Source organism: Scyliorhinus canicula, chromosome 4 (genome assembly GCF_902713615.1).
Source record: "Scyliorhinus canicula chromosome 4, sScyCan1.1, whole genome shotgun sequence".
NCBI lineage: Eukaryota > Metazoa > Chordata > Chondrichthyes > Carcharhiniformes > Scyliorhinidae > Scyliorhinus > Scyliorhinus canicula.
In genome coordinates, this window is record NC_052149.1 from 197957744 (window position 1) to 198024478 (window position 66735).

General features: G+C 44.6%; 1 protein-coding gene across 2 annotated transcripts; it reads right to left on the reverse strand.

Moving 5' to 3' along the window:
• Positions 1 to 31624: 31624 nt before the first annotated feature.
• slc25a48 (solute carrier family 25 member 48) lies at positions 31625 to 60351 on the reverse strand. Of its 2 annotated transcripts, XM_038795834.1 has the most exons (4): positions 58643 to 60347; positions 39055 to 39188; positions 36714 to 36810; positions 31625 to 33132 (listed from the first exon to the last, which is right to left on the reverse strand). In XM_038795834.1, the coding sequence occupies exons 1-4, from the start codon at positions 58770 to 58772 to the stop codon at positions 33122 to 33124; spliced, it is 372 nt and encodes a 123-aa protein (XP_038651762.1). In that variant the 5' UTR covers positions 58773 to 60347; the 3' UTR covers positions 31625 to 33121. The 2 variants fall into 2 exon arrangements, with proteins under 2 accessions (XP_038651762.1, XP_038651763.1); XM_038795835.1 differs by lacking the exon at positions 36714 to 36810 and having other exon boundaries at positions 58643 to 60351.
• Between the last annotated feature and the right edge of the window lie 6384 nt (positions 60352 to 66735).

Below are 66735 nucleotides of genomic sequence, written 5' to 3' on the forward strand. Positions count from 1 at the left end.
GCAATGTTTCTTCATTTTAAATATCCACAAACTGTTGGAATTTGTCTTTTGCCCTTTTCGTCCTGAGGAATCATATAACCTTACCTCAAGATCTACTATTTCTAATTAACTCTGATTCCAGCTCTTTATTTTATAAATTAATATTTTTAGGGACATGTTGCCTTTTGCCTTTCAAGGATTTAGCCCTTCTGCTGCAATGGTTTTATGATTTTCCACTCCCCACTAGAAAAAGAAAACAGCTTCAATCCCCTGTGGTTTTGCATTTTAGGACAACTGGTGACAGCATTTTTGTTATATCAATGCCTTCAACTTCCAGTCTCCCTCCATAGCTTCCCCAGTGGCCGACCACGTCATATGTCGTTAAACATTATTTGGTCTTCATCAGGCATTCCTGGATGTGTTCCTGTACTTTCTCATTACTCTCCCATATTTATGCTTACTGTTGTCTTCATGGTAGGCTGGAGAATCCATCTCCATCACATTTGGGGTTAGGGTGAATGGTTAATATGGCGTATCAGTTGCATCTCAGTTAAAGCAATTTAACTAGCCTCCATCCATTTTCAGTCTCTGATCTTGAGGCAACAAACATGTATTTAGTCAGGCAACAAAACAATAGATCTGGGCAGCATGGTGGCGCAGTGGTTAGCACTGCTGCCTCACGGCGCGAGGACCCGGGTTTGATCCCGGCCCCGGGTCACTGTCCATGTGCAGTTTGCATATTCATAAGAACATAAGAACTAGGAGCAGGAGTAGGCCATCTGGCCCCTCGAGCCTGCTCCACCATTCAATGAGATCATGGCTGATCTTTTGTGGACTCAGCTCCACTTTCCGGCCCGAACACCATAACCTTTAATCCCTTTATTCTTCAAAAAACTATCTATCTTTACCTTAAAAACATTTAAGGAAGGAGCCTCAACTGCAAGGAATTCCATAGATTCACACCCCTTTGGGTGAAGAAATTCCTCCCAAACTCAGTCCTAAATCTACTTCCCCTTATTTTGAGGCTATGCCCCCTAGTTCTGCTTTCACCTGCCAGTGGAAACAACCTGCCCGCATCTATCATATCTATTCCCTTCATAATTTTATATGTTTCTATAAGATCCCCCCTCATCCTTCAAAATTCCAACGAGTATAGTCCCAGTCTACTCAGCCTCTGCTCGTAATCCAACCCCTTCAGCTCTGGGGTTAACCTAGTGAATCTCCTCTGCACACCCTCCAGTGCCAGTACGTCCTTTCTCAAGTAAGGAGACCAAAACTGAACACAATACTCTAGGTGTGGCCTCACTAACACCTTATACAATTGCAGCATAATCTCCCTAGTCTTAAACTCCATCCCTCTAGCAATGAAGGACAAATTCCATTTGCCTTCTTAATCACCTGTTGCACCTGTAAACCAACTTTCTGTGACTCATGCACTAGCACAGCCAGGTCTCTCTGCACAGCAGCATGCTTTAATATTTTATCATTTAAATAATAATCCCTTTTGCTGTTATTCCAACCAAAATAGATAACCTCACATTTGTCAACATTGTATTCCATCTGCCAGATGCTAGCGCATTCACTTAACCTATCCAAATCCCTCTGCAGACCTCCAGTATCCTTTGCACTTTTCGCTTTACCACTCATCTTCGTGTCATCTGCAAATTTGGACACATTGCCCTTGGTCCCCAACTCCAAATCATCTATATAAATTGTGAACAATTGTGGGCCCAACACTGATCCCTGAGGGACACCAGTAGCTACTGATTGCCAACCAGAGAAACACCCATTAATCCCCACTCTTTGCTTTCTATTAATTAACCAATCCTCTATCCATGCTACTACTTTACCCTTAATGCCATGCATCTTTATCTTATGCAGCAACCTTTTGTGTGGCACCTTGTCAAAGGCTTTCTGGAAATCCAGATATACCACGTCCATTGGCTCCCCATTATCTATTGCACTGGTAATGTCCTCAAAAAATTCCACTAAATTACTTAGGCACGACATGCCCTTTATGAACCCATGCTGCATCTGCCCAATGGGACAATTTCTATCCAGATGCCTCGCTATTTGTTCCTTGATGATAGATTCCAGCATCTTCCCTACTACCGAAGTTAAGCTCACTGACCTATAATTACCCGCTCTCTGCCTACCTCCTTTTTTAAACAGTGGTGTCACGTTTGCTAATTTCCAATCCACCGGGACCACCCCAGAGTCTAGTGAATTTTGGTAAATTATCACTAGTGCATTTGCAATTTCCCTAGCCATCTCTTTCAGCCCTCTGGGATGCATTCCATCAAGGCCAGGAGACTTGTCTACCTTTAGCCCCATTAGCTTGCCCATCACTACCTCCTTAGTGATAACAATCCTCTCAAGGTCCTCACCTGTCATAGCCTCATTTCTATCAGTCACTAGCATGTTATTCTCCCCGTGTCTGCATGGGTCTCACTCCCACAACCCTAAAGATGTACAGGGTAGGTGGATTGGCCACGTTAAATTGCCCCATAGTTGGGGAAAAAAATAATTGGGTCCTCTAAATTTATATTAGAAAAATAGATCCTGACCAAGTAACTAAATGAGAATCAGACTTTACAATTTGATACTTTCCACTTGTGCCAATGCCAAAACAATACTCTTTCTGTCCAAAGTAGAATGAGAATTCACTACTGCACAGTAAATACCGGTTATCCTCATGAATGGAAAGTTTATTCCAAAGTAGCTCCAAAACTTTTTCAATGTAGACCTCTTTGCCTCTCTGGGAATCAACTGCTCCACATACTTTTATTTCAGAGCACTAATAGTTATAGCTTGGAAGTTGGCGGAATTTTAATTTTCATGGATTAATACATTTCTCATACTTTTTTGTTTATTCCCTTTACTCCATTGCATGGTTCAAATATGACGTTGATCTGCTTACAGGCATGATTTTTGACAATATGGGCTAAATGAGCTTTCCGAAAGAGTGATTAAAATCTTGATAAAATCATACAGAGATTCCACCGTGATAAAAAAACCTTATTCCACCTTATTAAAAAAAGGAAAATCTCACTGCTTACCATAATAAGCAAAGACTCAACCCCAAAGACATAAAGGAAGAAATATTTGAATGGATAAAGTGCTTTCCATGACCACTGAGCACCTCACTGTGCTTTAAGGCCAATTAAGTATTTTTGACGTATGGGATGTCAAAGATGTGTTAGCTATTCATTCACTGATAATGACCAGATAATCTGCTTTTGCAATATCACTGTCATTCTCAGTGACATCATTTTCTCGTGATCTTGACTTAACGCGTTCTGTTATCTACCAGGTTTTGATTAATTTGCTTTTGAAAACATGTTTCCACTTGCATGGTTGGGAGCGAACCAGTTAGGTGAAGAATATCTGGAAAATGTGCACATTTGTACATTCTGTAACTTCCAAATTATAACCTTAGTTTTCTGCTCCTAAAATAAATGAATCTACCTTTTAAAACCTTGAGATTGTTGTTATCTTAAGTAACAATGTGATTGACGTTATGTGAAGTTTTGATATGCAGTCATCAAGCACACTGAACGTTCCGGATTCTTAATGTTTCCCGCATTCCTCTACTCGTTATCGTTAAATAATCCTTATTTTTAGAAATATTATTGAAATGTACTTTGGGTACCTCAGCCTTTCACTACAGCCTTAAAGCCTCTTCACAATGAATTTAATTTATTTTGTATTTCAATATTTATCTAAATTAAATACATGATGATTTTATTAGTCTATTGAATAATGTCAAACAAATATAAATTAATACTTCAGTCAGTGAAAGTAGGAAATTAAGATTTCAATATTTAACTTAATTTTGAATGTATTTATAACATTATATGAATGATTTTTCATATTTTATGATTTTTAATATATTACGTAACTTCTAATACTTCATTTGAATATAGTTCTACCAAGGAACTTATCTCATCTTTAAAGTCTCCTTGATTAAGATGACAGAATTTCAACCAGTAATATTGGGTATGTCTTTGTTGGCCATGCACACCCGGTAGAAACCTTGGGCTGGATTCTCCGTTTCTGAGACTATGTGCCCACGCCGGCGTGAGAACCGTGGCATTTTACGACACAGAAAACGGCGCAACAGCTGCACCGATTCAGCAACTTTACATGGGCTAGCACCATCGTCGAACGCAATCAATTCCATGGAAAATGGTGCCGGATTCACCGGGTCTGTGATTGGCACACATGAGGCTCACACGTCGCAGCTGCACTTAAACGATCCATCCCCCCACACACACGGTCCCAACCAACAAGATGGCTGGAAGGAGAGCAGTGCCATGGTTCAGCGACGCTGAGCTAGGCATCCTCTTGGACGCCATGGAGGAGAGAAGGACGACCCTGTACCCCGGCTCGGGAGGTAGGCCGCCAGGCGCCGCCGTTCGACATGCCTGGGTGCAGGTGGCAGAGGCGGTCAGCGCCGTGGGCAATGTCGTCCGGACTGGCATGCAGTGCCAGAAGAAACTTCACACCCTCCTCAGGGTGGCCAGGGTAAGTTGCCCGCTCTGTGCCCCTGGCACTAACGCCGCCCCCCCCCCCCCCCCGCCCCCCCACAGACCTGTAACACGGCCCCCTCCCCCTGGGGGGCGGCTGAACCGCCACCCTGCCCCACATACCAGCACCCATGCCAGCTGCCCTGGCCGGGTGCCCTGGCCACTGAGGCCACCACCTACCCAACCCCTGGGCCGCATGTGTCGGAATGTCTAACAGGTTTGCTGTGTGTGTTTGCACTCCCCCCCCCCAGGAGAAGGCCGTGCACAACCACCGGAGCGGGAGAAGGCCGGAGGGGGACCACCAGAACTGTGGCCCCTCACCCCAACAGAGTGCACTGGATGTGGTCCGTGGCCTGGAGGAAAGTGAGGTCACCAAGGTGGAGGTTGGGGGTGGGCGAGGAAGTGAGACCCTGCTTAGTTGCGGATCCCCATGACACATGTGTGGACCCCCCCCCCACCCTTACCACCACCCCCACCCCCGTCAACCCACAACCCACACCCCTCATCCCCCGATCAGTCCCTGCACCCACCTCACCCCCTTCACCCCTCAGCCCCCTCAACACAGCCCCCCTATGAAATGAAAATGAAAATCGCTTTATTGTCACGAGTAGGCTTCAATGAAGTTACTGTGAAAAGCCCCTAGTCGCCACATTCCGGCGCCTGTCCGGGGAGGCTGGTACGGGAATCGAACCATGCTGCTGGCCTGCTTGGTCTGCTTTAAAAGCCAGTGATTTAGCTGAGTGAGCTAAACCAGCCCCTGGCCCGCTGTCTAATCTATGTCGCCTTATGTCTTACAGGAATTGCTGGAGATGGGGTTGGTCCATCCGAAGCCCCCCACCCCCAGCCAGTGCCAGAACCGTGCTCCCCAGATGGCCGAGCCCGAACACCACCCATCCGCCTGTGATTCAGGACACCCCAGAGCTCGGCCTGTTGGAGGATGACACTGACTGTCCATCACAGCTGTTTCCTACACCCTCCACCTTCGCAGAGACTATCAGCTCAGTTGGGCACATTAGTGAAGAGGCTCCTGGGACACTATCTGGTGCGCACCACATATCGCATCCAGTACAACAGGTGGAAGTAGGAGGAACCAAGGGGCCGAATGGTCGGAGGGCAGGCCGGCCCCAGTAACCAGCTGCCATCCAGATGGTCCCGGGCTACAGGAACATCCTTTCCCAGCCACAGTGGAGATGCAGTCAGCCAAGGACTACAGGAGGGGATGACGATGGGCATCCAGCACCTACGGGTGCAAGTGGAGGAGTCCATCCACGGCAGGGATAGTCATCGTGGATTTGCCAGAGGGAGGTCATGCCGAACAAATTTGATTACATTTTTTTGAGCATGTGACTAAGTGTGTAGATGAGGGTAGTGCCGTTGGTGTAGTTTACATGGACTTCAGCAAAACCCAGAGAACAAAGACAAGGGCCCACATGGGAGAGTTCTAAAGAAGGCAAATGCAGATGGGATTCAGGGGAACTTGATAAGGTGATTCAAATCTGGCTGAGCTGTAGGAAACAAAGGGTGATGACAGACAGCTGCTTCAGTGACTGGAAGCCAGTGTCCAGTGTGTACCACAGGGATCTGTGCTGGGAACCCTAGTTTTGTGTCATTTATGTAAACAACACAAATGACTATGTGGGGTAGGATCAGTAATCTTGTGGTTAACAGTGAGGTTAAGTGTCTTGGGTTACAGGGAGATATCGATGGGATGGTCAAATGGCAGAAAGGTTGCAGATGGAATTTATCCCTGAAAAGTGAGAGATGATACACTCCGGAAGGAGTAATTTGACAAGGAAGTATTCAATGACACTGGGAAGTTCCGAGGAACAAAGAAACCTTGGCTTTATTGTCCATAGACCTCTGAAGGCGGGATGGCAGGTTAGGGTGGTGAAAAAGGCATATGGGACACTTGTCTTTATCAATCATGGCAGAGATTACAAAATCAAGGAAGTCATGTTGGAGTTATTTCGAACATTGATGAGGCCACAGCTGGAGTAATGTGTGCAGTTTTGGTCACCACCTTATAGGAAGGATGTATTGCACTGGAGCGAGTGCAGAGGCGTTTCACCAGGATGTTGCCTGGGATGGAACATTTAAGTTTTGAAGAGAGGTTGGATAGGCTTGGGTTCTTTTCACTGGAGCAGAGAAGACTGGGGGATGACCTGACTGATGTAGTGCAGTTGATGTAGTTTACATCATTCTGTGGGACATGGACGGGGTGAATAGGGAACAGCTGTTCCTCTTCGTTGAAGGGTCAGTTACGAGGAGACACAAGGTCAAGGTGAGGGGATGGAGGTTTAGGGGGGATTTGATGAAAAGCCTTTTTACCCAGAGGGTAATGATGGTCTGGACGGCACTGCCTGGGAGTGGGGTAGAGACGGGTTGTCACACATCCTTTAAAAAATACCTGGATGAGCACTTGGCACGTCTTAACATTCGAGGCTATGGGTCAAGTGCTGGCAAATGGGATTAGATAAGTAGGTCAGGTGCCCTTCATGAAGTGGTGCAGACTCGATGGACCGAAGGGCCTTTTCTGTACTGTATTTTTTTGTGATTCTGAGTCGCGTAGATCCCGGAAGAGGGGTATCCTGGCATCTACCGGCCACGCGCCCTTTTGGGCATCACGTGGCCGGTCGATCACGTCCGATCCATTTGGTGTTGGCATCATGCTGGAGCTGGCAGAAATGGCAGAGGATGTGAATGTGGAGGCTGGTGGGGGTGAAAATAGAGGATGTGAGGAACCCGATCTTTGGTTCTGGGAGGGAGGGGAAAGGTTGGAGCAGAAGTGTGATAAACAGAGAGGATATATTGGTGGGATTCTCCGCTTGCTGACTGCAAAATTGCGAAACATGAATGGGCGGAGAATAGCTTCTGACAGCAAAATTGGGGGAGGCGCCAGTTTGACGCCAAATCAGAGTACTCCGGCACATCAAAAATGGCGTAATTGCGTCGCTCGTCATGCGGAATAAAAGTACTGAAGGCATATCATTCGCGGGGCTGACACCCTATCCTCCGGGACCTCCAAGATTCACCGCCTCCGATGGGCTTAATTCCTGACGGCATGGTTCACTTGTAGTCTCCTGTGAGAGAGCAGCCCTGTCCTGGGCCTCGACCACAGCCACCACCTGCACAGAATGTCCCAGGCCTTGGACATGCTGGTCCATAGCCAAAACCGTCACCCCCCAATACCTCCGCTGCGGGTGCCACCCGTGCGGTGTCGGCCTGGGTGGCACGTATGACCGGAACCACCCCCTGCTCCTGCATGTAGATGGACTCTTCCACCTGCGCCTGCAGGTGTTGGATGCCCACCGTCATCCCCTCTTGTGGTCCCTGGCTCTCTGACTGCATCTCCACTGTGGCTGGGACTGGATGTTCCTGTAGCCCGGGAATTGTCTGTACAGCAGCTGGTTCCTGGGGCCAGCCTGCCCTCTGACTGTCCGGCGCCTTGACTGCTCCTACCTCCACCTACTGTACCGGATGGGATGTGTGGTGCGCACCAGATAGTGTCCCAGGAGCCTCTTCACTAACGTGCCAACGGAGGTGATAGTCTCTGAGGTGGTGGAGGGTGTTGGAGATAGCTGTGATGAAAGTCGGTGTCCTCCTCGAAGCCGAGCTCCCGGGTGTCCAGAGTCTCGGGCAGAGGGCTGGAGTTCAGGCTGCTCTCCCCGTCAGTGCCCGGCCGTCTGGGGAGCACCGGCTCTGGCACTGGCTGGGGGCGCGGGGCTCCAGATGGACCGGCCCCAACTCTGGCAGGTCCTGTAAGACACAAGGCGACATGTATGATTAGACAGCGGGCCGGGTGGGCGTGGGGTGGGGAAAGGGGGGCTTGAGGGGGATGAGCAGGGTGAGGGATGTAGCCTGAGGGGGGTGAGGGGTGTGCGGATTGAGGGATGAGGGGGGTGTGGGTTGAGGAGGGTGTGGGTTGAGAGGGGTGAGGGGGTTGTGAGAGGGGAGGTGGTGACCACACATGTATCATGGGGATCCGCAACTAAGCAGGGTTTCACTTCCTCGCCCACCACTGAACTCCACCTCGGTGACCGCCCTTTCCTCCGGGCTGCCGAACACATCCAGTGCCCTCTGCTTGGGCATGGTGAAGGGCCGCATGTCTGGTAGTCCTCCTCCGATCTTCGCCCGTTCTCGGTGGTTGTGCCCGGCTTTCTCCTGGCGGGGTAGGGGAGTGTGGGGGGGGGGAAACACAAACAACGATGGTCCGATGCATGCAGCCCAGGCGTTGGCGGCCTCAGTGGCCAGGGCACTGGCCATGGCGGCTGTCATGGGTGCTGGCATGTGGGGTAGGGTGGGGGTTTGGCTGTCCCCCTAGGGGAAGGGGCCGGGTTATGGATGTGTAGGGGGAGGCGGAGTTAGTGCCAGGTGCTAGGGGCAGCTGACTCACCCTGGCCGCTCTGAGGAGGTTGTGAAGTTTCCTCCAGCACTGACCGCCTCTGCCACCTGCGTCCAGGCACAACGAACGGTGGCACCTGCCGGCCTTCCTCCCAGGCTGGGGTACAGGGTCGTCCTTCTCTCCTGCACGGTGCCTATGGGAGTGTCCAGCTCAGCGTCCTTGAACTGTGGCACTGCTCTCCTTGCAGTCATCTTGTTGACTGGGACGATGTGTGTGGGGGTCGGATCGTTTAAGTGTGGCTGCAGCGAGTGAGCCTCATGTGCACCAATCACAGACCTGGTGAATCCGGCACCGCTTTCCATGGGATTGATTGCATCCCACGTGGCAGAGGTGTTAGCCCATTTAAAATTGCTGAATCAGTGCAGCTGTTGCGCCATTTATTCTGTTGTAAAACGCCATGGTTCCCATGCCAGCGTGGGCACTTAGCCTCAAACTTGGAGAATCCAGCCCATTGTGTGTGGAATTGAAGAAGTAATAGTTCAGAATAAGAACAAGCTGAGCTAGGCAGAAGAGGCTGCTTGTGGATGTGGACTAGTTGGGTCCAGGTTTGAGGATGAAGCAGAGAGCCCGGAGACAATCCTGGTGGAAATGAAGGTGCAGAGAGATTGGACATCCATAGAGAAGCAGCAGGGGTTAGGGCAAGAAAGCTGAACTACGTAGCAGGTTTCTAGCACTCACCCACTTCTCTTTTATCTCTCCGATTTTCACAAGATTAATGTGGAACTGAGTACAGTCTTGCCCACATAATGACCTGGACCTAAGGTCAATGTGGGATTAGTCAGAGATGTCTTCAAGATCCAGAGACAGCTCCTTGCCTCTATCCATCACTCTATATATGCATATAGTTACAAATAAGTATTCACAGACTTGCTGTTAACATACAGGAGACTACAAGGACTTCTTTAACAGACATGTTCAGTAACCAACATCACTACATGACCTAATGTCTTCCCCAGAAATGCTTGAACTTCCTTGTGAAATGACCCATGAATAACTTGGATGGTTCGCCTTTTTAATCTTGGGCTTTGACTCAGTGGTGTTATAAAAACCGGCGGCTGGGCAGCACGGTGGCGCAGTGGTTAGTATTGCTGCCTCACGGCGCCGAGGTCCCTTAATTGCCCCTTAATTGGAAACAAATGAATTTTAAAAATAAATAAATACCCCGGGCTGGAAATTAATTTCCCTCAGGTTTTGGATACAGTTGCCACAATTAACACTAATTCTGATGGAGCCGGGAGCACGCACTTTTGGTGCTCCCACTTCATTTCCATAGTAATAGGCTGCTCCCAAGCATATATCTGTAGCAAAGCCAGTGACCTGTGCTCACCACAGGAACCTGATGAGACTTGTCAGACAAGCATATGCTCCAGACTGCCTTCCTTTTTTAAAGGAGTTGCCTCTGTAAAAGGGAAGCTGCACAAATAACGTGAAGGCTGTTCATTAACAACTGTGAAAGACTCAGGTGAAGAGGGAATGGTAGGGGAAAGGTACCCTGATTCAGAGACACTACCCGAGAGGCACTGGTGACATAAGTCACCAGGGACAAGAACCCTTTGAGAACACCTTCAGCAGAAACTAGGAGCATTCGGCAAGGGCAGTTACAGGATAGAATTTCAGCTTGAAGATATGGCAGCAGTTCAGGTTTTAAGTTAGTTAGAAAGTTTAATTATCTAACCCAGTTGTCAGGATGAATAAATGCATCTGCCCACCAAATCTCAGACCCATCACACCCATCTCTTACAGTGCTCAATGCTCCATATTCCCATCATTCACCCATCAGCACACCGTGATACTCAGAATTCACCTCTAACCTCCATATACAACACCTCAACCACATGGCAGGGTTTTACAGTGGGGAGGCCCACTAATTCTATTCCAATGTATTATAATGGAATTCCCATCATTGCACAGCGGGAAACCCGTTACGTCACTGGCGCAGGGTAGGGATTACCGAGCTCAGAAAGTCCCACCAGCGTAAAGGCTGTTTTGGGCTGCTGCCCAATTCTCCGTCCCCTCCTCTATTTCCACCCGCCAAAATGGTGGCAGAAAATCCTGCACCCCCGCCCGAAGGAGGTAAAATAAAGTTGACTGTCCAATCTATAATTGTACTCTATATTGTTGAATATATAACTGTGATATGTGACCCGATCAAAGCTAATGAATATTTCCAATATTTGTTCAAATTACATATTCTAGCAATTTCAATTGTTCTTTCTCCTCTGTTCTTACCATGTTAGATTTGCTGAGGCATGTGTCTGCTTTAGGTGCAGCTGGAAAATCAGCTATCCATTAATACAATCTGTCTTTTTAATCTCTTCCATTGCCTTCAATGCAGAGGGAAATTGGATGATGCCTGTAACAGGTCACCACCCCTGCATTATGTGCTCACACACAACTGGAAGAGCCCTGGTGTTCGCGCCCAGAAGTGTGGCGTTGATGCCTTGGGACTACATTCTCATAGGATGCCGGCAAGCCTGCTTGCCCGTCACTTACTCTGCCAATGCCAATGTTTATGCCACAGTGGGCAAGATTGAGATTGTGCCACACAGCTAGTGGGCACGACTGAGATGCTGCAGTCTGTTGCTGAGCCATCAAGGCACACAGGTGCCTGGTGTCACCCACCAAGACAATCTAAAATGTCCTCATTGGAATCACAGCAGCTTTTCGCCTCTGAAGCTGCAGTTACTTGTAAAATACGTTTTTCCAAGATAATAATTGGATAATTTCCATTTTCCAATGGAATCAATAGCATAAGAAATCAACTGGGATAGGAGCAAAGACATTGGTTAAGGAATAGGTTGGGCCTGGGGGTAATGGACACCTTGCTAGCGCTTGGAAGTAGGCTCATTAATGTAAGTCAAGTGGGGGGGCGGATCTGCGACTTGTTGGGCTTTGGCTCAGTGGGTCCAGAAGGTTGGGGGGAGGTGCATGGGAGGGAGTTAGTGGAGGCGGCAGGCTGACTGCTGACTGGGCGGGGGGGGGGGCAGGAAACAGTGGCTAGGGATTTTTCTTTGTTTCATCAGTTGGGAGGGGCAGGTCGCCATCTTAGATGGGCGGAAGGCTTGGTTGAGCCAAGTTTTTCAATCAAGGTTCGACAGCAGGGCTTGAGGGGTGGCAATTCTCATTGATAAACGGTTCCGGTAATAGCAGACATGGGCAGGTGGTATGTTATAGTAACGGGGGTATTAGAAGGGAAGCAGGTTCTGTTGGTGAATATATGCACCCTAAATTGGGACGATAAAATGTTCATGAAGCAGTTGACAGTGATACCAGATGAAGACACCCACAAACTTATGGGTGGGGATATTAACTGTGTGCTGGACCCGAGGGTGGGCTGCTCTGAGCCACATGTGAGTGATTGAAGGGGGAGATTGTAAGGTGGGGGGGATCATGGGGTATCAGTCAGAAGCCATCAAGCAACCCTGACATGGTTTGCCTTTCAGGCCTCCCACATGGCGGGTTCCCTGCCTGCTGCTGGATTTCCATTGGTAGTAAGGTAAGGCCCTGAAGTGGCCATCAATTGACAGAGCAGGAGAGTGTCCACCAGCCTTCCTGCCATAGACTTAATCGGGGAAGAGACTGAAAGACAGCAGAGTTCCCACCAGCCACCCTCCCGCCCTTTAAACACACTTCCATCACCAAACTTGCCACAGGGGAGGGCATTACATTCCAGCCAAAGTGTGTCAACAGTGATGCTGAAAGCAAAATACAATTTCTACAAGGCTAACAGTGGAACAGTGCAACTTCAACAATATACTTTAGACATTGGTATTTAAGGACAATTATAAGCTCTATCATTTATGCATAAATAATGACTAACGTAGCTTTACCAAATAAATAAAAGCTAACAATAATCAAAATAGGCAAAACAGACAAACTGAGGAATAAAATTAGCAAAAGGAATTCAACCTAAATCCAACTGATACTCAGAATTTAGTATTAAAGGGAAATCAGTTAACAGTGAAAATTATAAATAAAGACTGCATGCTAAAAATAAAATATTGAACAGATAAAAACAATGTGTTGAGACTGCACAATGTGGGAAATGATGGATGCTGACTCTGTTCCGGATGACTATACTTGAGACAGATATCCATATCAGGAGTTACTTCAGCTCAGATTTCTTGAGCTGGAGTGTGACTCTCCCATGCATACAGAGGGGGAAGAGTATATTTGGACAATTTACTTCCGGACACAGTCACACCACATAGTGACACACAAGTATAGAAAGAAGGAGCGTGCAAGTTGCAGGGTAGGAGCATTCTAGTTGAAGGAGGAACAACAGCAACTGATCCTGTCAAATAGGTGTGATGTAGCTATCTATGTGAATAAGGCACCAGCAAGGATGGCCAGAATGCTACTTTGGCACTACCCAAAAATGACTCACCCTGGACTGGTGCTAGATTCAAATGTAATTCTTCATCAGAATGAATTGTTTTATTTCATTGTGGATGTTATTCACATTGTCATTATAGAAGTATCATTGGATCCCACAGTACAAAAGGAGGCCACTCGGCCCATCAAGTCTGCACTGACTCTCCAAACGAGCACGCTACCTAGGCGTTAAATGAATTCTGTGTTTTCTTTGAATTGTTCTCTTCTGGAGAAGTTATTTTACTCTAGCAAGTTCTTGCTGTGTGGTCAGATCTGCCACAATTTTTTATATTGCCTCTATTGGTCCAGCCTGTGAATGATTCATTTTTGCACAGTGATGACATGCCTGTTGCTGCGTAGACTTCTTCTGGCCAGCAGCCAGTTTATGGATTCTTGTGCTTCCTCTGAGCTGAGAAGCCTCCTTAGCTGTGAACTCCATTGAAGCTGCAATATCTAATGCAGCTTTCACATTTAAATTTTGTTCCATTAGTAACCTCTTTGAATGGCCTATTTTTTCGAACCACACATTAAACGATCTCTAATTGTGTCATCAAACTAATTGCAAAATTTACAAACCTCTGCCAGTTGTTTGAGGGTTGCAACAAACTGCGCAATATTTTCATCTTCTAACTGATTCCTTAACCTCGCCCCAATAATCAAGGGCTTTCATGAATAATGATCTTCTAATATTTTGAAACAACAATATCAAGTGGAGTCTTCAGGCTAAGATTACATTCCATTGATAACCTCATTGACTGGCCTTATTTTGCAAACCATACACTAAATGATCTCTAATTGTGTCATCAAACAAATTGCCAAATACACAAATCTCTGCCAGTCACTTGAGGGTTACAACGAACTGCGCAATATTTTCACCTTCTAACTGATTTATCTTCCCAATAATCAAGGGCTTTGGCTGAACTAAGCATCTTAGCAAATTAAATATTTTCCTTCCAATTGTACTCAACAAAAACAGGGACCTTAATCTCTTCCAAAATTTGTTGGCTTGAACATAACAATAGAATCTCTCTGCATATTACTTCCAGTTCTCTTGAGTGCTCATCAAAAGAGCCCATCGTGCCAAGGTTTCATGCCATTTTTCACGGTATTGGGATGCTCTTCCACTTCACTGAATTCAGTGGTAAATGGTATAGTAAGTTCATGCAGGATTACCAATTTCACTGAATTCAGTGGTATAGTCTGTTCATGCAGGATTATCAACTTGTATATCTTTAACTTTCATCAGCTTTTACTTGCATAAAGGTTATGATAATCTTTTCTTCTCTGCCCAGCTCTACCTCCATGTCTTACTGTACATCACATGCTGAACTCAACAGCCTGACTTCTCGGATTGCCGGTTTAAAATCGATATAGGCTCTTACTTTGATATTTTGCCCCAAACCCTTACCCGTTCCGATGCCAGAGATTCCTGACCTTTTTTTAATCAGTTGATTGGTTGATCTCTTGAAGCTGCTGCACTCCAACGATATTTTTGGAAAATAAAAAAATGTCTTCTTTCTTCTGATCCCACTCTTGTCGCCAGTTTGCTTTCTTTAAACTGTTGTACCTTTAGACTAACGGTACAAAAGAAATAGAATTGCAGAAGCACGTGGGTTTGATGCAAGATTAAAAGAGCTTTATTGAATATGTCTTCACTGTACAAGGTTTGGCGCGGCTCCCTAAAAGCTGACAAACTACTCGATTACATCACGCATGTCTCAGATCTTAAAGAGACAGTGTACATCACTACAATAACCCACATATGTAACATAAACCATGCCCACATATATTTTTTCTCAGACATGCTCAAGATCTGGAGAAAAAACTGGTCCTTGCAACTGGAGAGCTGCATGCCAGTTTTCAGTCTGAGCCTGACACTTTGAAAGAATATGGTAAGATTCCGCCCAGCGAATGTTCTTCTCACCTGCTCAAAACACACATTGGTTGAAATGGTATCAAAGCCATGACTATAACTGCATTCATAGTTCACTTGGTAATAATGAGTCACTTAGTTACCTAGAATAAGGCGCATCTCAGATTCAAAATTAAACAGCAGTAAACTCTATTATTTCACATGGTGGATAGTACAGATGACTGCAACTGGTAACAATACTCCTTGGTTAGGGAAGCACATAATTAGCTTCGGCTCCTGTTTCTGAGTATTATGCAATAGCCCTTGATGGCAAGTGACCATTTCTAAGGGCGAGCTGTGGAAAGGAATTGGCTCAACAATGGGGCACTTGCATTGCATGGTCAAATTGCCTGCCAACGCACTGTGTATTCTCACAATATATTCTTGCATGCAGAAGGAAGTTCCGGAGGGCAGTCGGTAACCTAGTCAGAGTCACAATTTCACATCTGCAACATTGCGTGAAATTTTACACCTCCTAGTCCACACCCCCAGAGTGCACCTGAAGGTTGGGGGTGCAAAGGTACCATCCCGTTCACCTATCCACCTCCGCTGGCATTTCATGGATGCCATGGTAGCACAGTAGTTAGCACTGTGCTTCACAGCACCACGGACCCAGGTTCGATTCCCGGCTTAGGTCACTGTCTGTGCAGAGTCTGCATGTTCTCCCTGTGTCTGGGTGGGTTTCTTCCCATAAGTCCCGAAAGGCGTACTTGTTAGGTCAATTGGACATTCGGAATTCTTTCTCAGTGTACCCGAACAGGCGCCGGAGTGTGGCGACTCGGGATTTTCACAGTAACATCATTGCAGTGTTAATGTTAGCCTCCTTGTGACACTGATGAAGATTATTATACCAGGTGTAGTGGAGGCACCAGACAGCTCATCCACTCGTGGGCCTATTGAAGTCTTTGAATGGCCAATATTGGCCATGTCAGGGCCTCTTCACATTGCTGCTGGTACTTTACCCTGTGTTCACTGCACTACCCACCCATACATGTTCTCGCCCCCTCCCCCCCAAACCCTCTTCCCCCCCGCCTTCCAACTCCGGGCACCCATTTCCTTGCAGGCTTCCAGCCTGACTCTCGTGCAACTCCTCCACTCGCCTTCTAATCTACCTCCAGTGATGATTGCCATTGGACCATTCTGAGATGTTTCTTTGAAATGTGAAAAGATGTTTTACAAATTGGGCAGCATAGTGGCACAGTGGTTAGCACTGCTGCCCCACAGCAACAGGGATCCGGGTTCAATTCCGACCTCTGGTGACTGTGCGGGTGGAGTTTGCACATTCTCCCTATGTCTGCGTGGGCCTCCTGTGGGTGCTCCAGTTTCCTCCCACAGTCCAAAGATGTGCAGATTAGGTAGATTGGCCATGCGAAATTGCCCCTTAGTGTTCCAAGATGTGCATGTTGGGTGGGGTTACGGGGTTACAGGAATTGGGGAAAAGGAGTTGGCCAAGTGGGGTGCTCTTTCGGATGTCGGTATAGACTCGATCGGCCGAATGGCCTCCTTCTGCGCTGTAGGGATTTGATGATTCTATTATTCTAACCAAGGCAGTATGGAGCATGTGACAGCCCCGGGGAATCAAAGGAGTAACACAGAAAGATTACGATTCTGGGAAAGTTGTTTATTAGGGGATAGCGGATATCCTCTATGGCTGTATTTCATAATCCATGAAGGTATGTTGCCTATCGACTTTTACAGTAAGAAATGTCTCAGAAGTGACCGGAAATAAATGTGGAAAAGTCTGAGGAAGAAGCAGCTGTCCTGATTCAGGTTGGAACTGTGCACAGTTTTGGTTTCCTTGCCTGAGGGTAGTTACACTCATCGTAGAGGATGCAACAAAGGTTCATTAGATTGATTCATGGCTATCACATGAGGAGTGGTTGCGTAGAATGGGCAAAACTCTTTGGAGTATAGACGAATGAGAGATGATTTTATTGAAATATATAAATGTCTTAGCGGATCACTTAGAAAGTCACAGATTGATCAGGGATAGTCAGTATTGTTTTGTTGGGGAAGGTTGTGTCTTAATAACTTAATAGAAATTTTTGAGGAAGTAACAAGGAGGATTGATGAGGGTAGTGCATTCAATACAGTCTACATAGATTTCAGTAAAGTATTTGACAAGATCCCAAATGGCAGATTGGTAAGAAAAGTGAAATTGCATTGGATACAGGGAAAGGTGGCCGGTTGGATCCAAAATTGACTCAGTAACAAAGGGTAATGGTCAATATATATTTTTGTAAATGGAGAAGTTTCTAGTGATTTTCCACAGAGCTCAGTGTTGGGGCCCTTGTCTTTTATTGTATATGCTAACAGTTTAGACCTAAATGTGGGTGGCATAATTGGGAAATTTGCAGATTACACAAAAATTAGCCATCGATTCCAGAATGATATTGTTCCATCTGTAAAACCTCAGATACTTTGGGCCAGTTTACGTACTCAAAGGTTTTACCTAGGTGTCTTTATTAATGAGGAGAACAAACCACAAACAAAAATTCAAGTTCAACAATATTTATTCAACACAATTAACCCATAAATGACCCACAAAGTACACTAGAGGTACCCAATATAAGTGAATACTACCTGCGAAGATGGCTTGGTAGGGTTATGAATTTGATTACTGTGTTCCTCTGGTCCGTCTTTACGAAGGTGGTTCTCGTTGGCAGTCTCTTCCTTCCTTCCTTCCTTCTCTGGTTTGATCTAGTCTTCTCTGGTCTGGTCAACGTCATCTCCCACGCTGAGTTTTCCCTGCTGATGTACCTCAGGTGCCTGTTTTTATCCCTCTTCCTTTGCACGCTTTTACCATTTCCACTGGCTTTCTGCCAGTGAGGCCGAAGGAGGGAGTCTCAACACCCAATGGTTGGATTGATGACTACTTGACAGGATACCTGAGCCCGCCTCAGATGTCCCATCTCTGGTGGTGTGGGCTGCACATATCCTGTTCCCATATAAGGTAACAGCAGAAACTCTGGGTGACAGAAAGTCTGGCCCGATCTGGGCTACTGGCAATAGACCTGTTCACATCAATAGGGTGTAATGATCTCCTTGGTGGGTGAATGATGCGGCAGGTCCAGCCATGTTCTGGCAGCTTGTCTGTTGGTTGTGTATTTGACTTTGGTCAAGTCTGAATTCCAACAGCCTGCCTGAGGTTTGACTGCTGTATGATTTTAAAATGCTAATTTCTTTAATTTAGGTATCCAATTTAAATCGGCATTAAAGCTAGGCCTGGTAGGCCACCACAATATCAATGGTTTGATTGAGTGGGCAGAGAAGTGGCAAATTGAATTCAACCCATTAAAGTGCGAAATAATGCATTTTAGGAAGGGGAACAAAGCAAGGGAATAAATACTTCATAAACAAGAAGATATTGTGCAGGGTTGAAGAAGTGAGGGACCTTGGAATGCATGGCCACATGTCCATGAAGGTGGTAGGACAAGTGGACAAGGTGGTCAGGAAAGTATATAGAATGCTTTCCTTTAATGGGCTAGGTATTGAATACAAAAGCAGAGATGTACTGATGGAACTGTGTAAAATGCTGGTTAGGCCACAGCTGGAGTTCTGGAGTTGTGCATACAGTTCTGATGATCACATTACAGGAAAATAGGAACAGGAGTAGGCCATTCAGCCCCTCGAGCCTGCCCCGCCATTCAATGAGATCATTGTTGATCTGTGGTCTAACTCCATATACTTGTCTTTTGCCCATATCCCATAATATTTTTGTTAACACAAATTGATCTCAGATTTAAAATTAACAACTGATCTAGCTTCAATTGCTGTTTGCATGAGTTCCAAACTGCTACCACCCTTTGAGTGAAAAAGTTCTTCCTAACATCTCTCCTGAATGGTCTAGCCCCCTAGTTTTAGAATCTCCAACCAGTGGAAATAGTTTATTTTTAACTACCCTGTCTTTCCCTGTTAATATCATGAAGACTTCGATCAGACCACCCCTTAACCTTCTAAATTCTAGCGAAAACAGGTCTACTTTGAGTAATCTATCCTCGTAACCTAACCCCTGTAGTCTGATATCATTTTTGTAAACCCTCCTTCCAAGGCCAAAACATCCTTCCTACGGTGTGGTGCCAGAACTGCTCTCAGTACTCCAAGTGGTGTCGAACCAGGGTTTTGTATAGCTGCAGCATAACCCCTGTGTCTTTATATTCCAATCCTCTAGATATCAAGACTAGCATTCCATTAACATTTTTGATTATTTTCTGCACTTCTTTGTGGCATTTTAAGGAGCTATGCACCTGAACCCCAAAGTCTCTTTGGACATCCACTGTACCCACCTCTTCCCATTTAGAAAGTACTCTACTCTATCTTCTTTTTGGTCCAAAATGGATAAACTTGCTTCCATTAAATTCTATCTGCCGCAATTTTTGCCCATTCACCTAGTTTGTCAATATCTCCTTGTAATGTTATGCTGTCACCTAGGCTGTCTACAATTCCACCTAACTTTATATCATCCGTAAATTTGGATATCTGACTTTCTATGCCATAATCTAAGTCATGAATGAGTAGCGTGAATAATTGAGGCCTCAACACAGATCCCCATTAATCACCTCCTACCAATTAGAGTAATTACCCATTATGCCCACTTGTTGCCACCTACCACTCAACCACTTTCTTAACCATGACAATAATTTTCCCTCAACTCCGTAGCTTACACCCTTGTTAACAGTCTCTTTTGTGGCACTTTATCAAATGCATTCTGGAAGTCCATATAAATAACATCCATAGACATTCCCCTTTCCACTATCTTAGGTACCTCTTCAAAAAATTTAATTAGATAATAATAATTACGTATTGTCACAAGTAGGCTTCAATTAAGTTACTGTGAAAAGCTCCTAGTCGCCACATTCCGGCGCCTGTTCTGGGAGGCCGGTACGGGAATTGAACCCGCGTTGCTGGCATTGTTCTGCATTACAAGTCATCTGTTTAGCCCACTGTGCTAAACCAGCCCCTAGTCAGGCCTTCCCTTCTCAAATCCATGCTGGGTCTCTCTGGTCAGGCAAAACTTTTCACAGTGTTCCGTTACCTCTCCCCTGATTATAGATTCCAGCAATTTCTCCACCACAGATGTTGGGCTAACTGGTCTGTAATCCCTGGTTTCCCCCTTTCACCCTTCTTAAAATGTAGAGTGACATGTGCAATTTTACATGACGGTGATGTCAGAATGCAGAGGAGATTTACAAAAGTGGTGCCAGGGCTTAAATATTGCTGCTCTGGGAAGAGATTGGATAGGCTAGGGTTGTTTTCCTCAGAACAGAGGAGGCTAAAGGGTGACCTAATTGCAGTGCACAAAATCACAATAGGCCTAGACAGTAGATAGGAAAGACTTGGTTTCCCCTGTCTGAGGGGTCAATTGCCAGAGGGCATAGATTTAAAGTGATTGATAGAAGGATTTGAGAGGACACAAGGACTAACACTTTCACTCAGAGGGTGGTGGGCATCTAGATTTTGCTGCCTAAATTGGTGTTTGAGGCTAAAACACTCAACTCATTTAAAAAGTATCTGGATCTGGACCTTAAGCGCTGCAACTTGAAAGGACATGGGCCAGGCTTCGGAAAATTGAATTAAAATGAGTGGCTAGTTTCTTTTTTCTCTATTTTGGCTGGCGCAGGCATGATGGGCCGAATGGTCTCTTTCTGTGGTTTGATAGGGTTGATAATAACATGCTGCTTCCTCAGCTGGAGTGCTGAGAACTAGGGGCCATAGTCTCAGAATGAAGGACTGGCCATCTGAGACTGAGATGAGGAGAAATTTCTTCACTCAGAAGGTCGTGAATCTTTGGAATTCTCAACCCCAGGTGGCTGTAGATGCTTAGTTATTCAGTACATTCAAGGTTGAGATTGATATATTCCTGGATACTATGGGGATCAATTCATAGAATTTACAGTGCAGCAGGAGGCCATTGGCCCATCAAGTCTGCATCGGTTCTTGGAAAGAGCAGCCTACCCAAGCCCACACCTCCACCCTATCCCCACACCTCCAACCTATCCCCAGACCTCCACCCGATCCCCATAACCACACCTAACCTTTTTTGGACACTAAGGGCAATTTATCATGGCCAATCCACCTAACCTGCACATCTTTGGATTGTGGGAGGAAACCGGAGCACCCGGAGGAAACCCATGCAGACACAGGGAGAACGTGCAGATTCCACACAGACAGTGACCCAAGCCGGGAATCTAACCTGGGACCCTGGAGCTGTGAAGCAACTGTGCTAACCCTGCTGCCCCGAAGGAATGTTGGGGCAGGGAAGGAAAGCAGAGCTAATGTAGAAGCTCGACTGTGATAAACTTAATGGTGGAGCAAGCTAGTGGAGTCTATTATGCAGCACTGTGGCACACTGGCACAATGGTTAGCACTCCTGCCTCACAGCTCCAGGGACCCGGATTCAATTCCAGCCTCGGCGATTGTGTTGAGTCTGCACTTTCTCCTCGTGTCTACGTGGGTTTCCTCCAGGTGCTCCGGTTTCCTCCCACAGTCCAAAAATGTGCAGATTAGGTGGATTAGCCATGCTAAAGTGCCGCTTAGTGTCCAAATTGTTAGGTGGTGTTACTGGGTTTACAGAGATAGGGTGGAGCCGTGGTTTTAAGTAGGGTGCTGTTTCCAAGGGCTGGTGCAGACTCAATGGGCCGAATGGTCTCCTTCTGCACTGTAAATTCTATGATTCTATGCTTTTGTCTCTCATATAGCCGAAAACAGAAGAAAGAACAGGAGGTTCTGTGACGATAGTAACTGGAGCTAGGAGCTAAATTTAAAAACTGGACCTTGAGGGTGATACTCTCCAGTCTAGCTTATTACACAAGCCATGTGTTAATATGCATTGGAAGAGGCAGATCAGGAAAGTAAATGCATGGGTGAATGTGTGAGCTGGGAAGGAGGGGTTTCAATGTATGGGATGCTCCAGCACTGGAGCAGGCTGGATTCAAGGTCCTAGCAGAAAGGACTGTAAAACAATAAAGAGCAGCGCCAGTTCAAATAGAAATAAAAATACCCTACAGATAAGAAATATAAGGAAAAACAGTGAAGTTCAGAGTACAAAAACGATAAAGAAACATCAAGGAACCGATAAACAGAAACAAGATAGCTCTTAAAAAATAAAAATAAAGGGGCAGCACGGTGACACAGTGGTTAGCATTGCTGCATACGGCGCTGAGGACCCAGGTTCGCATCCCAGCCCTGGGTCACTGTCCCTGAGGAGTTCGTACGTTCTCCCCATGCCTGCGTGGGTTTAACCCCCACAACCCAAAGATGTGCAGGTTAGGTGGATTGGCCACGCTAAATTGCCCCTTAATTGGAAAAAAATAATTGGGTACGCTAAATTTAAATAAAAATAAAGAGTGATGAAAACTTTAATTGCTTGCAGCGAAATTGCTGCAGCAATAAAAAGTGATGTCAACAAGCGTGAGTTAAATATCAACGGTAGGCTGTGGATAGTTATCTAAATAAATATTTTGCACACAAATTCATGGAGAAAGAACTTTGATTTTTCCAGCACTTTTCACAATCTCATGGCACTTTATAACCCCATGGTGTTGCCGTGCAGTTGCTGTTTAATTATGGGAGTGGAGCTGCCAAACTCAACACATAAAGGGTAGATTTTAAAAGGGAGATGTATTGCTCAACCGTCCACTGACTGACAAGCCACCTGTCGGCCTGCGTCATATGGGGGGGGGTTAAAGTGGTTGGAGACTGATCTTAGGAACTGGTACCTTCTTGGCCCAGGGAAGCCCCTCAAGGAGGATCCCCCCAATCTTTCTGATAGTAGCCAATGTAGTGAATGCTGCCCACCCTGTTTCTGCCTTCTCCAGTCACACGTAAAATAGTGGTGGCAGTGAAATGAGGCCATTAATTGTCCACAAGGCCATCAACGAGCTTCAAGGAAGTCAGGCCATCCCTGCCAACATAACATATGAGAGATAGACCAGAGATGGGCAAGACGCCAGCGGGGAGACCACCTGTCTTATCTTATGAGCTTCCCTGCCACATCCCTACCACCACTCCATACCCTCATTCCAACATGCCAGCAGTAGAATCCAGCCATGGTTGGGGGGGCCCCACTTTATGTGGAGCAACAGGACGGCACGGTGGCGCAGTGGTCAGCATTGCTGCCAGTGCCAGGGGCCTGGGATTCGGTCCTGGGTAACTGTTTGTGTGGAGTTTGCATGTTCTTCCCGTGTCTGCATGGGTTTCCTCTGAGTGCTCCAGTTTCATCTCACAGTCCAAAGATGTGCAGGTTAGGTGGATTGGCTATGCTACATTGCCCATTAGTGTCCAGAGATGTGCAGGTTAGGTGGGGTTCCAGGATTACAGGGATAGGATGGGGGTGTGGGCCTAGGTAAGGTGCTCTTTCAGAGGGTTAGTGCAGACTTAATGGGCTGAATGGCATCCATCTGCGCTGTAGGAATTCTATGGTTCTATGATTTGCCAAAGCGGCCACTGTCTCTTTGAGGAATAGCTGACACCCCAGGAGTAATCATCCAATTTGAGGGCCAGCAGCATAGCATGTCAGAATAGTCACTGCTGGGACTGTGCTGAGAAGATAATGCATTGGAAACACACTGACTTCCCAACCAAGTAGGTGAGGTCAGGGAGCACCCGGGATCTGCCAGGCAGACGTCAGCAAGAAGGCGGGGCAAGGGTTTGCTGCTGCCTCCGAGATGGTCACTGTGGCCAGGTGTGGCCACTCTTGTGAGCCGTAGAATACCCAAATAGGAGGGCACCACTTGAGCCCAAAAGGAAGCTGCCAGGGTACACCACCACTGGTAAATCTTTCTCTTCCAAGGGTTCTAAACAGCAGTGTCCCAGAGATTGGTCTTCAATTCCTTGGAGTCTCCAGGCCAATTCTGGCGTGTTAGCAAACCTGCAAGAGGCCTCGGGTCCCTTTTTACACATTCAGCAAGTAAAAGCCGGTTTCACTTAAATTCCCTCAATGGAGGTATATTAACCAAACTGTTGGGCACAGGCCAAGCACGGAAACAGCGCCTGCCATATTGGGCACTTTGGTGCCTATTTTACACCTGCAAAGTGGATACAGTGCAATTTGATTCATAGTCATTCGACTTTGATCCGACAGACTCTGCAATGTGAAATTCTTGTTTATGCTGTAATGCAACTTTCAGCTGACATGAGAGGTCATAGGTGAGAAGAATTTCCCAACACATAGACAGTCGACATCAATAAGTATCTCTGGGAAAGGTTAACGAACCCGTGGCTCATTTTAATTCTGTGTGCTGGCATCCATAAAGAATTATATTTCACATCCATTAGAAAAAATTAAAGCATTCACAAACATGAAATGCTTTAGAAATGGAATGACTGTTATGAAAAGGATTAAATAATTCCCCAGTTTATCCGTGGTATAAACTAGTCAATGATCTGTCAGTAAGGGGTCAATTTGCAAATAGTAGCTATGGATGAAAAGTGGTATAAGACCAGGCAGAGAAACAAATTGATGTTTCATAGAATTTACAGTGCAGAAGGAGGCTATTCGGCCCATCAAGTCTGCACCGGCTCTTGGAAAGAGCACCCTACCCAAGGTCAACACCTCCACCCTATCCCCATAACCCAGTAACCCCACTCAACACTAAAGGCAATTTTGGACACTGAGGGCAATTTATCACGGCCAATCCACCTAACCTGCACATCTTTGGACTGTGGGAGGAAACCGGAGCACCCGGAGGAAACCCACGCACACAAGGGGAGGATGTGTAGACTCTGCACAGACAGTGACCCAAGCCGCAATCAAACCTGGGAGCTGTGAAGCAGTTGTGCTATCCACAATGCTACCGTGCTGCCCCTGTTTTATGTTTTAAGTTTAAGTAACACAAATTTGAAAGAATGAGAAAAAAATTACCATAGTAAAGTGGCTGATGTGCAAAGTACAGAATCGGCCAGGATGATGCCAGCCTTGTGCCTTTCCCAACAGCGTAACCAAAGTGAACGCCACTTCCACCCTCGATCTTTTCACCAGTTCCCTCAAGATTATAGTTAACATTAAGTGCCAGTGACATGCGGGGGTAGCACGTGCGATTCAGTGGTGGGAGAAGTATTTCATTGGTAAAACCCGCCATTAATTAACAATATTGCAGCTGCAGATGTCCCATTAAAGTGCCTCCTGTTCAAACAGAGAGATTGTCTGTCACTGCCGGAATGCTCCAGTGTACGAGATTCTTCTGGGTTTCTGCTCCAAATCTGGGTCTAGTGCAGGGAATGGGTCAATAATCTGTTCCAATTTGCAAGCGGAAATGCCAGTGTCACGAATTCAACACGAGTCTCTTGTGTGGTTATCAATAATGTACATCAGCAGCTGTGCTGGAAGATTAAATGCGTGCTCAGCCGGAGTGCCGCATTGCCAAAGCGGCTGGAAGCTTGCCTTTGTGTGCATTTGGCTGCAGAGGGTGAATGATGGGGATTCATGCAGACCAGGCACAAAATCCGTGCATCGGTACAGGGGCTGGTTTAGCACAGGGCTAAAGAGCTGGCTTTGAAAGCAGACCAAGGCAGGCCAGCAGCACAGTTCAATTCCCATACCAGCCTTCTCGAACAGGCGCTTGAATGTGGCGATGAGGGGCTTTTCACAGTAACTTAATTTGAAGCCTACTTGTGACAATAAGCGAGTTTCATTTAATTGTCATGCAGGACAAGCAGAACCACAATTCCCATGATAGGAGATACACAAGAGGAGGAGTTCCAGATATGAGGCTCCTCACAGCTCTGGAGGTGATAGAGATCACTGGGGAGGAACGAGCGTGAAATGTCACAAATGGCGACGCTGGACCAGCCAGGTGTAAAACAACCGTCCTTCTCATGCCAAATTCACGGAATGTATGTAATGAAGTGGGAAGTGCTACAATCTGATTAATTTTGTTCTCCAGTGCAGGTCATCACCATCCAAGGAGCAGCCTGAAGACTCCACCTCTGGGGACAAAGGAGCTCCTACCCCAGTGAATGCATCGTCACCTTCTTCATCATCATCAAACTCCACCAGCACAGATACAACCATGCAGTCCGTGGAGTGTTGGTGTGTACATTTGGGAGCACATCCCAGCAGCTGAGAGAGGGTGTAATGTTGGGTTCCCAAGATGATTGGAGGTCTGCTGGGAACTCAGGCCGCTGTTGAACCCAACACTGATTGTGGGCCCCTGGTTGTTGCCACAGAGAGTCTGTTGGACATGCAACAGAGGCTAGGGGAAATATCAGAGATTTTGCATACCTTTGCATAGGGGATGAAGGAGTCCACACAAGCCATAAATTCTGGCATGTCTTAGGCATTTGAGTGCATGGCATCACACAGTGTGAGGATGGCAGCTGCCTTGTAAAGCCAATTCGAGCATTTGATCCATCTGCTCTCTGACCTGTATAGGCAAGAGGGGGACATGGTCCCAGCATCTCCCTGCAGGAGCTCCTTCCCTTCAGGGACACAGGGAGGTACCATGGCACACTCAGATGAAGGGGAACATGTGCCGGCTGTTCCACGGTCTTCTGCTCAGGACAGTCAGTGTTTATAATGTCTCCTCATTTCCTCCACCATTGACCCCAATAGCTCCAGCAGGCGAGGCCAAGGGTGACTCCGCAGTGCCATTTCAGGAGATACCTAGTGGACTCCTTCTACCCTCCTCCTGCAACTCTCACGCCTGCACTCATTATCCTTGACCCACCGAACATAACATTTTGTCTTTCCTCTATTACCCCTGAACCTCTCCCATTAACCATTGACACTATTACCATTTCCCTGGGCATTCAAGGCCTCCCCCGTGTGCCCACATCTGTGATCATCCCAATGCCCACTCTGATCCTAAACCCTCTTGTTATTCTCCTCAATGCTTCTCTCTGCTCCTGTGGCCCACCCCATGAGACATTCCAACAACCGACCCCGACTCTAGACCCTCACCCCACCTGAATTCAACTGTGCCATCCAGCACCTTCAATCCAACCTTCAGGACTTCAACATTGACAGCATCAATTTCACCCTTTAGGCCCATCATATTTTACCTGCCTGGAACTGCTCGTCTTTGCATGCTCTTCCCCCCCCCCCCCCCCTCCACACACATCTTTACAGGACTACCACACCCAGAAAACCTCCCTCCACCGCACTTGTCTGACTCCAAATTCACTCTCCCTTTCCTGTGCTGCACCTCCCTGAACCAAACACAGCAGCCTCCTGTCCACTCCCCCCTCTTCCCTCCACCACATCTCCTAGCTTCCAAACACCAAACTTTCAACACCTTGTGCTGCAGAGTTCAAAAAGGGCAATTGCTTGCCTTAGTCAAAACTGCACAAGGCCGGCCAACTAGTGCACGCCACATTCACACCATCATGAACTGGGTGCAACGAGATTCTCATGTGTTACTAACTTTGTCGCAAGGTAAATCTTTTACAACCTGATTCACACGAATATGTGTTCATGGCATACAAACATACTACAAATTTGAACTTGCCACAGGCCATTATATTGCTCGGCATGGCGCAAAATGCCATTGACTTTGTTTCTGCGCCTTAACCTGTCTAGGGAAAAATTTTAATCCACCTAATTAGTCACCCCACATGCCATATTTCATAAAATCGACCCCTTAGCCATCTACTGGAACGTTTTTAAGGAAATGTTTGGCATGGTAGAAAACCAGCATATAAAAAGACAAAATCTGTACTGATGCAGATAAGCAATCGTGGTCAAGAGATGTAGCAACATACTGTATCAAACTGAAAGAAAAGGTTTGCAAAAATGCCCGAAAAAAGTGTTAACTCCAGAAAATTGGGGGATCTATTCAAGACAACAAAGGGACACAAATAATGAGGTGCAAAAAGGGATTCCAAAGAATTAATTACAAGGAATATATAACAGTAAAAGTTTTTATATAAATATATTAGGTGAGATTCTATGAATTCTGTAAAATTCTATGAATTCAGTGACATCATTGCGTTCGAGCGCGACGAGGTCGGTGAATAGCGTGAGAGGCCAAAAGAGAGAACCACGCCAGGTGCCAAACTGTTTGTGATGCAATCGGCCCATTCCCATAGGCAAAACCGGGATCCTGCCAGTGTAGCGAGAAACCAATAATCACCACTTCAGTCCTATTTCCAGACAATTATCCAGAGCCACCCATATCTAACGGCATCACGTGAGCCAGCCACCACCCCAGCAAGTGGTCACGCTAGTGCTGATTAATACTCCTTTTGAAAAATGTGAACCTGCCGGATAGGTTGCTGTGGGGAGCCGAGCTGCCATCTTCGCTCACAGGCAATGAGCCCGGAAGCACTGGGCTTGCCGTCCCTGTGCTTGGAGGATTGGGGGGGGAGGGGGCGATTGGGGAGGTGGAGGAGAGCAGCCCCGGTCGGATGTGGCCCACAATGGTGGGCTGGGGTTATCAGGGCTGCGCAACCATACATGGGTCCTTCGTGCCAACCCCTGGATCGTGTGTTCCCATTTTGGGGTCAAACCTAGTCCCTGCCATAAGACATAGGGGCATGATTAGGCCATTTGGTCCATCGAGTCTGCTCCACCACTCATGGCTGATACGTTTCTCAACCCATTCTCCTGCCTGATCCCCTTCTTAATCAAGAAGCTATCTATCTCTGTCTTATTGGCAGTTAAGAAGGCAAATTTCTCAGCAAATAGGGCTGGTTTCGCACAGGGCTAAATCACTGGCTTTGAAAGCAGACCAAGGCAGGCCAGCAGCACGGTTCAACTCCCGTACCAGCCTCCCCGAACAGGCGCCGGAATGTGGCGACCAGGAGCTTTTCACAGTAACTTCATTTGAAGCTTACTTGTTACAATAAGCGATTTTCATTTCAAATGCAATGTTAGCATTCATGTCAAGAGGGCTACAATAGAAGACCAGGGATGTCATTTTGAGACTGCATAAGGCTCTGGTCAGACCCCATTTGGAGTATTGTGAGCAGTTTAGGGCCCCATATCTAAGGAAGGATGTGCTGGCCTTGTAAAGGGTCCAGAGGAGGTTCACAAGAGTGATCCGTGGAATGAAGAACATCTCGTATCAGGAACGGTTGAGGACTCTGGGTCTGTACTCGTTAGAGTTCAGAAGGATGAGGGGGGATCTTATTGGAACTTACAAGATACTGGAGGACACTATCACAGACTAAAGGGGACAATCCATTAAAACAAAGGTGAGGAACTTCTTCAGTCAGAGGGTGGTGAATCTGTGGAACTCTTTGCTGCAGAGGCCAAATCACTGAGTGTCTTTAAGACAGAGATAGATAGGTTCTTGATTAATAAGGGAATCAGGGGTCATGGGGAGAAGGCAGAATGGGAATGAGAAAATATCAGCCATGATTGAATGGTAGAGCAGACTCGATGGGCTGAGTGGCCTAATTCTGCTCCTATGTCTTATGGTCTTGAAGACACTCAGTGACTTGGCCTCCACAGCCTTCTGCGGCAAAGAGTTCCACAGATTCACCATCCTCTGGCTGAAGAAATTCCTCATCTCTGTTTTAAAGGATCGTCCCTTCAGTCTAAGGCTGTGCCCTTGGGTTCTAGTTTCTCCTACTAGCGGAAACATCTCCATGTTCACTGGATAAAAGTAAATTACTACAGTCACCTGGACTCGAAACATTAGCTCTTTTCTCGCCCTACAGATGCTGCCAGACTGGCTGAGATTTTCCAGCATTTTCTCTTTGCTCTCCGTGTTCACTCTATCCAGGCCTCTCAGTATTCTGTAAGTTTCAATGAGATCCCCCCTCATCCTTCTAAACTCCATTGAGTACAGATCCAGAGTCCTCAACCGCTCCTCATATAAGTCCTTCACTCCAGGGATCATTCTTGTGAACCTCCTCTGGACCCTCTCCAAGACCTTAGATACGGTGCGCAAAACTGCTCACAATATTCCAAATGGGGTCTGACCAGTTGAAACTAGTTGGTTAGAGTCCAAGATTAAGCTTGTGGGTCGGACAGGTTTGACAAATTGATGTCATTTGAGCATGAGGGGTAAGTCCAGACTAATGCTACCCAAGTTCAAATCATAAAACACAGCAACAAGGTGCAGTTTAGAGACACTAATAAGTATACTGATATCTTCTTTCATAGTTGAAGAACCATACATCGGGCAATTCAGCAGAACTCCTTAGTACTGGTCACAGTTTGACAGTTATATTATTTAAATAAGGAGAGGGTGGCAGAGTAGCAATATGTCATTGATAATCCAGAGTACAGTGAATGCTCTGGGGACATGATTTCAAATCCCACCACGGCAGCTGACAGAAGTTAAATTCAATGAACAAATCTGGAATATAAAGCTAGTATCAGGGGCGGCATGTGGCCCAGTGCTTAGCACTGGGACTACTGTGCTGAGGACATGGGTTTGAACCCCGGCCCTGGGTCACTGTCCGTGTGGAGTTTGCACATTCTCCTCATGTCTGCATGGAGTGCTAACTCCCAGTGCTAACCACTGCGCCACGTGCCGCCCCTATTGCAGTGTTAATGCCTAATTGTGTCAATAAAGATTATTATATTATTATACTCGGTTCAAGGACAATTAAGGATGGACAACAAATACTGGCCTTGCGTGTAATGTGCACATCCCAAGAAAGAATGTAATCACAGTCTTGTGCCAGACATCCGATTTAATACAAGAAAGTAAAAGATAAACCAGAAGCATAAGCAGCACATTTTAAGTGCCAGTTAGAATCATTAACCTCCTGAGCGGGTAAGTAGAAATGTTGTTTGATACGAGTATTTGTTTTCTTGAATCCTAATTTGTTTTTTGTTCTTCATATTAAGGTAATAGTGAATCTTCAGACCACAAAAGCAAAGAGTGGGCTATTTAGCTAACTGTATTTGCGCACTTCTCTAAAACAATCCAAATGCAGCGCTGCCTTCCCAAAGCAGTTTGACTCTCCTATTCTGTTCTGCCATTTATCACTAGCTTTAATTTTGAACGTATTTTACATTTTTTTTCCCTCATCACCTTACGAACCCTCATCAATGATTAAATCTTCTGTTACCATTGTATAACCAGCTGGTGTGGGCAGATGACTGGCATTCTGAATTTCCATCCATCGTGCGGAAGGTGCCATTATGATGAAGAGGTCATCACATAGATGAGTAAAGCTGTGAGCTCCAATGCCCCTTCAGATCACACCGAAATGATTTAGTGCCTAAAACTAAGAAATCAATTCATCATAATTGTAAACAAAAAATGCAAATAATGTGACAAAATGCACTGGAAATAAAAACCAATTCGAAAAACAGCAAGGAATGTACCATGACAAAGAAATTAAATAAGAATTCTCTTCCATGATATAAATTAGTCGTAGTTTGGAAAGTATTCCGGTTGATCTTCGCTAATCTGTTCAATAGCACAGTGCAGTCTCGGCATCTCATAACATTTTATACATTCCTGTATCTAAAATTTTCAAATTGCATTCATGGTAAATGACAGCCACAAAAGTAAGAAGGACAGTGAATTTCTGACTATTATTCTTTATTTTGATCAAATCTCTAAATGCATTACATATTGCACATATATCAATGTTACTCTCGTGTTCCTGATTCTGCCAGATGTATGCCTCAATAAAGGCAGCAGCCAACCAACTTCCAGGACATTACCAATACATTAGAATACATGTAACAGCAGTGCAAGTATCTCTCCTTCCAGAAATACGGTTAGCCTCTGGCTGATTACCACCCACAAATGAAAACAGGAGCACAGCAGAACAATGGATTAAATGTTTCTCCCTCAAGAATTTGGTTCAGGCAGCACGGCGTCTCAGTGGTTGACACTGAGACACTTTATGGTGCCGAGGACCCGGGTCTGATTCCAACCCCTGGTCACTGTCCGTGTGGAGTTTGTACATTCTCCCTGTGACTGCGTGGGTCTCACCCACACAACTTAAAGATGTGCAGGGCAGGTGGATTAGCCATGCTAAATTGCTCCTTAATTGAAAAAAAAAAGAATTGCGCACTTTAAAATTAAAAAAAAAAGAATTTGGTTCACCACCTATAGATGAAATAGGAGCTGATTGTACAATTAGCAAGGTAATACTTTCTACATGGAAGGATCATCACACTCTCTTCTAGCCTGTCACAAATAGTAACGTAAAAGTCAGATACATGGTATCTAATTTACAATGAAATAAAGTAATATATTCTGCAAGAGATAACATTTTATCAGCTGATAAAAGAGAGAAGACATGTTAAACAGGTAATATGAATGTTCTTGCCCTCAGCTTATACAAATGAAGATTTCAGATTTGCAAACTCTTATCAATCTTAACACCTGGTGAGATCAATTCTACTTGTAGAAGTGTTTGACTCACACTCTATAATACAGACATATTTTATCATGAAGGACATAAATAAATATTTTTTTATAATAAGCTATTAAAGAAACACAAAAGCCAACATATTTGAATTGCCATTCGAAATCAGAATGGGAAAGGACAAAATAATTGTCAATTGGCACTAAATGGTCAGATGAAAAAAAATGCCCTTGCGACTTTCCCAGTCCAATACCCTAGTACCCAACTATAATTTTTTAGTATGGTTCAGTAAAGATAAGGGACAACTATTATTTACTGGGCAACAGGAAGTAGCTTGTTTTGGTATAGAGGAAGACTGTGCCTTGAAGTGCATCCATTTAAAGGCACATCCACAAAATTCACCTTGCTCAGCACCTGAGCAGAGCGTCTGTCAGCACCAAGAATCGAGGCTTTCAATGTCTGTCGTCAGCTGTTAATAAGCCAGTGAATCAGATCAACGTGGAAATACACACGGAATGTCTGGTACAGAGTACAAAATATTCACAGTAAAAGCAGGACAGCAATATTACAGCACCATGGAACCAATTGTGGATGCAATTGATTTTCAACAAGGTTAGGCTGTCCCTATATATGCACAATACATTTTTGATACATTTACTCAATCAATTGAGGCTTTATTAATCCTCTGTGAAGGCTTCTCAGTTAGCGTACATCTGCAAATAGAAATAATGTAGAAATAAAAAGGAAATGATATTCAGGGTGCAACAGGGGAGTATGACTCATTGCTTAGCTCTGTAAAATATGTCGTACTGACACTGTGGGCCGAATGGCCTTGATCTGTGCTCTTTGGCTTTAAAACAGATGCTCTAGGAAAGATAGAACAGAAGGTAAGAGAGGAGGGGAAGTTGCATTTCTGATTAGGGACAGTATCACGGCAGTATAGAGAGAGGATATATCCAAGGGTTCGCCCACTAAGACCATATGGGTAGAACTGAAAAAGATGAAGGGTGAGATCACCTTGACAGGACTATAGGCCTCCAAATAGTCAGCGGGATATTGAGGAGCAAATATGTAAAAAGATTACAGATAGCTGCCAGAAAATCATGTGGTAATAGTTGGGGACTTAATTTTCCCAACATAAACTGGGACAGCCATAGCACTAGGGGTTTGGATGGAGAAAAATTTGGCGAGTGTATTCAGGAAGAATTCCTCATTCAATATGTGGATGGACCTCCTCTTGGGGAATAAGAAAGGGCAGGTAACGGAAGTGCTAGTGAGGGATCACTTTGGGATCAGTGACCATAATTCCATTAGTTTAAAATTCTAAATTGGGGCAAGGCCAATTTCGAGGCTATTCGGCGGGAGCTTTCAAAAGTTGATTCAAAAGATGCCTATTTGCAGGTAAGGGGCTGCTGTTAGGTGGGAATCTTTTAAAAAGTTGTTTACTAGAGTTCAGGATGAGCACATTCCTCTGAGAGTGAAGGGTAAGGCTGGTAGAAGGATGGAACCGTGGATGATTTGGGATATTGAGGACATGGTCAAAAGTAAGAAGGAGGCATATGACATGCCTGGGCAGCTGGGATCGAGTGGATCCCTTGAAGAGGCTTGTCGGAGTAGAGTTAAGAGAGAAATCGGGAGGGCAAAAAGGGACATGAGATTATTTTGGGAGATAAGGCAAAGGAAAAGCCAAAGAGCTTTTACAGATATATAAAGGGCAAAAGAGTGACTAGGAAGAGGGTAGGGCCTCGAGGATAAACATAAACAAATAAGGATAAACAAGGTCATCTATGTGTGGATCCACAAGGGATGGGTGAGTTCCCAAATGAATATTTCTTGTCAGTATTTATTGTTGAAAAAGGCACGAATTTAAGGGAAATTGGGGAAATAAAAAGTGATGTCTTGAGGAGTGTTACATGGGCTGGGTGGTTATAGAGGGACATGGGCCGAATGCGGGGAAGTGGGACTAGCTTAGTGATAGAAACTGGACGGCATGGCCAAGCTGGGCCAAAGGGCATGTTTCCATGGTGTAAACATCTATGACTCTATGACAAATCTCACTAATTATTTTGCTAAGCTCCACATTAATATTGAAACATATATCCCACTGCAGATTGATGAGGGTGGCACCCAGTTCACTATTTCTGCCAACCCAGTTCCCATGGTAACCCAATGTGCTTCTGCTCAGCTTCTGAATTCTATTCTTATTTAACACTTATAATTTAGACATAGTGGGCGCGATTCTCTGGCTTCCCCGTAGCATGTTTCTCAGCCAATGGCCTGCAGTGGGAGCTTCTGGTCTCGCCGCTGTCAATGGGATTTCCCACGGAATCCACCCCATACTACCGGGAAACCCATGTCGATGGTGCACGGTCAAACGGGATCTTACATCCGAAAGATCTTGCACTGTTTAAGCAGACACAACATGGAGTTGACCCTAGTATTCATTTATGCTCATAAATCTCACAGGATGCTGTCTTTGGATTTAATTCTCTTCATACAAGATGCAAGCTCTTTGGGAATTTCTTTTTACTTCAAACACAAATTGCTGTTGATAGCTAAAATTGAAGGTATATTTGCCCAAACACCACGGTTTCTGCATTCACTCATTTATCAAGCTCTCTCACCTATGATTCCTCCTTGCCCATTTCGTAACATAAATTCCAACATTAACATCTTAAAGATAATGAAATCTGTTCTGGATTTGAAATGGTGTGTGTGTATAAACCTGTGATGCAGACCTGCTCTCACACACAAAACCTATATTATTCCCATTCTCACTCTCTAACATAACGTCTCTTGACCAGGTTAGCCCTTGTCCTATTTCTTTCTCTCTCCACTTGCACAGTTCTGTGCTGTGACACAAAGCCTACATCAGTTATTCTTGGCATGAGCATTTGTGGTTTCGTATTCCACATGTCTGTGCTAAATCTTTGCCTGCTCTCGACTAAATAGGCCATGCTTCTTCAGATGTCACTAGCAGCAGCTATGCTCAACTTACGTTGTATAATGTAAAAATAACAATTTATTTTTGTTACTTAATTATAAAATTGTTCTTTAAGAAAGATTTATAAAGTTTGCACGTTCTCCCCGTGTCTGCGTGGGTCTCACCCCCACAACCCAAAGATGTGCAAAGTAGGTGGATTGGCCACGCCAAATTGCCCCTTAATTGGAAAACATAATTGGGCACTCTAAATTTTTTTTTAAAAACACTTCCCCCTGTTATGGTTTTTTTTGGTATGATTTGTTGATGCAAATCAATCTGAAAGTAGTTAATCCAATACTACCAATTATGTACAGTTAATTCATCAAAATAGCTGAATATAGGATTGCAAATATCCAGGATTGTCCTGGAGCCTTGAGGAATTAATAATAAATCCCAAGGACACTGCTGCCAGCAGCCCAGTAGAAAAACCAGAGAGGCATTTTTAAAACCTGCCATTTCTTCATTTTCTAATCATTTTCTATTGGTTACAAAAATATTGAAAGTAGGAAGTGGGGAGGGAGCACTTGGGAGGGGGAGTGGTGAGGGATAGGAGGTTGCATGACAATTCCCTAGAACATGTCCAACGTGTGTTGGCAACACTATTTGCAATTTTCTGTTTGAGTCGCGGTATGATATTAGTCTCCAATTAATTCTGCAAATTAACCCCTTCCCGATCCCCAACTCTGTAAACAGAAACAGTAAAAGCCAGAAATACTCAGCAGGTTAGGCAGCTTTTAAGGAGAAACAGAAGTTAGTCAGTCCATGTTTCAAGTCTGAAGATTCCTCTTCGGGACTGTTCCTCAATGTATGCGGATTCCTTTAATCCACTAAATCTGTTTTCCAGGAAACATTGCACATAACTCGGAATGATGGCACACTTCAAAAGTTATCTCTGTTATCTCAAATGCTTTTTCTGACAACGAACCTTTGACAGGTCGAAATCGAGAGCCGAGGGAAGACGCGTCAATTGTTATAAATTTGATCAATTATCGGTTGGGGCAGGGCAGCATGGTGCCGCAGTGGTAGCACTGCAGTCTCATGGTGCCAAGGTCCCAGGTTCGATCCTGGCTCTAGGTCACTGTCCGTGTGGAGATTGCACATTCTTCCCCGTGTTTGCATGGGTTCCGCCCCCACAACCCAAAGACGTGCAAGGTAGGTGGATTGAACACGTTAAATTGCCCCTTAATTGGAAAAAAATGAATTGGGTACTCTAAATTTTTTTTAAAAAAATTATCAGTTGGGACAGGGGACTATACAACTGGTCAAGTTTCATAAACATCAGAAGTCAAAGGTTATTTTTTGCTTATTGACCTCGCAATGCTTTCAGTGCAAGCTCATATCCCAAAAACATGGCTGCACTCATAGGGAATCCACGAATAGCATTCACGAATGCTCCTTTAAAAAATACCTAGTAAATAAAAGAAAAAATTTTAATATCTTCCCCACGCACCAATAGCTCGATGTACATTTCTTTGTTTATTTTGTTATTTTCTATGAAGCAATTATTGCTTTCTCTAGTGATTGCAATTTCTCCAACTCAACAAACGGCCCGAAAGACGTGCTGTTAGGTGATTTGGACATTCTGAATTCTCCGTCCATGCACCCGAACATACACTGGAGTATGGCGACTAGATGCTTTTCACAGTAACTTCATTGCAGTATTAATGTAAGCCGACTTGTGACAATAAAGATTATTATTATTATAGAAACATTGGCAAGCAACCTGCATTTTGAAGCATGAAAAGACACAAAGAGAGGTACCCCTCTCCTGATACCTGTCTGTCAATGTGAATGCGCCTAGTGAACAAAGAATATTTCCTTAGACCAATTCTTTAGCAATTGCAAACTTAATATGTAAGGGGCTGCAGCCATGTGTCTGAGTCTCAACATTCTTTATGCTACATTTGTCAGCCTAAAACACATTGATTTTAACTGGATGGTTTTGCCTTCAATGTATACTTTAAAAACAACATCCTCTGGATGCACTCTACTCATTTCCCCTTTCCCAAGAAACCTGGCATTGCAGCTCTGGTGGAATCATGTGATATTTGCCACCTACTCTCACGGATAAAGTTATTTTCACTTCCTGATTGTGAACAAAAAGCTGACCCAAATAATAACAAAATGAGTACACCTATTTGTCAAATCATTGTGTCTTTTCGAAGTTCACTTACAAGAGTTGTGCTGGGTCAACACAGTTGAGGATCAGAATCTAAACTCTGCCTTTATAGAGGTGATCTTATTGAACCATTCAGGATTCTGAGAGTACTTGGCAGGGTAATGCTGAGAGGATGGGTGAGATTTAAACACTCTATGGGGGTCTCGTCCACTGGTTGAGAGAACTATTGGAGAATGCTTATCTTTTCCGTGGGGAAGGCCCAATGGTATTAAATGCCCTTCAGGAACGTTAGTGGCCACCATTAGGCCTTCACTGGTATTCAGGCACCAGTGGAGATACTCCCACCTGACTGCCAAAAGCTGACAGCCAATGAGAGGCCAGCAGCTCCTCATTGTCATCGGCACCACTGGGGGTAGAGGCACCCACCAGATGTTCAGGATCATCAAGGGACCCCCAGGCCAAAGGTAGGCTCGGAATCACACAGTGGGTGTCATTCGAGAGGTGTAAGGGGTCGAAGGTAAGGACAGAAAAGTGGCTTTCAATGGCTGCCCCTCCTGATGCCAGGTCCTCAACAATATGCTCAGGGGAATCCTTATGTGGGCATGTCTGGTAGACCCCAAGGAAGGGGGGAGATATGCATGTCACTTATGGGCATATGGGGTCCCCAGTCCCTTCCTGCCTGCCAGCAGCCTCTGCAGTGAAATCTGCTGGGCTCATCACTTTTCCTCCCACATTCCCTAGTTAGACAAAAACATTGTGGCAGAATGAGGCCCTTAAGCGGCCATTAATTAGTCATTTATTGGCCTCATTAGGCCTAAGGGCAGGTGGGCCGCCTGATGCATTGGCCACACACTGTATTGCAGTTCAAGGGTGGGAGGGTAGGCAGCGGGCAGGTCACCCTAAGAGCATAAATACGGCAGTGCGGTGCGTAAAATCCATCCCCTACATAAATAGTAAGAAACACCTTGCGGCAAGTTGAATGGTGCTGCCTTTAAATAATGCTGGTGGGTGGGTGTGATGGTGGTGGGGGGAGGGGGTTGTGGCATTTTAATCCATGTTCACTTATGTGAGCTTAAGATAGGGCATTAAAAGGAGTGGCAAGGTCCAAAATGACAGGTAAGACATCAAATCAATATTATGATCTACCTACTCTGTTTACTTCTGACACTTGCGTGTAATACCCATGCAATCATCCTTGTTGCAGGTCTCACCATAAGTAGTCAGGCATACCCCCACCCCACCCCCATTTCTTACCCCAACTGATTCCCAAAGTGCCAGGACTACTGAGCTGAATTTTGGCGTCAGTGAGTTTACACTACATTTAAGCCTTGCAGCACTCAATAAGGGAGTTCTTGATGGCATAATGTGCAAGCACTTCTATCCTGAATCCAGTTTGTGTTGTACCTGACCCGAGTAGAATAATTTTAACCTTGGCTCCTTAAAAATAAATGATTACGGTGGGATTGAACTGGTCTAAAATCCATTTCACTCCAAAGTATCCCTATTTTCTGATTCCATTGGCAAATTACTTACATTCAGTCCTTCCTTTTGGTAGCTCTGTTGAATACAATGCACAATCCCCTTGTATCTTTTCTCGCTGACTCCATCAGCTTGAAGGCGACATTTGACAACATCCATAGGAGTTGCTGTACCCCACGAAATGCTTCCTAAAAGCACAAATTTGAACAGTCACTATCCAAAACCAACAAATCCTGCTCCAAAATGTATTAATACCGTATCACTGAAGTGGAGGTGTATTCTATGGAGTATCTGCAAACATAGTCGCACTGTTGGCAGCAGGCGACCATATGCAGATGATGCAACAGAATTATCTCAAGGAGTTATGGTTTTGTAAGTAGGCCACCCAGAATCATATTTTTACTGCTTTCCTTTGCTCATGTTTTCCTCTTGCTATTGGAACATATCTTGAACATTTGAGTTGAATGGATTTTATCACTGCTGCTTTGCTGGCTGCCAGGAAAACGAGAGCAACCAAAAACGACTTGCAGGAACCAAGATCTTTGAGTTAGTAGACTACAGAATGTGAAGCAAAGGTTTGGCAAGGATGGTTCTGGATTAAAAAAATCAGAAAACCAACCAACAACATGCCCACTTATATCACCGCCATACTTGGAGGAGATGGAAATTGAAGGAAAATGAGGTGATGCTCCCTCTGACTGTTCTTAACTCCTTGCATGGAAAGCTTTGATTACCATTTGCCACCTACTCACAACAGCCTGGTCTCTTACTTTTTTTCAGTCATGCGTGTGTTCCTTGACACTATGGGCCTACACTGTCACAATTTTTAAAATCAGGAGTGCTCTGCTTCATTTTGTGGTTAATATTCTTTCAAACAGTATAATACAAAATTTTATTTTAACATGGGGTTATATACTGGAATACAATATCAGCTGTTTAGAGGAATGGCCCTTTAGTATCAGCAGTCCAATATACTGAGAAGAAATACTACTGGGCGCGATTCACCAGCATAATTCGATAGTCCAGTTTCCAGCACGTTTGATGGGGCGTTTTGCGATGGCTGCAATGCTGAGACTGATATCGCTATTCAAGGGCACAAGGCCGTTTTTTGTGCATTGGTAAGTTTCTGCCCATCGAGGCCACACTTCGACATTTTTTCGGCTCTGGGGAGCTGAACTTGCCAGCAGGACAGCTCCTCAAAGATCATTTTGTACCGATCTCTGCACCATCCCCACCACCTTTTCAGGACCCCCCCTTCACCCCTCCCCAAACCTTCTGTGGCCCCCTCAACCCCCTTTCATGGGCATGGCCCCCCCATGCCCTGACCCTTGGCAATGCCAACCTTGCTGCTGGGCATTGCCAGGTTGGCACTGTTAGTGTGCCCGGATACCAACCTGCCCTGCCACCGGCCACACAAATGGGCTATTATGGTTTCTGAGACCCCCCACCTCCGTCCGCCAAGGTGCCACCACGCCTGGGCCATGCTTGTGGAAACCAATGCTAATCGGCGCCCCGTTGAGGCTCTCAGGCGCAGCTGTTGACTCACAGGTGAAAGCAGCATTGGGGATATTTAAATGAGCCCCATAACTCACTTAAATATCATTATCTGAATCATGCCCAGCGATCGTGCCGGGCGTCGCGAGTTGGGTCTCTCGCAATCGTCCCAGTGTGAAACCCAATTTGGGGCTCTCATGGGATTCAGCTATCACACCCATTTCCGCGCCGGCTGCATTGCGGTGGCTGAATTGCGCCCATTATCTCCGATACCCTCGTGGAATCTTCTGTAATATTTTCACATCTATGCATAGTGTCCCTGATACACAACTCTCAGGCATGCTCCCAATTTTATTTTTAATTTTTTTGTGAATACCTGCTCATCAGGGCTGGTTTAGCTCAGTGGGCTAGACAGCTGGTTTGGGATGCAGATAAAAGCCAGCAGCGCGGGTTCAATTCCCGTACCAGCTTGTCCGAACAGGCACTGGAATGTGGCAACTAGGGGCTTTTCATAGCAACATCATACTTATGACAATAAAAGGTTATTATTATTATCAAAACACACATAACTCATTTTATGTCAACACAGAAATTTCGGCCTAGATTCTCTTCTCAGTACCACTAAATGTGGATGACTCAAGAGGCAGAATTATCGCTGAAGCTGTCCTGCCAGCTCTTTCAGTCACAAACGCTTTGCCGATTTTCCCAGAAGCCATTAATAGTCTATGTCCCCCACCAAGGAGTTTAGAAGAGGGGTGACTTGATTGAAGTATATAAGTTCCTGAACAGTATTGACGTATGGATATGGAAAGAATGTTTCCTCTAGTGGGTGAGTCCAAAACTATCGGGGCACCATTTTTAAATTAGGTGTTGCCCTTTTAGGATGGAGATGAGAAATGTTTTCACTCAGAGGATTTTGCGACTTTGGAACTCTCTGGTTCAGAAGGCGGGGTCATTGAATATTTTTACGGCGGAGGTAGACTGATTCTTGATAGACATTGGAATCAAAGATCATCGAACCTAGATGGGAACGTGGAATTTGAAACACAAAAATATTAGCCATGGTCTTGTTGAATGGCAGAATAGGCCAGAGGGGCCGAATAGCCTACTTCTGCTCTTGTTTTATATGTTCGGATGTCAGTTTCTATTGCTGCAAATATAAGGAATTCCACGTGAGCTACTCCAGAAGTAGGTGCTACTCCACTGCCATGTTCCACCGTTTTCCCACAATAAACCCCCCCCCCCCCCCCCCCCCACAAGCTCACTACTCCCACTCTAGCCCTTGGAAGGCTGGCTGGGATTTAAGTAGCTGAATTTGGTGCAGGCCATACAGGCTGGGAAGAAAATGTAACTGGTCTGATTAGTAAGCTCGTGGACGACACAAAGATTGATGGAATTGCGGATAGCGATGAGGACTGTCAGAGGATACAGCAGGATTTAGATCATTTAGAGAGTTGGGCGGAGATGGCAGATGGAGTTTAATCTGCACAAATGTGAGGTAATGCATTTTGGAAGGTCTAATACAGGTAGGGAATATACAGTGAATGGTAGAACCCTGAAGAGTATTGACAGTCAGAGAGATCTAGGTGTTAAGGTCCACAGGTCACTTAAAGGGGCAGCACAGGTGGAGAAGGTAGTCAAGAAGGCATACGACATGCTTGCCTTCATTGGCCGGGACATTGAGTATAAAAATTGGCAAGTCATGTTGCAGCTGTACAGAATCTTAGTTAGGTCACGCTTGGAGTACAGTGTTCAATTCTGGTCGCCACACTACCAGAAGGATGTGGAGGCTTTGGAGAGGGTGCAGAAGAGATTTACCAGGATGCTGCTTGATTTGGAGGGCATTAGCTTTGAGGAGAGGGTGAATAAACTTGGTTTGTTCTCACTGGAATGAAGGAGGTTGAGGGGCGACCTGATAGAGGTCGACAAAATTATCAGGGGCTCAGACAGAGTGGATAATCAGAGACGTTTTCCAAAGTAGAGGGGTCAATTACTAGGGGGCATAGGTTTAAGGAGCATGGGGCAAGGTTTAGAGGAAATGTACGGGGCAAGTGTTTTACACAAAGGGCAGTGGGTGCCTGGAACTCACTGCCGTAGGAGGTGGTGGAAGCAGGGACGATAGTGACGTTTAAGGGGCATCTAATGTGCCTCGCACAGATGTGCTTCCTATGAAAAAATCAACGATATTGGTCTCCCCTGTACCTCAACCAAACTGTCCTTCTTGTGAAAGAGAGAATGAATAAGCATTACATTAGTGGTCTTTTCTCCACTAAGGCTTCTCGAGCTAAAATAAGCGACACAGAGGAGGAACGTGGCCTTGAAGAAAGCTGAAAACTAGGATAACAATCTTAAAATTTACGGTTCTCAAATGGGGAACTAGTGATGGGCACCAAGCACAGAGTTAATAGGTGAATGAGATTTGGGGCGAGGTAAGATCCCGACAGCACAATTTTGGTTGGGCACAGATTATGCAAGGTGGAGATGGGAGCCCTCACTAGAATGGCAGCACGGTAGCATAGTGGTTAGCACAATTGCTTCACAGCTCCAGGGTCCCAGGTTCGATTCCCCGCTGGGTCACTGTCTGTGCAGAGTCTGCACGTTCTCCCCTTGTCTGCGGGGTTTCCTCCGGGTTGGGTGGGGTTACTGGGTTATGGGGATAGGGTGGAGATGTGGGACTGGGTAGGGTGCTCTTTCCAAAAGCCGGTGCAGACTCGATGGGCCGAATGGCCTCCTTCTGTATTGTAAATTCTATTAATGTCCAAGTCAAGATGAGAAATAGACGAGGTCCAAGGGCAGTTTCTTGGGCAACCCCAGATGTAACAATGTGTGAGAAGGAACAGAAGCTGTTGTTGATGATTCCTTGACTACGAATAGATTCCAATGGAACTAAGCCAGCTCAGTTCCAACTCGCTGGATGATGGAGGAGGGGCATTGGAAGAGGAAGGTGTGGTCTGCTGTGTCACAACTGTAGAGAGGTCGAGAAGGATGGGAATGGCTAGTTTATCATAGTCAGTTGTAAAGAGTTCCATTTGTGACTTTAACAAGGGCTGTTTCAATATGTGACTGAGCAGGAAACCTGGTTGCAGGGAGTCAACTATGAAATTGTGATAAGGATGGGCATGAATACTGGAAACGAGAATAAATTCATGTACATAGGTTGTACAAAGAGGTTGGAAATTGGATCTTAGTTCGTAGGTTCAAAGAGCTGGCGTATTTATTTGGAGACAATGTACTGTCAGCAGATTTGAAGGGGGACAACAGCTGAAGAGAGGAAATAATTAACAAGATCAGTTAATGTGAGCCATGTAAGGGAAGTTGAACTGTCAACAGTTTAGTTGCAAAATGATCAAGGGAGCAGGGGTCGACGACATACGGTTGGGAAAGTATTAAAGGAGATGAGATAGAATCCAGAAGGAGACTCTGTTCAGGTTTAGGGCAACAGGGATTTTTGAGGAAGTTTCATCAAAGGGGCTGGGAAAGGAGCCAAGTGGTAGGGTCAGAGGTGACCAATGATGGTCTCAATCAGAATCACAGGTGGTTACAGCACCAGAGGCCATAACGCCCATCCTCTTTATGCTGTCTCTCTGAAGGACCAATTCACCTACTTGCCTTCATCCATGGCTTTGCACAATTCTTCCTTTTCAGGAAACTACGCACTTGAATCCCTCTATTAGATTTACCACTGTCCTCCAAATCCCCCACCACTCTCAGGCACATCTTAACCACTCACAGGGTGACGTAGGGCGCGATCTTCCCAAAGGGGAAGAATGTTCCCAAGCGAGCGCGTTTAGCCGTGTGTTTCCCGGCACTCCCAGTGCCGAGAAACACATGGCTACTCAACGCAACTTGTTTTGAATAAGGGGCCTTAACAGAGAACGTATGGCTGAGGCCGCACATAGCCCTGTTTTTTTACAATGGGGAACTCCACTCACCGGAACTCCCTGTTGTAGCGAGAGATCGGGATGGCATTTTTAAATGGCATCCCAATTCTGAGCCACAAAAAAAAATCCCCAACCTCCCCCCAGACCAAAAGAAACATGGGAGGGTCACACAGCCCCCTACCACCCACACCAGGCAATTCCAGCCCGATTGTACATGCACACAAATGCCAGCTTGGCAGTGCCAACCTGACACCGCCAGCTGGTGGGGCACCGCTAGGTGCCGACTGACACTGCCAGGATAGCCAGGTGGCACCAGCAGTGCCAGGGCACCACCCTGCCCAAAGTGCACACAGCTGGGGGCCTCCAATCCCAAATGAAACCTCTACAAGTGCCATTCTGTCTGGTCTCCGTTGTGGGGACCAATACAAAATAGCACTTGCCCAAGGCGAATGGATTGAACCCCAAACCCTCAGATACTTTGGGAATCTGCACATTAGAGCAGTGTTCTTCAAACTTTTTTTCCAGGGACTCATTTTTACCAACCCGGCCGACCTTCGCAACCCACCATTTTCTCTTACCGTTAATGCGAGAGGTGAGCCTGCTTTGTCCTCACGATTTCATTCCAGTCAGGTTCACAGGAAGAGAGGGCTATGCGTCTATCGGGTGATGGATTCAGCCGGTTCCTTTGTGGCGTCTTCCTCTTTGTGAGGACAGAAAATCCAACCTCACACATGTAGGTCGTTGTGAAGGGCAAGAGCAACAAAATGCTTGTTTTACTCAGCTCCAGATGCTCCTCAGAGATGCTACTTCAGAATGCTGACAGCCTCATGGACTTATGCTGTCACAGCTGAGACGCATAAGCTCAATTTCTTCTTTTGGAGGCAGCTGAAAGTTAAGAACATGATTCTGGGGTCTCAAACACAAAGGGATTTTTCACCCACCTCCTCTCTCTCAGAATCTTAAACTTCTCCTCTGGAAAGTAGCGACCAAAATTGTTGATCAGGGCAGCCAGATGCAACTCAATAAGGCTTGCCAATCCATTTACAGTTTCCTTACTAATGCTGTTTTCTTCACTGTGTCGTAGCAGTGTGGGAAACATGTAGTAGTTTTGGCTTCGCACTCGCAATTGCCAAACTTTCAATATCTTTTGGAAAGCTTCGATTTCTTCAGAGTGCCGAAAGCAATCATCATCCTTCCCTTGCAATTTGAGGTTCAGTTCATTTGGAATTGAAAAGATGTCTGCAAGGTAAGACATTGCTAGCATTCAAGTTTCATCAGCAAATGAATCAGCCAGAGGGGACAATTTCTCGAGGAGGAAAACGTGGATTTCGTACGTCAGTTCATAAACTCATAAAGTAGCGCCCGACTCTTTGACAGCCAATGTACTTCTGTGTGGAACGATAAATGTGTGTGCTCAGCCCCCATATCGGATCACAGAGTGTCAAAAAGTCTGGTATTGAGTAGGCTACGTTTAATGAAATTCACAACTTTCACTATTCCTTTCAACACCACTTCAAGTATGGATGGAATTCCTTTCGATGCCAGTACCTCACGGTGAATAAAACAATGATTCCAAACAATATCCTGACCAGGTGCCCCCTTAATCCTTACTATAACTCCGCTGTTTTTCCCAGTCATATTGGCTGCTCCATTACTTGTGATTCCTCTGCAATTACCCCAGTCGAGCCCGCACTTTCTAACCACAAAACTATTCAAAAATTTCTGCGCCAGTCGGGTGGGTTGCTAAAGTCAGGTGGCACAGCAAATCTTCAACAAATTCATTGTGCCAAACATACCTAATGTATACTAGCAAGGTTGCACAATCTGAAATGTCTGTACTTTCATCCAGTTGTATTGAGAATGCCAGCGCTGATTTTAAATGAGAAATAAGCTGGACTTCTAAATTCTCAGCAATATCAGAAATTCGGCGAGCCACTGTGCTATCACTAAGTGGGATGCATTTCACTTTTACAACAAACCTCTCATCTATGACCGTACAAACTATATCTAATGTTGCAGAGAGAATTAATCTCTCTGCTATAGTGTGGGGCATTTTCTCTTTAGCTACACAGTAAGCTATCATGTAAGAGACTAATTGTACTTTGTTGTTCAATGTAACATTTCTGCTGAGGACTTCAGCCGACGATTTAAGTTCTCGTTGCATCCTTTGAAAAAAAAACAAGAGGTTGTCCTCGAACTCGCCATGCTTAGTCTTCAAATGCCTTTGAAGTTTTGAGGGTTTAAACTTTCATTTGCCAGCACTTCCCTGCATATAACGCACATGGGCCTTGCATCCTAATTTGCATTGGCACAATTAATAAATCCATACCTTAAAAAATCGTCTTTATACTGCTTTGTGCCTGATTTCAGTTTCTTCTTAATGGGCTCTTCACCAGAGCCAGTGCTTTGTCCTGCTGTGGACTCTCCCCAACAGCTCACACCGACATTCCTTTGTCCTGCTGTGGATTCTCCTGTGCCACTCTCTTCCGCAGGTTTAGTTGTGAGATCCAGGCCTGTTTGTGTCTCTGGTCCTCTCTTCCCCAAAACGATCCATTTTAAATTTTACTGTCCTGTTGCTTGTTTGCTGCTAACAAAATGGAGAAATGCCCAAAGCACGTGACGTCGACGTTCGGGGGCGTGACCTGCCCTCTGCCTCCATTTAGGCAGGAAGATTAGATAGATTCGGTTAAAAAAATCAATCCGATGATTGGGCGCGCATGCGCAATGCGGCTGATTGTTTAATATATGTTCGCGGCCATTTTGAAGGCCGCTTGCAGCCGGTGTTACTAAAAGCCGGCTGTTGCGGCTGATTCGCGCGATTGGGAGCGCCACGAAGGATGATTCCGCAATGCTCCCGAAACCCGCCCGCGACCCACCTGCCGGTCCTGCCCCCGAGTTTGAAGAACACTGTATTAGAGTATGCATACTGCCTTGCTCAAATATGCAGATTTGCCAAAAACCGGTGGGATTCCCCTTGCAATTTCTCGCGAGATTCCATTGAATCGCGCAAGGTGTTGCGAGCCGGGTAAATCCCGTGAGCGGGGATCTCCCAGCTTTCACCGGCCACACTGCACCGTAGCGAGCTGCGTTTCCAGTGCAGTGTGGCCGGAAGATCACACCAAAAGTTTTTCCTTATGCCATCATTTATTTTTCCAATTACCGTAAATCTGTGCCCTCTGCTTCTCAATTCTTCCACCAATGGGAACTGTTTCTCCCTATCTACCATGTCCCAGAGTCTTGAATACCTTTAACAAATCTTCCCTCAACCTTCTCTTCGCCAAGGAAAATAGTCCCAACTTCTCCGATCTTTCTTCGTAGCTGAAGTTTCTCATCCTTGGAAGCATTATTATGAATCTTTTCTGTATACTCTGAGATTTTCTCATCTTTCCCAAAATACGGCATCCAGAACTGAACATAATACTCCAGTTGAGGCGAAACCAATGTTTTATGCAAGTTTACCATAACCTCATTGGTCTTGTATTCTATTTCCCTATTAGTAAACCTAGGATGTTGTATGCTTTGTGAACTGTTCTCTCAACTTGTCCTGCCACCTTCAATGATATGCACCTATACACCTTCTCTTCCTGTACCCTCATTAGAGTTATATCCTTTATTTTATATTGTCTCTTCATGTTCTTTCCACTAAAGTAAAGCACTTCATACTTCTCTGCCATTGGTCTGCCCATTCCACCAACTTGTCCAAGTTATTTTGAAGTTCTACACTATCATCTTCAAAGTTAACAATATTTCCAAGTTTTGTATTGTCGGCAAATTTTGAAATTGTGCCCTGTACATCAATGTATATAGGTGACTTATAAATAGCAGGAAAAGCAAAGGTACTAACACTGACTCCTCTGGAACTCCACTATAAACCATCCTCTGATCCAGAAAACATCCATTAACCATCACTGTTTCCTGCCCCAATTCCAATTTTGTATCCATGTTGATGCTGTCCTTTTTATTCCAAGAGCTCGAACTTTGTTCACGAGTTTGCCTTGCGGCGCTTTATCAAATGCCTTTTGGAAGTCCAGGTTCATCACAATCAACAGCATTTCCCTCATCAACATGGTACCAGGTTTCTATTTTCTTTAAAGGCAGCCCTTTGTTGCAGCTCTACCTGCCAACCTTTACTTTCAATTTATCGTGGTCAGATCTATTCTTGCCTCATTAAAGCTGTTTCCACCAGATTAATTATACTCTGGATTTTTTCTCGTCCTTTTTCATACTCCTATTGACAGTTGATCCACCTCATTTCCAAACAGTGACCCTTTCTCATTGAACAGGAGCCATACTGTTGTAGAAGGTTCTCCTGAACACACTCCAATAATGATTGCCCCTCTTCCCTTTACACTACTCCTATCCCTGTCTGTATTTGAATGTTTTAAATCCTCAAATTTTGCTCCTCCATAATTCTTTATGACAAAATTGTCCATGAGCTCCCTGTACTTGCTGTCAGAGGTTAGGGCAGAGGAGGGTGATTTCAGAAGTTATTTTGTCATGCTTAAGACTTATAACTCCAGACTTATAACTCTAGCTGTACCTCCAGCCAATCCATTGTAGCTTGGACTAGGCACCGTTATCAAGATGGTAGAAACTTGCCCAGGTTTGTCCTGTCCACAAAGTGCAGCACGAATGCAATACAGTCAATTTCCCACCTAAGATCTACTCCAAACATTAGGAAAGTAATAGAAGATATTGACAACAGTACTATAAAGCCGCATTTAATCACCAGTAACTCACTGACCAATATTCAGTTTGGGTTCTGCTAACCCCCAAAACTGGACCTCATTCCAGCCTTGACAAAAGAGATTAATTCCAGACGAGCCGAGAAGGATTTCCCTACATATTAAGCAGAAATCTGAATGAGTGTGATATCAAGGAATCCCAACAAAATTGCAATCGATAGATTTGAATGTGATAGAAATCAGGCAGAAATTCTCCTTTGGCTAGAGTTATACCTAGCATAAGGGAAGATGGTTGTTAGAGGCTAATCATCTCTGCCCAGGACATCACTGCAGGAGCTTCGCAGAGTACAGTCCTCGGCCCAACCATCTTCACCTGCTTCAACAATGACCTTCCCTCCATCATAAGAACCGCTATGCGAGAGTGTTTGCTGATTATTTCAGTGTTCAGTTCAATTCACATCTCATATAAGGAAACAATCTGCCTGCATGCAGCAAAGCATGCACACCTTTCAGGCTTGTGCTGCTAAGTGCCAAGTAACATTTGTGTCATACAGGTGGATGGTAAAGACCATCCACCTGTATTGGGGTTGGTGTGGAAGAGATCACCATTAATCAGAAACTTAGCATGACCACCACATAAATAGTGTGAAAATAAGAGCAGGGTAGCAGCTGGGCATTATGTGACAAATAACTCATGATCTGACGCCCCATAAACGTTTCATCATCTAAATGCCACAAGTTGGAATGTGTAGGCATACTATCCACTTGCCTGGATCTGGCAGCACAGTGATTAGCACTGCTGCCTCACAGTGCCAGAGACCCAGGTTTGATTCCGACCTCGGGTGACTGTGTGGAGTTTGTATGTTCCCCCCATATCTACTGGGTTTCCTCTGGATGCTCCGGTTTCCTCCCACAGTCCAAAGATGTGCAGATTAGGATGATTGGCCATACAAAATTGCCCCTAGGTGGGGTGCTCTTTGGGAGGGTCGGTGCAGACTCGATGGGCCAAATGGCCTCATTCTGCACTGTAGGTATTCTATAATTCTGATAACGCTTAAGAAGCTCAGCATCATCCAAGATAAGACAGCTTGCTTGATTAGCACACCATCCACCACCTTAAATATAAAAATAAATAAATAATCTTAATTGTCACAAGTAGGCTTACATTAACACTGCAAGGAAGTTACCATGAAAAGCCCCAGTCGCCACATTCCAGCGCCTGTTTGGGTACACAGAGGGAGAATTCAGAACTCTCAGCTAGTATGGGAATTCAACCCACGTTGCTGGCCTTGTTCTGCATCACAGACCAGCTGTCTAGCCCACTGAGCTAAACCAGCCCTCACTCCACCATCAACACACAGTGACACCAGTGCGAATCAACTACAAGATGCACTGCAGCAACTCACCAAGGCTCCTTCAACAGTACCTTCCAAAACTGACACATGAGAACACCATTCGCCCAAAGCAGCCCTCAAAATCAAGCACCTTACTGGCTTAGAACCATATCACTGTTCCTTCATTATCGCTACATCAAAATCGTAGACCTCCTCTCTAACAGCGCTGTGGGTGTATCTACACCTCATGGACTGCAGCGGTTCAAGAAAATGGCTCACCGCCAACTCCTCCTGTTCAGTTTGGTATGGGCCGTAAATGTTGGTCTTGACAGTGACAGCCACATTCTGTGAATGAAAATAAAAAACCTTTCCACAGGAATGGATACCGATGAAAGTTTCCAAAATAAAACAGTGCAACAATTTTCGGTATATCTACATTCATCACAACAAATCTCCAGAAATATATAAATCATCGTCAGTGTCTTCCCTTTTAAGTAATAAATGACGCCTTGATGAGCACGCCCTGTGCTTGCTACATAGCAAACAAATAGAAGAGTACATGGGAAGTGCTCAATAATATTTTGCAAGAATGCACAAATTTATCTTTTAAACTCCACAAAAGGTTATGAAATGGTTACATGCACTTGGCAAGCACTACGTTTCATCTGAATCTGACTAGACTATGGGCGAATTCAACCAAAACATTTTTGACAAGTTTAGTTGGGGGGGTGGGGGGGGTGTGTTCTCGCAGGGCGAGATCCATGATAAATTTTTTTTAAATCAGAGTCTGTTCTGGGTGGGATTAGCAGGGTCGGCCCCAGTGCTTATAGTGCAGGGAATGACTGCTACTTAACAGAACTTTGTTGCTATTTCGGTCCCCGGCAGGAGCTCCACATTACAGGAGATCCTTTGACCCCCCCCCCCAAGACACAACCTCCGGACCCTCCCCCTCAACGCACGTATAGCGGGTCCTTCGGCCCCCGGCACCCCATCTCACACGAGCATGGCACCCCCAGGCCCAATCACTGGTGAGGGCACAATGCCAGTATGGGACCTTGGTACAGCCAGCACATCAGTGCCACCTTGGCACCCTGGCAAGGCCAGGATGGCACATGTTGACACTGCCAGGTGCGCAGGTGGTACCAGCAGTGCCAGGGTGCCAGCCTGGCCAGATACAGGCCACCAGAGGGCCTCTGATTGCCTGGGAAGTCCCTCCCCCCATTCTGCCTGGTCCCATTTGTAGTGACCAGTGCTGAATGGCGCCCGGCAATGGTCTCCTCGGCGAGTCTGGTTGGTGCCAGGTGGCTATTCGATCTGGTATCAGCATACTTAAGTAAGTTTCTTTACTCACTTAGCTATGCGAATCTGTACCCCGACCATTGTGGGCAGGATCCAGGTCGCAACGTCTCATGAGATCTGCTTAGATCTCACGAGACGTACCAACCGTCAGGAATTCCAGGACAGACCTCTCCCAGGATCTATAGAACATAGAACAGTACAGCACAGAACAGGCCCTTCGGCCCTCGATGTTGTGCCGAGCAATGATCACCCTACTCAAACCCACGTATCCACCCTATACCCTGTACCCGTAACCCAACAACCCCTCCCCCCCAACCTTATTTTTAGGACACTACGGGCAATTTAGCATGGCCAATCCACCTAACCCGCACATCTTTGGATGTGCCGCGTCCCATCCTAATTCCAGCAGGACCCAGCCGGTAGATCGCAGCCTTAAATTGTTTCATTGTTGCAGAGCAGAAATTGCCGGCAAGACTGGCTCCTCAGAGATCGGGCCATCATTTTGAAACGGTACCCGATATGTAAGTCAGCTTGAGGATCTCCCACCCTGCCCCAGTCTCCCCCCCCCCCCCACCCATGGGCAATGTCATCACCCATACATATGGGCATTACCCCACACACATACATATGGGCATTACCCCACACACATACATATGGGCATTACCCCACTCCCATCCAAGTGTAGACACCCTGCTAGTGGGTCACTGAAGGCCCCCTCTTTTTAGGCCTCCCACATCTTTTGCCCATACACACACCCTTTCAGGACCCCCACCCTTCACCCTCCAACCTTTACTAGGCACCCTCATACCCGCCCTCCACCCCCACCCTTCATACCCCCCAATACCATTTCATGGGCAGGCCCAAACTCTTGGTAATGCTATCCTCGCATTGTCACCCCGTCACCTTAGCAGTGCCACAGTGGAGGTGCCAAGGTTCTAGGCTGGCAGTCCCCCCTGCCCCAACCACCAGGGGTCTCCAAAAGCCTTGGCAACCCACCTAGGTGCTGTTATGCCTGGTCCACGTTTGTGTGGATGAATACGAAACGGTGCCAGGTCAAAGCCTCACTGGGGAAGCCATTAGTTCCCAGGGGCTGAGAGAGCAAGGCACAAGCATATTTAAATGAGTAGAATGGTTCATTTAAATTTGCTGATCTGGATCTTACCCAGTGATGGCAAGATCCAGATCATGATGCTTTACGAGATTCAGCGGCCTCGTCGCGTCACCAACTCCGACTTGAAGAGGCTGGTAAAAAGCACCCTACGTCAGTATGAGTACATTTTGCAGTGTCCTAAGTTGTATGCTGCATTTTAAGTTATACGTAGATGAGATCCTGCCCTGTTCAGATGCAGCTTAAAGATAAATGCACGGAAATACTTTTACCCATCATATTTTTGTATCATGGTTATTAGTAAGAGGATGAATGGGAGGAAGTTTGAAAATATTGTTAATATACTGGCTAGCTTGGAATTGTATGCAGATGATGAATACCAGGAGGAGGTGGAATGCTGGCGAGGATCGTCAAGGATAGGGGATGAGTCCCAATACCTCTGTGATGGGGGCGGGGGGTAGGGACCATTAGGTTTCAAAGCTGATTGCGCCCTGATATTTGTGGAGCTAGGGGCTGGCTTTATCAGGCCCAGCCCCACAAGTGACAACATAAACCATGCTCACTCATTGTTTTCTCTCTAAGAGGCTGATTATTTGGCAAGTAAACTGGTCTGTGCAACTGGAGTGTTACCCTCCAGTTTTCAGTCTGTACCTGACACTTTGCCAAATTCTGGTAAGATTTCGCCCATGGAGTCCAAATTTACATGGTGATTCACAGGTAGAGGAGCTGGGGAAACCATGAGGAAGAGAGGAGGGATTATTGTAGTAGCTGTATAATATATAAAACTTCTGCACTGAACTTCTCAAATCTATGAAATTCTGAGTACCACACAAATATTTAGTTCAATGGAATTATTTGATAAACTGTCTCTGCGAGAATTCCTGCATAAACTTGTGGTTTAGAATTATTACTTCAAGCTTTCTTCAATCGCTCGCTTACCGTGAGCTTTGGTATTTGCCCCTCTAGGTATCTCAGGCTAACAAGCTGAAATTCCCACAATCACAGATGTGAGCTTTACAAAAATTGGAAACTAAAATTCTGTTTCTGGATTCTCCGGGCTAGCCTGTGTTTTTAATGCTCAAATGTTTTCAGTCAAAGACCCCTTTACTCTTACTGCTATTTCCTAATGTATTCTTGGATGATTTCCATCAAGCATCCTAATTTTTCAATAAAAGTTTAATTACTAAACTCAACAGTTTTCATGAACTCGGTATGCTCTCTTCCTCCAGTGGAAAAGCAATACCATTATCTTCAGTAACACAAACGTTGATAAAAATGGATTATTTGAAATGTAACATTTTCTTTTATACTCCCAACATCTCTAACCTATCATACTTTTTAAAAGGCCCCACCTTTTAAAAAAAATATTACCTACTACATAAAACAGACCTCTATAACTCTCAAAAGCTCTCAAAGACTCTTTAAATTACATTATCCTGGCCATTTCATGCTTTATTTCAGATTATTTGCTTTCCAATTGTAATTACGTTTTGTGTTTAACCCTTGACTATTGCCAAACAAACGTATTTTATCTTTTTCACTTCCTTTCTTCCTTCAATTAATGATAGCTACCTTCCAATACTTCGGCCATGCAACCATCTTTTCTGGGTTTTCATGGCCTTAGTCATTTTTCAGAATGTAGACAATTACCTCAGGTTTATTTCAACCTCCCTTCAATATACAATCTGCATCTGACCAGACCCGCAGCCAGACACATAAACCAAACAATTTCCCACTATTAGCTCTACTTACCTCATTTGCCTATCCAATCATTATTCTTATTGCTACCCCTTTGCTATTCTCTAAATTTTTTCTTCATAAGAAAGAGAGTTCACTTGAAGGAGCAAAATCACATTTTCCTATCAACTAATTTTAGCCTATTTTATGGTGGATATGAGCACATAACTCATATCAGTTCATAATTTTGCCCTATTAAATGGAGCAGGTCTTGATAGTGTAAAACAAGGGATAATTGTTTAGCAGTCAGTTTTGCAACTCTCTTTTTTATTTCTGTTGTAGTCTATGTTTAAAGTCAGAGGGGAAACATTTTTGCCAACATTTACACTTAGCGCTGACCAGGTTGAGGAGTGAGACTGGAGACATCAGTAGATTTCTAACAATTTGCTTCAGTTGCACCAGTGCAAAACTAACAGTGGGCTACATTGTTGAAGGTGCTGTTTGCTCAATGTGATTTTAAACTGAGATTTCTACCAACCGCCCACCCCAATCTGTTCAGATGGATGTAGTGATAGTTCAAAGATAAGAAGGGGAGTTATCCCTGATGTCCTGGTTAATATTTATCCCTCAATCAACATCAAAGCATATTATTATCACATTGCTGTTGGTGGGAGTTTGATATGAGCAAATTAGCTGCCAATATTTCCACAACAGTAACCAATTCAAAAGTATTTCATTGGCTGTAAAATGCTCTGCAGCATCTGATGGTTGTTAAAAGCACTGGATGAATGCAAGTCTTTCTTTCTTACCCCCAATCTTGGGAGGTTAAATCCATTTGCAAACACTGCCACCCTTGCTGAGATCAGCAATTGAATCAGACACAAAAACAGACAATACTGGAAAATCTCAGCAGGTCTGGCAGCATCTGTGGAGAGAAAAGGGAGCTAACGTTTCGAGTCTGAATGACTCTTTGTCAAAGCTTTTAGTCATCCAGACTTGAAGTTAGCTTCTTTTTCTCTCCAAAGATGCTGTCAGGCCTGCTGAGATTGTCCAGTATTTTCTATTTTTGTTTCAGATTCCAGCATCCGTAGTAATTGCTTTTATCATCGAATCAGACAGTTTCCTTTCCCGTGTGGCTCAGGTGAGCTTGTGATGCAAATATTAGTATGTTTCCAACAAATGGAAAACAAGTAATCTGCTATATGAGGGTATTATCAAAGTGGGCCCCAAAGGCTAAAAGAGCGGAAATCTTATAGAAACCTTAACATTGAGAAGGCAAGATGTTGTAGGCTTATAGTCAATAGATGGAATAGCAATGGAGAACTGGCACAACCAAGTGATAAAGACACAGAACAAAGTAATAAAAGCAAACCATATGATCAAGTAACTAATCAAATGTTACAGTTGAATATAATACTTAATAGAATATAAATGTAAGTATTCACAAATAGAGCAGAGATTGTGGTCAAAATTAAGAAATACTGCTAGTACTCTAAACACAAATGCACAATTAACTAATAAACAATGGCATTTTAAATATATACACTGTAAATGAAATATATTTCCTTTATTTCATTCTAAATCTATGTACGTTGTTCAATTTACAATTTTATAAAGGACTGGCTGCTGAGCTTTGGAAGGACCCATCACCCAAAGTACCTCCATAGGATCACACTCAGCTATTGAAGAAGTGAACAGCAGTGATCAGCTAGTACAGATTGATCCTCAAAGGACTGAAGGGAGCTTTCATTGGGTTTAATGCAGAATTGGGAGGAAAGGGGTTGTTTATTTTTTGCAAGTGCTAAACAAATGAATTGCAGCGCCAATCTGCAACAAGCAACATTGTGTGTCACAAAACATCGTCATGGAACAACGCAAGAGGCCTTCTGGCCCTGCACCAGCTCTTTGAAAGAACTATCCAATTAGCCCCACTGACCTGCTGTTTTATTGTCACTGTGCATTCGAGTATTACCAGTCTGCTCAGCAGCATAGATGTTTTAAATGACCTAATACAGAAGGAAAATGTCCTTCTCTAGTGAGCTGTGTATGCTGGAAGTAGTGGCTAATATTACTTGAGGTTTTTTTAACAGAATTGCTGACATGCATAGCATTAGCAAGTGATGTCCCTGTGGAGGATGTGAAGTCCTGTGCAAGCTCAACAGCACATTGCAAGATCTGGACCCCAGATCCATTGTCCCTTCTGGAGCTATGATGTGCTCACCCCTCACCAGGCACCTCATCATCATCCTCCCTTTCCTCCTCTGAGGCAGTGATGGGTTTTGGGTGCGAGTCTGAGGAACTGGATTTGGAGGAATCGACTGTTGTGACATGAAAGAGTATTTTCACTAACTGGCCATCCAGGAACTCCAGATTTTTTTAAATGACTGTTTCAGAAGAGAATCAAAAAAATTATTTTCTTCAAGCATAGCAAATGAGTATAGACAGAGGACATTATATGTGAGTGATTTCAAAACATTCTGGAATATTAAAGGAGGCGCATGACCCTCATTGTGATATTATTCTTTGTAGTTGGAAGTAAAGAACATAATTAAAATACTCATCAAGAATTTGCTGGCTCCCTCACGTAGAATATCAAAGTATTTAGCTTGCATTTTATATAGCTACTATTTTGGGGACCAATATTGCTATCTTGCCCCTTCCCCTGAAAAACTATATTTTTAAAAGCGGTGTGCAATTTTAACATACATTTGGTCAATAACATACTTCCTGGAGAATGTATTAATTGCAAAATGTATGTCAACATTAAATATGTTAAAATTGGATGTTAATTGTATTGGAGAGTCCTGCACCATTCCCAGCACTGTCGAAGTTTGTTTATGTTTTTGATCATGACATGCTTTGTTGCCAGAATAAGGGTATTTGATGTTTATACACTAATTGAAGACACAGTCATACTTCATTCAAACATGATCTTGTGTGCAGTTTTTTGTGCTCCTATTGTTAGCCTTTGTCCTCTGCCATAAGAGAACTATGAGAAATGGCATTTTCACTCATTGCAGTGATAAATTTAATAACGATTTGTTTATAGTTGTCTGGAGTTAGTAATTCACCACTGCTAACAACCTCAAATGTCTTTTATTGGAAATGCAATACCTCTCAGCAGTAAAATCTTAAATTACTGCTCAAAATAAGTCCAAAATTCCAAAATGCTGTTACATCTATGGTGCTCTCAGTGTCTGCTCCTGTTCTTCAGATTTCCACTCCCTAACTCCTTCTTCATCTCCGTTGATCTTGAGCTGGCTCCCAATAGGCATGCAGTAGAGGCCAATATTTAAACTCTTTCATAAAATTATACACTGGATACCCCAAACTCTTTACAGCATTGGGTGTAATAAATCAAATATTGAAAGGAGAGTTGTAATTTTATGAAATGTGAGATTAGCTAAACATGCCAGCTGCACATGTTAATCTTGTTGTTTACACCTGTGTGCTGCCTGAGCTGCATCTATAAATACCTGAAAAAAGCAAAGGCTGATTGCTTACAGTGTAAACACCAAAAGGTGCTCAAAACTGGATGATTTGTCGGCCTCTTTTCACTCTTGAAGTGAAAAAGATGATTAATTCAATTAGAAGCAGAATCAATTAGCAAGTGTGCTTTCAATGTTAATCTGTAGGTCCAAAGATAACCCAGAATTAAAGTAAAATGGCCAGTGATTCCCTTGATCAGAAACTGTAAATTTAGGGATGAATGATTTGTGTAAATACCAAAGAAATGCAACAATGTTTACTCTGGGACTTTTGAGGGCTGTTGAGTTTTTGCTGAAGTTATGGATGATGGTCTGGAGTACCCCTGTGGAAATTAAGTGTAAAAGCAACTCTCTTTATCTCTTGGGGACAGCAGAACAAAATGAGTTTGGGTAGTCTCAATTCATTCCTTGCAGGTGGGAGTTCATAGTATAAAACGTCCTGTTCTTTAGAAATAATCTGGAATTCACACTGAAAAAGACCAGGATGATGCTGAAAATAGAAACTGGCACCATAGTGGAGTTCTTTTCTGAGTTTAGCAATGCACTAAGTGATGTATTTAGTATTGAACCATCAAGGGAGCCAGCATGATGCATTTTTAAACTTTGTTCCCCAAAATTTCAATTGGTGGAAAATAAAGCATTTGCACACATTTTTCGAAATTCAAAGAATTCTTACCTGCCACACCACCGGCCAGCCACACACAAAATAGATTGGGTGCTGTGCTCCCCACAGGTGTCATCCAGTCACACAGCAACATGTAAGGAACAAAGTACAAACAATATCCTGGAACATCTCTGAGGTACATGGCTCCGACACCTCGGTATAGTCCAACAATGCCTTCATTCCGCAGTATCCTGCTAATGCAGTGCACAGGCCCCCTGTATAGAGGCTGATCATTCAGTGCAAGTGAGTGAATGGCACTGGCACCAACCAAGTTTAATTTAGCTGTAGAAGTGTAAAATAGATTTAGCAATTCTTGAATGTAGCTAATGTTCCAAAACAAATCAGTTTTGTTTTAACTGCAAGAGAAAAGCTGTATTACATTCCAGAATAAGAAATATGACAAAAGAAAATCAAGGTGTGGTGTCAATGGCACCATCCACCAACTCTAATTAACACCATAATATTATTGAAAATGTTTAACTAAGGATAGCCTAGCTATCTGGTGTTTTAACTGTACACATTGAGGAAAATTTAGAAAAGACATTGAAGGGTCAGACAAGAAACAATGGTGGAACTCAGAATTAGGTTCAATGATGTCAGAGAGATGTAAAACAGGGGCTGGAAAAGACACACTATAGACTCAAAATTCGAAGGTAAAGGAGCCACAAACTGTGATGTCATGATGCCATTGGTCTGATTCCCAATCTGATTTGTGAAGAATGGTAAATTAGTGGGCAAGGTACAAATTTACCATTCAATTAAGGACCGCGGGCATGCACCTGAGGATGGAGGGCCAACAGGAGGTTGCGAGCGTGGCAACCCCACCATCAAGAGGTGGTTGCTGCTAATAAGAGACAGTGAGGGGATGCCTCAAGATTGAGATGCTCCACTTAACGTTTAGAACATTTCTGCAGTTACAAACTGGCCTCATCTGCCAGCAATAAAGGGCTGCCCCTTCATAGGGCAGCCTCTGTCCACAGCTACGGTTTATAACTGTGGTTGCAGTTTCCTTTAAAGCCAGCTGGATTGCTGCCCTCCTGATCAGGCACTGGGATGCTGCCTCTATCCCAGGTGGAGTTCTGGCCACTCTGGAGGAGGAGGAGTGCCAATCCCCCATCCCCCCATTGTAAGATCCCAGTGGCAGTGGGAGAGGGGCATTAATTAGATTTTTAATATGCCTAATTGGTATTTCACACCAGAATTGGCATAGTTAGCACTGTTGCTTCACAGCGCCATGGTCCCGAGTTCGATCCTGGCTTGGTTCACTGTCTGGACGGAGTCTGCATGTTCTACCCCTGTCTGCAGGGGTTTCCTCCGAGTGCTCCTGATTCCTCATACAAAGGTCCGAAAGATATGCTTATTAGGTAATTTGGACATTCTGAATTCTCCTTCAGTGTACCCGAACAAGGGCCGGAGTGTGGCGACTAGGGGATTTTCACAGTAACTTCATTGCAGTGTTAATCTAAGCCTACTTGGCACACTAACAAAGTTTATTATTATTATTTTTCAAAATGGTCCACAGGCCGGAACATGTCGGCAAACAGACACAGGGCCTATGTCGGGAAATTGAGGGCTTGCCTGCTTCTGGTTCCATTTCCTCATGTGATCAACAATTCTACCTGTTAACTCTATTTCTCTCTCCACGGATACTGCCTTACCTTCTGAGTATTTTCAGCATTTTCCATTATTATTATAGTAAGGAGGTTGCAATGGTGTACGTGAAAAAAACTCATTAAAATGATGGGGGGGGGGGGGGGAACGGCATGTGGCGCAGTGGTTAGCACTGGGACTGCGGTGCTGAGGACCCAGGTTTGAATCCCGGCCCTGGGTCACTGTCCATGTGGAGTTTGCACATTCTCCCCATGTCTGCGTGGGTTTCACCCCCACAATCCAAAGATGTGCAGGTTGGGTTATTGACCACGTTAAATTGCCCCTTAATTGGAAAAAAATAATAATTGGGTACTTTAAATTTATTTTTTTTAAATTAAGTTATGATGGGATATAATTCAATTAAATTCTACTCTTATGGAATTATATTCCAACTCTTACATAACTAGGTAATGCATAATTGTATGGATTATCAGGTGGAGGGATAAGAGGAATGCATAAAAATTGTTTGGTGGAATGATTATTTGGATTCATAAATATGCAAGACACTTGTGGGGCACCACAACACATTTGAATCCCAACTAACCACCATTAATTCTGGTCATAAGTACTACTTTTAAGTCTGAATTTGTGTGCTGGATTCTTAATAAATCTACAATACCTGATATTCAATGTTTCAGAAACTTATTAAGCTCTCATCAGAAATGGAAAACATTCAAGGCAACAGCAGGAAATTGCACTGATACAGTCAGTGGTGCAGCAGAACACGAGGTGCAGGAGGGAACTCGAGTAGGACTGCAGCAAAGAATGTCCCATATGTCTCACAAAAAGGCAGGTATAACTGGTCCCAATTCTGCTTTGACAAAGAGTCATCGGACTCGAAACGTTAACTCTTTTCTCTCCCTACAGATGCTGCCAGACCTGCTTAGATTTTCCAGCATTTTCTCTTTCATAACTGGTCCCATATTTGGAGGTAAGAATGGACTTAAAGGAGAGATTTTTCAATGTGAAGACAGACTCTGCCGAGCAGAGGGGCTAGTGGAAGATAGAGAATGGCTGGGCCTCTATTCAAGGAAGAGCCACAGAACCCCAAGTTGGAATTGATGTGGGATGGAGGAGCAGAGGGACTTGAGGTCCTTAGTGAAAAGCACTTTGCTTTCCATCAAGCTACAACTTAAGCGAGCAGATGAGTTTAAACATTGTCACATAAATATCCAATACATGCACTCTACAGCAGAAATCAGCAGACAAAAATCAGGTGTGTTGTTGATTTTTTTAAACTTGGGTTAAAAAAGGTACTGAACCCAACTGCAGTGCTAGTATCAAACTAAACAGACAGTTATCCACTGAACTACCCAGTTGTATTTCTGGTGTTCATACACTTTAGAATAATTAATGGATGAATTAAGAAAAATATTCAAATACTTGTGTTGTGGCATTTTATTTTCTCCAAATTTAGTGAAGGCACATTAGCCTCTAAAACCAAAGCTCTCTTCATAATCATACTTTTTTCCCTTAAACCTGCAAGAAATAAAGCTCATTGTGTAGTGGGTAACATTTTGGCATGGACTGAAGATTGGCAAGCGAACAGGAAACAGAGTTGACACAAGTGGGTCTTTTTCTGGTTGGCAAGATAATAATAATCTTTATTAGTGTCACAAGTGGGCTTATGTTAACACAGCAATGAAGTTACTGTGAAAATCCCCTAGTCACCACACTTCGACACCTGTTTGGGTACACTGAGGGGGAATTCAGAATATCCAATTCACTTAAGAATTGGACCTTTGTGTGAGGAAACCGGAGCACCAGGAGGAAACCCAAGCAGACACTGGGAGAATGTGCAGACTCTGCACAGACAGTGCCCAAGCTGGAAATCCAACCTGGGTCCCTGGCGCTGTGAAGTAACAGTGCTAACCTCTGTGCTATTGTGCTGTGCCACAGTGATCAGTGCTGATGGCTCATGTTTTATAATTTATATAAATGACTTGGCTGAAGGCACTGAATGTATGTTTGTTAAATTTGCTGACCACACAAAGGTAGGGAAGTAAATTGTGAAGACGGCGTAGGGAGGCTACAAAGGGACGCAGGTGAAGTGAGTCGTCAAAAATCTGGTAAATGGAGTATATTGTCGGCAAATGCGAAATTGTCCATTTTGGCAGAAAGAATAAAAAGACAAATATTATCTAAATAGAGAGATTTCAGAGCTCTGAGGTGCAGAAGGATCTGTGTGTCCCAGTGCATGAATCACAAAAGGCAGGTACAGCAAGTAATTAGAAATGCTAATAGACTATTATAATTTACTGTGAGGAGCATTAAATACAGAAGTAGGGAGGTCATGATTCAGATGAACAGGACACTGGTGAGACCACATCTTGGGTACAATGTACAGTACTGGTCTCCTTGTTTAAGAAAAGATGTAAATGCATTAGGAGCAGTTCAGGGAAGATTTATTAGACTAATACTAAGAATGGGTGACTTGTCTTACAAGGAAAGGTTAGGTTTGAATCCACTAGAGTTTAGAAGAGCAGGAGGTGACTTGGCTGAAACATATAAGATCCTGAGGGGTATTGACAGGGTGGTTGTGGAGAGAATGTTTCCTATTATTAGAGTATCTAGAACTAGGGATCACTGTTTAAAACTAAAGGGTCACTCATTTGAGACAGAGATAAGGAGAATTTTTCTCTTAGAGGATTGTGAGTCTTTGGAACTCTCTTCCTCAAAGGGCAGTGGAAACACGGTCTTGGACTATTTTTAAGATGTAGAGATACCGGCGTTGGACTGGGGTGAGCACAGTAAGAAGTCTTACAACAACAGGTTAAAGTCCAACATGTTTGTTTCAAACACTAGCTTTCGGAACACTGCTCCTTCACCTGAGGAAGGAGCAGTGCTCCGAAAGCTAGTGTTTGAAACAAACATGTTGGACTTTAACCTGGTGTTGTAAGACTTCTTACTGGACTATTTTTAAGGCAGAGATAGATAAGTTTCTTGATTAACAAGGGAGTAAAAAGTTTTCGGGGTAGGCAGGAATGTCGGGTTGAAGTTCCAATCAGATCAGCCAAGATAGAACATAGAACATTACCGCACAGAACAGGCCCTTCGGCCCTCGATGTTGTGCCGAGCAATGATCACCCCACTCAAACCCACGTATCCACCCTATACCCGTAACCCAACAACCCCCCCCTTAACCTTACTTTTAGGACACTATGGGCAATTTAGCATGGCCAATCCACCTAACCCGCACATCTTTGGACTGTGGGAGGAAACCGGAGCACCCGGAGGAAACCCACGCACACACGGGGAGGACGTGCAGACTCCACACAGACAGTGACCCAGCTGGGAATCGAACCTGGGACCCTGGAGCTGTGAAGCATTTATGCTAACCACCATGCTACCGTGCTGCCCCTTAGATCTTAGTGAATGGCCTCACGCCATCAGGAAACCCCCAGGCTATCGGCAAAACAGAGGATCCCGACGGCGAAGAGTCTAACCCTCACTTGTCAGGTGAATTGGACATTCTGAATTCTCCCTCAGTGTACCCGAACAGGTGCCGGAGTGTGGCGACTAAGGGATTTGAACAGTATCTTCATTGCAGTGTTAATGTAAACCTACTTGTGACACTAATAAAGATTATTTATTTATTTAATAGACTTGCTAATCAATGTGTTCAAAGAGATAGTGGCAGGATGGAAATGAAATTGGCTAAAGAAGAGAAAGCAAAGATATGTGGTGAAAGATATTTTTTTCAGATTGGAGAGAAAAATACATGTGTACTATCCAGGCATTGATATTAGAACCACTTGCTCTGTTTGGCATATAATGGCTCGGACCTGGGTAGACAGGGCATTATTTCTAAGTTTACAGGTGACACAAAGCGTAGCTAATGTAGTAAGCAATGAAGATTTGGTCCAGATTTCAGGTGCCACAGTCTGTGGATTACTGAAGAAGTGATGCTAAAAAATTCTTATATGAAAATCATCCCTTAAATTATGTGTAAAAGGCCAGCGCGGTGGCACAGTGGGTTAGCACTGCGGCCTCACGCTGCTGAGGTCCCAGGTTCAATCCTGCCTCTGGGTCACTGTCCGTGTGGAATTTGCACATTCTCCCCGTGTTTGCATGGGTTTCACCCCCACAACCTAAAAATGTGCAAGCTGGGTGGATTGGCCACGCCAATTAATTGGAAAAAATGAATTGGGTACTCTAAATTTTAAAACAAAAACATTTTTTAAAAGTGTAAAGAGATGTACATTTAACTTGGATAACGTTTCAGCTGATAAGGAGGTGAAGAAGATGAGGAGGGGGAATATGAGATGCCAAAAGCCAGTGAAACAGTAACATTTTTCTTTATTAAACCAAATCATTTAAATAAATTTAAATAAATTAGTAGATTTAATAATGGGAGATGAGGAAATGGCTGAGGTACTGAACAGATTTTTTGGGTCGGTCTTCACAGTGGAAGACACAAATAACATGCCAGTTACTGATAGAAATGAGGCTATGACAGGTGAGGACCTTGAGATAATTTTTATCACGAAGGAGGTAGTGATGGGCAAGCTAATGAGGCTAAAGGTAGACAAGTCTCCTGGCCCTGATGGAATGCATCCCAGAGTGCTAAAAGAGATGGCTAGGGAAATTGCAAATGCACTTGTGATAATTTACCAAAATTCACTAGACTCTGGAGTGGTCCCGGCGGATTGGAAATTAGCAAACGTGACACCACTGTTTAAAAAAGGAGGTAGACAGAAAGCGGGTAATTATAGGCCAGTGAGCTTAACTTCGGTAGTAGGGAAGATGCTGGAATCTATCATCAAAGAAGAAATAGCGAGGCATCTGGATGGAAATTGTCCCATTGGGCAGACGCAGCATGGTTCATAAAGGGCAGGTCGTGCCTAACTAATTTAGTGGAATTTTTTGAGGACATTACCAGAGCGGTAGATAATGGGGAGCCAATGGATGTGGTATATCTGGATTTCCAGAAAGCCTTTGACAAGGTGCCACACAAAAGGTTGCTGCATAAGATAAAGATGCATGGCATTAAGGGTAAAGTCGTAGCATGGATAGAGGATTGGTTAATTAATAGAAAGCAAAGAGTGGGGATTAATGGGTGTTTCTCTGGTTGGCAATCAGTAGCTAGTGGTGTCCCTCAGGGATCAGTGTTGGACCCACAATTGTTCACAATTTACATAGATGATTTGGAGTTGGGACTAAGGGCAATGTGTCCAAGTTTGCAGATGACACTAAGATGAGTGGTGAAGCAAAAAGTGCAGAGGATACCGGAAGTCTGCAGAGGGATTTGGATAGGTTAAGTGAATGGGCTAGGGTCTGGCAGATGGAATACAATGTTGACAAATGTGAGGTTATCCATTTTGGTAGGAATAACAGCTAAAGGGATTATTATTTAAATGATAAAATATTAAAACATGCTGCTGTGCAGAGAGACCTGGGTGTGCTCATGCATGAGTCGCAAAAAGTTGGTTTACAGGTGCAACAGGTGATTAAGAAAGCGAATGGAATTTTGTCCTTCATTGCTGGAGGGATGGAGTTTAAGACTAGGGAGGTTATGCTGCAATTGTATAATGTGTTAGTGAGGCCACACCTGGAGTATTGTGTTCAGTTTTGGTTTCCTTACCTGAGAAAGGACCTACTGACGCTGGAGGGTGTGCAGAGGAGATTCACGAGGTTAATCCCAGAGCTGAAGGGGTTGGATTACGAGGAGAGGTTGAGTAGACTGGGACTGTACTCGTTGGAATTTAGAAGGATGAGAGGGGATCTTATAGAAACATATAAAATTATAAAGGGAATAGATAGGATAGATGTGGGTAGGTTGTTTCCACTGGCAGGTGAAAGCCGAGCCTCAAAATAAGGGGAAGTAGATTTAGAACTGAGTTTAGGAGGAACTTCTTCACCCAAAGGGTTGCGAATCTATGGAATTCCTTGCCCAGTGAAGCAGTTGAGGCTCCTTCATTAAATGTTTTTAAGATAAAGGTAGATAGTTTTTTGAAGAATAAAGGGATTAAGGGTTATGGTGTTCGGGCCGGAAAGTGGAGCTGAGTCCACAAAAGATCAGCCATGATCTCATTGAATGGTGGAGCAAGCTCGAGGGGCCATATGGCCTACTCCTGCTCCTAGTTCTTACGTTCTTAAAATACTTACTGATTTTCAAATGCAATTTTTAGTAGCTAATTCATCTGATTGAAGTTCAATAATTATTATTTGAGTTATCACTAAAAATCAGGTTGAGGCCAGAAGTGAGGGAACTTTCTAAATATTTTTTAGTCATACGATGGCGAAGTTGTGTGACATGTTTTCATATATTTAATTTTAAATGTAGGCGACAGAAATTGTATTGGAAAATTGGGAGTCAAAACGGACAGATCTGAGAGAGCAGGAAAGCAGAAACTGCGTGCAGACATAACATTCTTACCTTTTATAGATACAGGTGGCTATCAAATCAAATCATTATATATAAAAAAGTTAAAACTTATGGCAGGTTTAGATAA

Bases quoted from the DNA above. Each gene is read 5' to 3' on its own strand.
- slc25a48 (XM_038795834.1), bottom strand. From the start codon at position 58,772: ATGTACCTCAGAGATGTTCCAGGATATTGTTTGTACTTTGTTCCTTAC. The intron at 39,189-58,642 runs GTAAGAATTCTT...TTGTGCTTTTAG, and splicing joins GCTGGCCGGTGGTGTGGCAG to GAAGCATTTCGTGGGGTACA. The intron at 36,811-39,054 runs GTAAGTAATTTG...TTTATTTACTAG, and splicing joins ACCAAAAGGAAGGACTGAAT to GTATTTTTTAAAGGAGCATT.